The sequence below is a fragment of the Neofelis nebulosa genome, chromosome 2, assembly GCF_028018385.1.
Source record: "Neofelis nebulosa isolate mNeoNeb1 chromosome 2, mNeoNeb1.pri, whole genome shotgun sequence".
Lineage (NCBI taxonomy): Eukaryota > Metazoa > Chordata > Mammalia > Carnivora > Felidae > Neofelis > Neofelis nebulosa.
In genome coordinates this window covers 174,419,188-174,491,276 of record NC_080783.1, presented here as the reverse complement: position 1 = coordinate 174,491,276, position 72,089 = coordinate 174,419,188, and the positions used below count along the sequence as shown (strand labels likewise).

The 72,089-nt window shown below is 45.7% G+C and overlaps 1 protein-coding gene and 1 pseudogene across 1 annotated transcript; one reads left to right on the top strand and one right to left on the bottom strand.

Moving 5' to 3' along the window:
- Window positions 1-42,230: 42,230 nt before the first annotated feature.
- Window positions 42,231-44,979, bottom strand: JUN (Jun proto-oncogene, AP-1 transcription factor subunit). The gene has a single exon (XM_058717233.1). The coding sequence runs from the start codon at window positions 43,999-44,001 to the stop codon at window positions 42,997-42,999; it is 1,005 nt and encodes a 334-aa protein (XP_058573216.1). The 5' UTR covers window positions 44,002-44,979; the 3' UTR covers window positions 42,231-42,996.
- A 17,761-nt stretch (window positions 44,980-62,740) lies between these two features.
- LOC131505855 (U6 spliceosomal RNA) lies at window positions 62,741-62,836 on the top strand (annotated as a pseudogene).
- Window positions 62,837-72,089: the final 9,253 nt, after the last annotated feature.

Sequence of the window (72,089 nt, the reverse complement as noted above, 5' to 3'; positions counted from 1 at the left end):
ATGGTATCACTGAAGCATTAAGAACATGGAGGCTCAAGACAGGAAGCCAAAGACCAAGAAACTTTGGGTCCTTGTTTTTCTCCCCACAAGGTAAGTGGCAGCTCCTGAGGGCCTTCCCAGAGCAGCCTGGGCAATGTTGCTATATCTGTGGTGCCTGGGGTTGTAGGGAACTAAAGCCACTAGACCCTGCCCGAAACTGGCCCCATCTTGAATCTCCTCTAAAACCTCCCCAATAGTCTTCTAGACTTAAAATACACCTAGCAGTAATGAGGTCACACATTTGAGCCAGCCATCCCTGCTCCCTTGCCTGCAGCCAATTAAAGAGTTCGGCCAAAATGTATTCTTCTTCTGGCCATAGTCCTGGTTCACCCAAAATAAGGCTTATTCTTCATATGATACCCTCTATTACTCCATGCAAATCCTCTGTAGATTTGGGTTCATGAGACCAGAAATTATGTCTGTTTGGCTGCTGGCTGTGTCTGCATGCAGCATGTGACACAGAGCAAGCACTCAGTAAACATAGAATGAATGAACAAGTGAATGAGTGAATGAATGAATATGGTCCGGGAATCTTGTCTTCTCCAGGCCAAATATCCCCAGTTCCTTCAACAGGACTCCTGTGAGGTGGTTCCTGGACCCGACTCCACTTTCTTTTGGATACCATCCAACATGGCAATGCTCTATTCAAATGTAGAATCAGCAATCCACACAGTAGTTCTAGGATGGTTTGAGTGGTGCATAAGTCACAGGAACTGTAACTTTCCTCATTTGGAATAACCTATCTTTATGATGCAGCTCAAGATCTTAATATCTGTTGACAAAGCCACTTATTTTTTAAAAAATCTGGGCTAAATCATAGCCCAGATTTAAGCCCATGGTTCAAGGCCATGGTTGTAAATCCCAGCAGCACTGTGTCCCTACTTTGAACATTCAAGATACTCTGCAATGTAGTGTGAAAGACCTGGACTCTAACCATTAGAGTGATTCTAACTAATGTTGGGTACCAGGCTCACTCCAGGCTAAGCATTGTGTTAAGTGCCTCACACACATATTTGCAATTCATGCAGTAGGGGGATTGAGGCTTAGGAAGGCTAAGCAAATTGCTTAACCTTGTCTCTACCATTTAATTGCCAAGAAACCTCGAGCTGGTCCCTCAGAGTCTGTGCTTCATTTGCCTTATCTGTCAAATGAAAATAATAATACCTGCCTTTGAGTGTTATTGGAAGGATTTATTAAAAGGATGCAGTGAAAGTAACTATTAAAACCTACAGATTTGCAACACATTATTATAGGGCTCTGATTTTCCAGCACACAGTCTTGAGACCTAGACTCCAATTTCCTTTCCTTGCCTGAGCATTCCAGATTGCTGTCAGTTGATGTAACAAATGTTTTCTTCCTTTCTCGAATCCTGGCCTTTTTGTAGATTAAGAGTAATTACTCCCAAATGGATACATGAAAGTCAAATTTATGCCTAACATACATCAAGCCATCCATAAATATGCATTTATATTTTATTTATTATTCTTCATTACATCTATTTCAAGTGAAAACAAACAAATCCACTCTTCCCAAGTGTTAAATGATCTCAGACCCAAAGGCATCTTTCTGCATTACTCTTCCAGCAGAGGGCACTGTTTCTCTATAAAGCCAGTGGTCTTCTTTCAAACAAGATCATCGGATTTTGCAGAGGGATACAATTTCCCTGAGACCCCAGAAATAAATGCACAGCAAAGTACTAGGAATGAAAAATAGGAAAGATGCCATTTGAATCTACTTCCCAAAGAGAATTTTTAGTTAGTGCATGAGTGCCAATGTTTGTGTTTCATATTGGGTCAGTTTCCCTCATTTAGAAATCACAGAATGTGATTAATCCTTAGAGACCATTTAGCTCACAGATCACAAAGAAATAGCACGTGGGCTAAATTCAGTCCACATTCATGTTTTTTCCCCTACATTATATTATCATCATTATTAGTATTATTATCAGACTAACATTAGTTTAAGCAGGAGATTGAATATAAAATAAAGACTTCTTAGCATTTCTTTGAAAATGAATCAGAAGCTCTCATAACCCTGAGCCCACAGGCCACCACAGTGACAATTGGCTGGAATGCAACAAATTCCACCCTTTTGGACAGGGCATATTTTTGCTCCTTCCCTATAGTCCCTACCAGCCTGTCCTGTGGGTGTACATCATCTACCTAGACCGAAAAGTACTTGAGTTTGCAACCTTCAGATTCTGGTCCAACTTCTTCATGCTACCAATGGGAAAAACAAAGCCCAGAAACATGAAGGCCCTTGCTCAAGGTCATACCACAAGGAGGTGCCAAGACCAGGCTAGATACCAGGCCTCCCAATAGGGCTTCTCAAAAATGAAGATTGGTCTTGACGCTTGCCCATGCAAGCTTCAACCCTTTCCTCCTCTCTCAGAAGGCTGGTGCTCCCCAGTAGGTAGGTGGGACCACAAGAAGGTTCCAGACAGTGTAAGATGCAAGGTGAGGCTTTGGAGGGCAAAAAGAGAGAGGGGACACTCAGTTTTGCTTCTCAGACTCCTGAAGAAACCAGGAGTGGAGGGGACAGGACTTGGAGAGCACAGAATCAAAAAGACTTAGCTCCTCAAAATGTCTGGTCTTTGTTTCCTCATCTTAAAATGGAAGCACTATTACCTTGTGTAGTTTGCATGAAAATTATTCATGCCTACTAGGCAGAAGTGTTAAGGGCATAGCCTTGCCTGGAATGTGGGGAGTCCTCAGTAAATGGCAACAGTTATTGAGGAGGAACAGGGGAGACAGGATCTCTGTTACTCCGTGCAGACTCTATGCCTTTGACCTCAAGCCCTCCACATTCCATTAGCTTTCTTCCTAAACCAGTGGTTCTCATCTTGGATGCACATTAAAATTTCTCAGGGTGCTTTTGAGGCCCAGGCTGCCTCCCAGACCAAGTGAGTCAGAATCCCTAGAGGTGGGATCCAGTCATCAGTGCTATGTAAAGTGGCTCATGTCACTGCAATGTGCAGCACAGGTGAGGACCACAGTCCTAGATCCTCTCCATGCCTTTCCACAGCTCCAACCCTCTTCCTTACCTAAGAACCACCCTCAGTATGCATTTCCCTACCTCCAGTCCTGCCCCTGCCCTTGGACTCTGGGTAGATTAATTACACCCCTCCGAGCCTTCTTTTCCTCATCAAAAATAACAAGAGTGTAGAGGAGACAGTTGGTAGCTTACCGGTATCCATGACCTCCTTTTCCTCTCCAAGAAGAAGGCTGATTTTGGAAGCCGACCAGCTCCAGGGGTAGGCCTGGTTGGCCTAAGGGTTATTCAATCATCCTCCTTTAACAATGATTGGTTTCAGGATGAGACTGTGGACCCACACCTGTTAGATAAGATGTGACAAGAGGCTTCTAGGAAGTGTTTTTCTTGCTCTTGAAAAAGAACAAGAAAGGCACCTTGTGTTATCTTGATTTGACACTTGAAGCTGCTGCCATCATCTTGTGACCAGCCAGAGTGCTAAGGCAGCACAGGGGCACAACATTTAAAGATGAATTTTAGCTCGAGGGGCACCTGGGTAGCTCAGTTGATTAAGCGTCCAACTTTGGCTCAGGTCATGATCTTATGGTTCATGAGTTCGAGCTTCACATCAGGCTCTGTGCTGACAGCTCAGAGCCTGGAGCCTGCTTCAGATTCGGTGTCTCCCTCTCTCTCTGCCCCTCCCCCACCCCCCTCAAAAATAAATAAACATTAAAAATTTTTAAGAAAAAGATGAATTTTAGCTGGAGTTTTTAGAAGATTAAGTTACAAGGATGGTGAGTTGAAAACTAGTATTTACTGAGTCCCTATCATGTTCCAGATCGTCTATTACATCCAGTATGATATGTGCTTGCTCATGTAATTCTTACAACTGTGGTCTGGCATGATAAAGTACTCAGCCTATGGAGTTAGATCAATTGATTTTAATTTTAGCTCCATCTTTTAGGAAAATGGCTTAAACCCCCTAAACCTCAGTTTTCTTATCAGTGAAATGGGAATTATGGAATCTATACAGCATGGGATCATTGGAAGGATTAAATAAATGAATTAGGTAAACAAAATAATGCATGTAAATAATCTAGCGCACCATTAAGACTACAAAATCCAGGTGTTATGTTAAAAAAAAAAAACTCTGTAAAGAAGGTTATTACTATTATTACTGTTCCCTCCATCCACTCCTTACATATGAATAAAATGAGAACCACAAAGCCCATTGACTTGCCTAAGAATCCACAGTATGTAAGTGGCAAAGCTGAGGTTTAAACCTAAGAATTCTTACTCCTGATCTGTTGCTGGTGCCCTTCCTCTCTTCTCTGCCTGCCAAGCTGGTTGAAGAAATTCCAACATTCTCCATCAGAGAGTGGTGCCTGGGGAATTCTTCCACAAACACAGGTTTGCAAGCAAACCAGGTGAAACAGAGAAGCTGAGCCTGAGGCATGGATATGACTGAATAGCTGTGAAAGGCAAGGAGACCTTCAGCAGGACACTTACTCGGTTTGCAAATAACAAAGGATCATAGGACCATAGACTATCAGAGTTCAAAGAATCCCTTAGAGATCAAATAACCCAACCCCATTCCATGTTAGAATTCCTAGTTGATCCCCCCTTGAAATGGGGGCTTCCTACTTTCCAGAGCAGGGCAGTTTTAATTCTTAAAAAGTTCTACCATTTGTTGAGACAACATTTGCCTCCCTTGAACTTCCATCCATTGTTTTAAAATTCTCATTCTTTTGCTACATGGTAAATAGCCCTTTGGAAACATGGTGATGACAGCTCATTCACCTGAGTCTCCTTCTAACCTCCAAGCTGCCCCCTCCCCCAGCTTTCTCAACTGATCCTCTAACAGTTCCAGTTGTTTCCAGTCCCACCACCATCCGGACCCCTCTTTTGATATAAGGAAACAGAAGTGGAATCAATACTCAGGGAATAATTTTCAAACACTCAGAGCTGTTCAGCAATGGATCAGAGGTTGATTTGCAATATTAATGCTCGTATGTAAATTACACCTAGAAAAACATTGGGTGAGGGGGAAACAATTACCTCATGTGGTGGGCATCTATTTTTGTTTGTTCAACGTCCATACTATCTCCTATGGGACTAGGATTAAAATTCACTTGGGTGAAGGGGCACATAGGTGGCTCAGTTGGTTGAGCATGGGACCCTTGATTTCGGCTCAGAGCATGATCTCACGGGTTACGGGATAGAGCTCTGCATTGGTCTCCCCACCAAGCATGGAGCCCGCTTGGGATTCTCCGTCTCCCTCTCTGCCTCTCCTTCCCCAAAATAAATAAATAAACATTAAAAAAATAAAATTCAGTTGAGTGAATGGTGAAAGTCCTTTGGATACAGTCTGGCTATTGGACAGTTGGCAAGGTGCCCTACTCCTCTCTAGCCATAGCGGAAACATGGCCCTTATTGGGTTGACCAGAACTTCCCTTCCTGATTGAGCATGTGAGTGGTATGAGCCACTGGTTGCCACAGGGGCTCTTGGACAAGCTGCTGTGTAGTTCCTGCAAAACCCCTGGAGCAGCTTACTTCCTCTTCCTGTCTTTCTAACCCTGTTTCCCCACTTTGCTTTTGAAATTTTGAATTCCCTTGTATTTGCCAAAAAAACTCCTCTCTGGTATGTGTTAACCAGATGCAGTTTCTGTTGCTTACAAGTAAAGACTCCTGCTTTACATGGTAATGAAATAAGGGGACAAATAATCTTATGGAATATTAGTTAAAAAGTCTCAAAATATAGATAAAAATAAAAATAGTATTTACTCTATATTATTATATTTTTTGTATATGCTATATTTATTGCGTATAATATATATGTATGATAAATATATATTCTTTTAATTTTTTTAATCTTTTTTATGTTTATTTATTTTGAGAGAGAGAAAGAGAGCACAAGATGGGGGGGGGGTGCAGAGACAGAGGGAGAGAGAGAAAGAATCCCAAGCAGGTTCCACGCTGCCAACACAGAGCCCAATGTGGGGCTTGAACTCATGAACAGTGAGATCATGACCTGAGCCGAAATCAAGAGTTGGATGCTTAACTGACCCAGGCACCTCTTTTAATTTTTTTAAAATCAAGTTTTTATTGTGAGGTAACATGTGCCCATTGTAGAAAATTGGGAAAATACAGAAAATCACATATTACATATTACCTATATAAAATTATTACTTGGCTGCCCAAAGTGTGAGTCTATGCCTGAGGGCAGAATTTATGCCATTCTACATTAGCCTGGTTTCTTGGTTACCTTTTGGTCTGTTTTTATTTCACTGGGAATGTGGGCCAGTGCTTATTTTCACAGCCAAATTAATTAATGAGAAAATCCTCAGACTTTCCATTTATCACTTCCAAACACCCACTTTTGATGAGTCAGTTGCCATTTGAACAATATAGGATAATTTTCAAATTAATTAAAATGAGACAACAATACGGCCCATTTCTTACTCAAGTATCTCCAAGGGATTCTGACTTCATTAATCTTTGGACCACCACTCTCCAAGAGAGAAAGGACATTAATCACGTCTCTCCCATGGGGGGTGGGGGAGGGACGGGACCCAGAGAGTGAGCAGTTTGTCAGTTTTAGAGAAGTGCTAGGGTAATTGGGACTATCTCCAGCTACTAGTCCTTCTCATTTTTTCCCTCCCCCAGACAATCAATCAGTCATATTTATATATTTAGTGGATACCTATTATGCCCTAACTGTCTTACGAGTACATAGGGGAATGGGAAGCACAAACAACTGTGGGCTGTAGTTCCTATCTCCTTTCAGCCCAAGTAGCAAGAAACAGATGTGTAAGGAAACAGCCGCAGAGATAATACCGCGGTGTTCATTAAGTGGAAAGCAGCTGCTGTTTTCTTTTCTGAATGCAGTGTAAAGTCAACTTTCTTAGCATTTGTGCCTTTTCTCTGCTTCTGCAAGTATTTTTAGTATCTGCTATGTACCAGGCACTTTCACATAGATCTCTTCTCTTAACACTCACAACACCCCAGGGAAGGAGGCCCCCACATCTCCGGCCTGCAGATGAGGGCGTGCAGGTCCCCCAGCCAGGAAGCCCTCTCCCTCTGTCCACGCTCTTCCTGTGCGCTAGCATGGCCTAAGCTTGGGCGTGCTCAGGTGTCCTGTGCCCCTCTCTCCGGCCGGCTGTGTCTCCCCCTCCTGAGCTTGAGAGTCATACCCGGGTGGCAGCGGGCATCTCCACCTAGATGTCTTGCATGCACGTCGAACTCAGTATGCCTCAGAGCAGACCCTTCTTGTTTCATCCCCCAAGCCCATTTTGCCTCTTTCCCTTCTAAGTCCCAGCAGATGGTGCGGTCCACTGACACCCTAGTGGGAATGCTGAGAATCAGCCTTGATGCCTCTCTCTCCTGCACACCCTTCCCCCCGTTCCATCAGCCATCATTTCGACTTCTTTCAACTATTTCAAAACTGTCTCTTCTCTCCATCTCCACGACTACTGTCCAGGCTTCCCCCCTTTATCTGCTACTTACTGTGCCGGCTCATCTCTTCTTCCCCAAGCCACACCCCTCTCTGACCCATCTCCTATGCTTCACAATGGGATTTTCATCAGTGCACTTATAGTCATACTACTCGCTTGCCTAAAAATCATTGAGTGGCTCCCCAATGCCCGGGCTACAAAAGCCAAACTTCTATCTATATCATAAAGGTCCCCCAGGATCTGTTTTCAGTCCACCTCCCACCTTCTTTCTAATGCTCTATTTTTTCTGCCTGAAGACTTTCCCCCTCCCTTCACCACCTAACTCCCATTCATCTGTCAAGATCTAGCTAGGATACCATCTCCACTACAGGAAGCCTTCCCTGACCCCCAAGATGGAAAAAGTCTTGGGGCGGAGGGGAGTGAGATGAGGCATTTATTTCTCTGACACTTTCCCTGTATGGTCACCCTGGCTATGAACTTCAGCTGTCCGCCACTACACCATTCAAAGTGATCTTCACCATGTAACTCTTCTGTTCCAGGTTTCTTTAGCCTGGAAAGATACTCTTCCCTATTCTTTTGGACCTGGGGTGGTCACAGAACCACTGCTGCTAGTTCTGGGTCCCTGCATTGCCCCTGTGAGTCCCCTACATCCTGCCCACATGCTTGTACACAAAGGATTCCTTTGTAAGTAAACTCTCCTTGAATTATCCTAATTTGGGCATCCCACCTGTTTCCTACGGGGACCCTGTCTGATCCACCAGTATTTTGCAAATTTCAGAATCACATTTCCCTCTGTTATCATTTCAAACTACATTATCTTCATTTGTGATTGATCTTTTATTGACCTTGGTTTGTAACTCTTTTGGCTTAAAGCTGGGGGCAAAACAGCTTTTCTATCCTATTTGTTGAGAGAGCAAAAAAGCTCTAAAAATTCACAACTTTTATTTCCAGTATACAGATCTTATCACAGAAATTGCACCAAACCACGTCTCTCTCTCTCTCTCTCTCTCTCTCTCTCTCTCTCTCTCTCTCTCCCTGTTAGACTATGAGCTCCTTCCTCAAGGCACAGCTCTGTGTCAGAATAGAGTAGAAACTCACTAAATAGACCATTAATGAATAAACCACTAGTAGGCACTTAATAAATATTCGTAGAGGACATGAATTGGGAAAGAATTTGAGCCCCAAATTTGAAAGCCTCAGGGACTGCAGTTGTTAATAAGTGAGACCCCTTTTCTCTTTTGTCCCCACGCCAGGATACTGGAATGTTATTTTGCCAGACTTGGGAATTTCCTGAAAGGAGTTAAAAATATCTCTCCTACCCAGAGCACCTTAGGAACGCATCCTCTGAGAAAGCACGCTGCTGGAGTAGAACCACTAACCAGGCTCTCACCCCCATCTTCTCTCCCACCCCCGTCCCTGCACCCCTTCGGATTTGACAACTCTGTAGGAAACCAATTTGCTGTTAATCACAAGGGAGTTTTATTTACTCTGTTGAAAGAATTGAAAAGCAGTCATTTTTATTAGTGCCACAGCTGGTTCTTCCATCATGGAAGAAATACAATTATGCGTCTTCCTATGGCTGAATGCAGACGGCTACAACCTCATTATTCATTCTGGTAGGAAGCAGGCCTTTATAATGAGCAGGGGAAAAAAATGCACTGACCCCTCATTTATAAAGGGAACAAATCTTAGTTTCTGGAATGACATCGCCACTGCCACCATAGAAAGAAAGGCTTTTTATTTTTTTGGTTACATAATAGGGAGCGATAGCTTTAGAGGCCCGGCTGAGGCAGTCATTATGGCAGAGTGGAAAGAGTGTAGACTTTGGCCTTGGGCCAGCCTGGGTTCAAACCTCAGATCTGCTTCTTATCAGCTCCGGATAGAGGGCGTGTTAATTCTTCCGAGCCTCCATTTTCTTATCTGTAAATTGGAAATACGGGTATCCCCTGCTTTCCCAAAGTTCGTGTTGTGCCACTTTGCTTTTGTGAAAGACCTTACATGAGTACTCGTTTTTGCTAACCGAAAGAAACCAGAAGGGGAGTTTGTTGCTTCTGGGAATAAAAGCAAAAAAGCAAAAAAAAAAAAAAAAGCAATCAGCGTTTGTTTTGCAGCGTGCACCTGGCACGGCCCGTGGCACCGCCAGGCACCTTCCCAGGCACCTCAGCGGCAAGCCGCCCGAGCTGTGAACGGTGCCTGTGAGCACTGTGAACTGGGGAAACTGCAGTAACTGGGCATCCTCCCAGGGTGGTAGTGAGGATTGGAGGTTAAATTCATGCACACGGAGCACAGCTCCCATCACGACACGATCTGGCCCCTGCCTACCTCTCCAGCTGTGTCTCCCGCCCCCCAAAGCTGCCATCTCTGCTGCAGCCATACCGAACTATTAACAGGTCCCCAGAACCTGCCGTGTTTGTCCATGCTTTCTCTGACTTTGCACATGTGTCCTGCCTGCCTGGGTCACACGCCCTCACTTTGCTTGTTCATCCGGCCAAGTTCTTTCCTTAAAAGTGACGGTTCCTCTGTGAAGCTTGTGCCTCAGTTCCTCCCCTAGATGGACACAGCACCCCACTCTGTTCCCATCACCCTTTGTAGGCACCCCGCTGTCACCCACGGCGACGGACTCGTCTGCTTACGTGTTTGTTGCAAGTACCAGTCTGTGAGCTCCTTAAAGAGCAAGACCCACGGGCTTTCCCTCCGGAATGCCCGTGCTGGCACAGCGCCCACCAGAACTGGTGGTCCCTAAGTGATTTACTGAACGCATGAAGGCGTCAGTACAGCACTTACCGCCTTGCATGGATGTGGCCGGCTCTGTTGAGTGGTTACGTTTATACCATGTTTAACCTTCCCCACTTGCCTGCTTCCACCATAGAAACACCCCAGCCGTTAGGGAATTTAGGAGAGCCCTGTCGCCCAGTTTCAGCCAAAGAGAAAATGGAAGAAGTCTTTGGGGGGATACTTGTTTTTGTTCTTAGATGCCCTACCTAGATCTTGGTATAGCTTATTCAACTCTAAAAGCTGATTTGCCATTCCGTGGCCTCATCCCTTGAGATGATGAGCAAAGAATGGCCTTTGGAATCAGACAAATGAGTTGGATCTCCATTACTCTGTTTCCCACAAGCAACCTGACATGATGGTTCTGAATACTCGCCTGGGAGGGAGGCAGACAGCCTGGGTTCCAGTGCTTTCCAAAAAAAAATTTTTTTTAATGTTTATTTATTTTTGAGACAGAGAGAGACAGAGCATGAACAGGGGAGGGTCAGAGAGAGAGAAAGACACAGAATCTGAAGAGGCTCCAGGCTCTGAGCTGTCAGCACAGAGCCCGACGCGGGGTTTGAACTCACGGACCGTGAGATCATGACCTGAGCCGAAGTCGGACGCTTAACCGACTGAGCCACCCAGGCGCCCCTCCAGTGCTTTTCAAAGGTGTTTGTCCTTGGGCAAATAATCTAATTATCCAGTTTCTTCATCTGTGAGGTCAGGAGAGTAACAGCACCTACCTCATGGGGTTCAATAGGTTAATGAATAGAAAGTACTTAGAATAAAGACTGACACAGACTTAGGACTGTATTGGTGTCAGCACTATTTCTTTTTATTAATAATACTGGTTGTGCAGCCTTAGGCAATTTCACACGCTTTCTGAGATTTGGTGTGCTCATCTATAAAATGGGGGTTTGGGAAGTGTCTGCCTTGCAGGTTGTGGTGAGGATGGCAGTTCAGGTGTGTGGAGCACGGGGGGCAGCACCTGGCACGAGGCCACAGCTGCGCCAGGAGGGAAAAAAGACAGCCCTGAGCTCTGGGAGCCGGCCTGTCTGCGAGTGTCTGGGCACACTGGCATTCTTACCTTTGCTCCTCATCACCCTCCTCCCTTCCTGCCACAAAAGACAGAGAGGTCCCTCCTCCCGAGTGAGGCTAACTGCTGTCCCTGAACTCTGGGCCCCCTCCCCTCTCACTTTCTCAGAGACCTTCTGCTATTCTGCTATTGATCTGGCCCCTGTTCCCTTTTTTTTTTTTTTTTTTTAGTTTATGTATTTATTTTGAAAGAGACAGAGACAGTGTGAGGGGGGCAGGGGTAGAGAGAGAGGGAGAGAGAAGGAATCTCAAGCAGGCTCCACAGCTGGCAGTGCGGCTCGAACTCATGAACCTTGAGATCATGACCTGAGCCAAAAGCAAGAGTTGGTTGCTTAACCAACTGAGCCACCCAGGTGCCACCGGCCCCTCTCCTTTTAGCCTTTTCTTTCCACTGGCTTCTCCCCAGAAGCATTTAAATGGGCTTCAATCACTTCCTTAGAGCAAGCTTGACTACACACACACACACACACACACACACACACACACACACACAGCTTAAATCCCAGCTCTTCCCCCAGTGCTTTTCTTCTCTTTCCATCTTCCCCTAGGCAAACTCCTTGCAGTATTTGTCTGCACAACCTGTCTCTACTTCCTCAACCCCCACTCACTCCTCCCGTTGGTGCAGCCTTTAACAAGCAGGGTGACAAGCTGGAGTCTAGAGGAAGCAAGGTCAAAGACACAAGGGAGTTGTTTCCATCCTGAAAAGGGGACCTAGAGAGAGGGTAGAGAGGGAAGAGGATGTGATAGAAGCTCTGGTCAACCAAGAATGGAATTGCCCTGGCCCCTGCTGGCCCTCACCACCTCGCGTGCAATCCAGGCTCATGCATGTTGGGGGAGCCCACGGCAATCCAGGCTCATGACACGTACGGTTCAGCTGCCTCTCACACGTTATGTGCCCTCTACCTGGTGGGCCTGACTTCTAATCAAGCCTGGCCCACCCAGGACTAGTTTCTCTGTCACCTTCCAGCTGACAGCCTTCCTTGCCCATGGCTCAGTGAAGTCTAAGCAGTGCCGAGAAGAGAAGGAGGCTGAGAAAGTAAAAACGTGTAAGTGGAAGCAAGTTCTAATATTTTTCCTGTGTGTTTTCTTTCTGCTGTTTCGTAATCATCCATAATCATAAGAGGCCAGGGGCAGGCGCCACTGACCTTATTCTAATGTGCCCCCCACCCCGCCCCCCGCCCAGGGAAATCATACAAGAACATGCGGAATCGTCCGGCTGGTGTTTGTGAAGCAGACACAAGGCTCTCCCACATGCCAAAGCTCAGTGGAATTTCTTAGCAAAGATAGGAGTTCAGGGCCCTTGCCAGCCCTATTTACAGACAGGGAGACTGAGGTTCACAGAGGATCAGAGTGAGCGGCAGCAGCTACCATTTGCAGGGCCCGGCCTGGCTGAGCATTTTGAGGGTATTATCTCATTTAGTCGTCAGAGACACAGCCTCTTACACAGGTGTTATGCCGCCGCTCACAGAGGAAAAGCCTAGAATTTGGTAGAGATAAGGCTGGCTTATGCTACTTCTAAGACGGGTGAACTTGGGTGACCCTCTTAAACTCTCTGGGCTTCAGTTTATTATCTATAAAATGTCAGGGCTAGATTGAACGGGCTGGAAGGAGCGTTCCAAATTGAACTTTCTTTGGCCTCATAATTGCCAGGCATCTCCTCAGTAGGCCCAACCTTTAGTCAGCTCTCTATAAGAGAGCAACAGAAAACAAGTTATAATCAGCAGACCCAGATCCAGCGTCGGCAGCAGCATTTATGAGCTGTGTGGCCCTGAGAAGTTCACGGACCTTTCTGAGCCTCAGTTCCCTCATCTGTAAAAGTGGGTGCTCCCCGGATTGTCGGGAAGGTAAAGCAGGGTAGAGCGTATGAAGTTACTTGACACATAGCAGGTGTTCAATAAATGGCAGTGATTATTATTTGCTGATTTTTTTTTTCCCAATCCGTTGCACAATAAAGTGACAAACGGAAGACCCTAGCAATGTTTACGGGCTTCAGATTTGGGATTTGTGAGAACTGCAAAGTATTTACCTTAGCTCACTGCGCTCTTGTGCTCCTGTTAAAATACGCCGCTTGGTCCAGTTTTCTAGTGTCCTGAACAATTGCACACATAAGCTTGGCGAAGGTAGGCGGAATCAGGGTGTGTTTTCAGCAACAAGTGAGGCGAGGCGCTGAGCGGGCGGTTTTGAGCAGGAGGCCCGGGGAGTGACAGCAGAGGGGGAGCAGTGCCGAAACGATAATATTAGAGTACACAGAATAATTCACAGCTGCCAGGTCACGCAACTTGAGAAGTGCTTCAGAACAGTCAACCCTTCCATGTTGTTGCTAAGAGACGGGGAGGTGGGGAGGTAATCAGGCCTCCTAATGAGAGAGAGGGGAAAAAATGAACAGAGACGAACTTCAGATTTTGGAAATGATTGTATGGACTCCTAGTCACTGACTGCTGGTGACTTTGAAGATATTTAGCTTGTAAAAGAAGCACGTGTTGAGTTCCTACTGTGTACCATATGTAGCTGCAGGCCCCAGAGAGACCACAGGAGACAACGTCTCAGATCTCGTGGAATTTCTAGTGGGGTCAGCCGTCTTTACAGCTGAGGGGACGCTGGAGGTCCTGAGAGGGCAGTGATCTGTCTGAGGCCCCAAGGCAACCAATTGGCAAAGCTGATCTTAGAATCTGGGCCTCCTAAGTCCCATACCAGGACGTTTTCCAACCACCATGTTTCACAAAAGAGATTCATCTGTAGCAGATTTTAAGCTGAGACTTGGTACTTCGGCGAGATAAATAAAGGTCCTTAACCAGAGAAATTTATGGAAAGCAGTGCAAAAAAAAAAAAAAAATGATTTCTCTAATTTCAAACGTTTCACTGAGAAATTTTATATTTACTGAGTCCCTGTCCTGTAGTATTATACCTAGCTGAATGAGACTACAGAGTGACTGCAGGTGGCAGGATAAAACGAGGGGGATGATTTGGGTATCTCATCACTACCGAAAATTAGCAAGACACAGAAGTCCAGAGGTCTGGGTCCAGAACCAGTTTCTGTCCCTTCTGACCCAGGCCTTTCACTTCTCTGGGCCTCAGTTTTCCCACCTGTAAAATGATCTTGAAATTCCACTTCAGCTCTAACTTTTATAATCAATCACCCAATAGTGCCGTGTAGGCCTGGGGGACCCTAAATGTAACTTCAGAAAGAAGCCATGGTTTAAGGATGGAGCCTTGAGCGTTAAACATCCCTGGGCTGCCATAGTCCTGCAGGAGGGTACCATCATGGTGTGTGTTCCCCTATGCCCAACAGATGGTCATCAGTGTCCATACCTCCCAAAATGTTTGTGCTTCTGGGGAGCAAGGATTGTGTCCCTCTCACCTCTGCATCTCCCGCCAGTACCTAGCAACTACCTGGCAGTGGTAGGCATTTCATATATCTACAGAAGGGCCTTTAACTGAGAAAAGGCAGGTTCAGAAAGGTATGTCAAAGAAAGCTGCCAAAAAGGAGCGGTTCAAAAAGTTGTCATGATAGAGACTTGGACTTACAGCATAGCTAGTATGTGGCAGAGCTCCAGTTAAAGCCCAGGACTGCCTGGATCCCAAGCCTGTGTTGTTAGCCCCCTCATCAGCCTTCCACCCATTTGCCCATTTATTCAAGATGGCGGCATCAGCATTTCTTGAGGTTAAGGTAAAGACTGTGCCTAGACAAGAGAGGGCATGAAGCACACTCATTTTAGTCAACCCTTCTTCAGAGTCTGGCTCAGCTGTCACCTTCCCTATAATTTTCCCCAGCCGTCTGGGCAGAATTAGTTGTTCTTGTTTCTGTGTTCCTACCGCTGTACCTTTTTCTCCCTGTGACGCCCATCAATCTCACTACAGTGTGACTACCTTTGGAGGCCTTTCTTCTCCACCAGATCATGACTACTTTGATGGCAGGGACTGGGTCTTACTTATCCCTCTGCCCCCATGCTTGTTACTGAGTAGTCAATACATGTTTACAGAGTGAAGGTATAAATAAATAACAAATGAATGAATGAGGAAACTATATTTCTTAGGGTCAATAAGGGAAATGGGCACCAAAGAGCCTCCCCTGAACAACTTCTTAGAACAATCACAGAGTTGAACATTATGGGGATGGAGGTTATCGGGGACTTGCTCAAGGTCACATAGTTAGAAAGCATCACATCTAGGACTCCTACCCTCCTTCTCTTTTGTTCCTCCATTCAACACCTCATAAGGGTCTCTGGCTCTAAGCCATGTGGTTTTCAATAAAAATCTGTCAGAAAGAAATGAATTTAAAAAATAAAAAAAATTAATGTTTATTATTTTGAGAGAGAGCAAGAGAGAGCATGCGTGTGTGGGAGGGGCAGAGAGAGAGGGAGGCACAGAACCCGAAGCAGGCTCCAGGCTCTGAGCTGTCAGCACAGAGCTCGAAGCAGGGCTCGAACTCACGAACTGTGAGATCATGACCTGAGCCGAAGTCGGACGCTTAACCAGCTAAGCCACCCAGGTGCCCCAAGGAAGTGAATCGTTAAGTAGCTAAGAGTGTGGAAGTCTGACAGATGTGGGTTAAAATGCCGCTGAACCACTGACTACTGCCGTGATCTGTGGCAACTTAACCCCTCTGAAGTTCAGTCTGTGTAAAGTAAAGGGCAACACCTCCCACGTCCCCCTTGCTGGCTATTTCTATGGGGTTCCCTGGAAGGCATCATGATTAACCCCAACTGGAGGTGGGATGGGAGTTTCTGACACACCGAGTCTCTCATTGTCCTGCCTGATCTGTTTTCGGAGCAATGGGTTCCTTTCCTTGCTTCCTTTCCCCTTTTGAAGCGCCACTTTGGCCTAGCTAACACGTAGCATGGCTTGGGTTCTCAGTCTCCGCCATAGCCATGGCATGTGCTTTCCAGCCCACCAAATAGACAAGCCCGTTGACCAGAGCGGGCAGTTTATGCTGGCTAGTGATTCTGCTCTTCGCGCTGCCGCAGCCCGAGGGAAGGCTGGGTCCTTACTGCTTTCCAGGTGCACGATTGCTGCCTTCCAGCGCCACAGACCTTTCTCGGGGCTGGCAAGGATCTCAGCCAACAGAGCCGGCACGGGGAAGTGGCTTCCGGTGTGAGCCTGCTGTGAGTCACAGACATCACGGATACGCTGGAGAGAGAGAGCCAGCGGATGCCGTCAGCAGATGCCCCTCCGAGCCTCCGGCTGTTTGGCGGCCTGGAGAAAAGCCAGGGGCGATGGGGCCTGAGAGGCAGCACCTCTGTTTTCCGAAGAGGAAGCTGTGTAGTGCTGTGCGCTCCGCCACGTGCACGCTGGCTGAGTCCAGGCCTGAATGCCCCCCTCATTACTCACCGGAAGCGAGTTCGAACACTTCACACAGGAAGATGATTCGCTCCTCCGACGAGAGGCGGAAAGCCTTTCTGAGGAAATGGTTTGAAGTGTTTAAACAGTCTATTTCTTAGTCTGCTTTTCCTCGACTGAAACCCTCGGTTTGAATGGGAGCCTTTATGTGCAAACTGCCCCAGTTGTGGCGGCCTTTGAACACCTTGGAGGGAATTTCAATTTGTGCTTCCCGCCCGTTCCTATACTTCACCTGCAATTCCGGCCCCCCGCAATGCTTCTGCGGCATTGGTGTGGGGAGGGCAGGCTTGTCAGAGCAGTGGGGGATACCACAATGAGCGTGTTGCTCTTACACTTGGAAATGAACAAACATCGTAAAAAAAAAAATAATAATAACAGTGCACAGTTGTCATGGGTCAGGTTTGAGCACAAGGCATGGTGGGTCCCTCACATACCTGCCTGAGCGGTAGGACAAGAGTGGGAGAAGGCGGGATGGAGGACTGACCTCTTGACCCCTTCCAAGTCAGCTTCAGAGCAGGTCGACTCCAGAGACCCAGGGCAGCAACCGAGAGGCTGGGTTAGTTTCCTTCTCATTCTCAAAGGTAGACGTGCCTGGAGTGGGAACTCCTGTTTGTATTCTCTGGAACCAAGCTGGGATTTGTCCTCTTTGGGGGAGATCTGTCCCACTGGCAGGAACAGACTCCAGAACCAGCCACCAGGGGAGGGAGCTCAGAAAAGTCAGGCATGCTTCCAGGCTATCAACCAATAGGCTGGGACAACAGGAGGCTCTAGACTCGGGGAAGGGACACTTAGAAACTAGGTTTATGTGCCTGGGGAACACAGCATGGCATCATGGGGAGTGCCTGACTTCGGACTTGGAGAGCTGTAGATCTGAATCCCAGTTTTGGTACCTACTAGCTGTGTGATCTTGGGTAGGTCACTTCACTTCTTGGGGGCATCTGCGAAATAATTCTTAGAGAAGGGGCATAATGACCAACATCATAGTTAGGCAGACTTGGGTGCAAGGCTCTGGCCTATAACCTTAAGTTACTTAACTTCTGTACTTGAATCGTCCCTAAACCTCTATTTCCCCATCTGTACGTAAGATGTGAGAGTACTTACCTCATAGATCTGCGAGGATTCGTTGAGATAATGCAGGTCAAAGAAATACTTAGCATTAGTCTCAAACACAGACAGCCCTCTGTAAATGTCAGCTATTATGGATGTCGGGTCCCGATCTGGCTGGCAGTGAAGGTGTAGGTTATGTGGCATGTGTCTGGGCAATGATGGCAGTTTAAGGGGGCACTCTACGGTTTCCCATAGTTTTCCAGTCAACTGGATCTTGGTGTCCTGCACTAGGCTGGGAGCTGTTTGGTCCTGGCTAAGTTAGCAGATTCCTCATCCGGCAACATCTTCTAAGCCCTGCTGGATGGGTAAATGAGGTGACTTGGAGGTAAACTTTGCCGGCTAAGCTTGTTTAAAGTACTGAGATCTGTGAACTAGGAAGGGCAGGGCTGAGGCTCACAGCTTTACAGCTCAGAGAGTGTTACCCCAAACAACTTCTCCTTTAGTTTGATCCCTACTGCATGCATCCTGCAGGAGGAATCAGAGGTCCTGAGAGGTTCCCCGCATGGGAGTCAGTGCTGGTGCAGATAATGTCACGCTGTATCCATGCAGCCACAATGCCGTGCTGCCCTCCCCTACCCACTAATCACAGGCTTCTGCTCTATAGGCTCAGTGCTGGGCTGAAGAGGGGGGAGGCACAGCACCCGGCCCTGTTCCTGCCCTTGCATGGGTGGTAATAATAATTCTGGGAGGTAATAATAGCTACTATTTATTGAGCACCCGCTAAGGGTGCGAAGTGCTTTACATAGGCAATCTTCTTTTTCCCACAGAGAAAGGCTGTGAATAGGATTTCTTGAGTCTATTTTACAGATGAGGAAAGGAAGGTTTAGTGAGGTGTCCAAGGACACGCACAGCCAGAGGAAGAGCTGGGATTGAAGCCCCTTTAGCTACATCTTTTCATTCTTTATGCCATGTCACTTCCCTTTCTTCTTTGCTTTATTCTGCAGTTAGCTTAAGCCTAATTATGTGCAAAAAAAAAAAATTACATGCACAACAACAACTGTGAATTGTGCACAATAGGATACTGGTATTAATTTCTGATCCCTCTCTCACTAAGCTACTGATGAACCTCTCAGTGGTCAGGTGTGACTCATGAAATTGTTCCTGTTCTAGTTTGATTGGAATGTCTACCTCTATAGTTACATAAAGACTCTAATGACCAGTGTGGACCATGGTAAAAAAAAAAAAACAAAAAAACAGTTCCCCCTTTCTAAAAGCTACTGTAGCCAGGATCCATTCTCTTGCTCATCACACCCTCGCCTTTTTTGAATAGCTGTTTATGTTCTTTGCCAGTTTTTCTACTGAGTTATAAGAACCCTTTATATTTTAAGAAAACTAGTCCTGTTTATTTGTATACATATTGGAAATATTTTCCCTCCACTTAGTCAATGGTCCATTGGCTGCATATATAGTGTTTGGGGAGCCAGGCAATAGTTTTGTATTATTTTTCGAAAAGCTTTCTCACGTAAAGAGAAAAAGTAAATTATTTATGTATCCAAATCTTATGAGCAGTTTACTTTATTCTCTTCCACTGATTTGTCAGTCTATTATTTCTCAATTTTAAATTGTTATAATATTTACAGATTTATAATGTGTTTTAATATCTGGTAATTCATGTCTACCTTCATTGCCCCTTTTCAAAAAGCTTTTCCCAGCTTCTCTTGCATATTTATTTTTTCTTTGAAAAGTTGTACAAATGACTCACCCCTGTTATAGAAAAATGAGAAGTGCAGATAAATATAAAGAGAAAAGAAAAGAAAAGAAAAGAAAAAATGAATAATAATACCATCCAAAGGTTACTTATATTAATTTCTTGGAATACCTCATTCCAATCTCTTCGTATGTGTGAACACACACACACAGGTCTTTTCTAACACAATTCAGGTCATGCTATTCTAGGAGATTTATTACTAAAATAAGTATACCCATCGCTTAATTAGTATGCCTGTTGCCTAATATGCCATGTTTTATTTAACCTTTCCTCATGTGGAGCATGCAAATTATTTCTAATTTTTCACTCAAGCGATTTATGCTTATTTCTGTCTTGGTGTGAATGAATCCTTTGCACGTTCCTCTGGCAAGTTGACCAACATCTGGTCTAAGATCTTCACTAGCATCTTGATGTTAAGTTCGGGATGTGCTTATCAGCTAATCAATATCTGCCCAGAGACTTTTCCCCCTTGAAAACGCCATTCCGAATCACTGAGCGCAAAGGAGACACTCATTGTGGAGGAAGTTGGCATTGTGGTTAAGAGCATGAGTTTTGGAATCAGACAGAACCATGTGAATTTGGAGAAGTTGCCTAAATTCTGCGTCTGTTTCCTCATCCGTAGAATGTGAACACTGAGAGCTACGAGGAGCGTTATAGTGGGGATTAAATATGATTGTCCAATACAGTGCTTAGTGTTATGCCAGCACATAATAAGACGTTCGATGAATGCTATCTACACAGCCTTCTACCTCCTCCAACTACTCACCCACGGCTACCCTCCGTCATCCTTGTGAATTGTGCTGCGTGACAGCTGGATGGAGCTGCTGAAGACTGAGTTATCTTCAGCACCCTTGCTACGCAGAGTGTGGTCCAAAACTAGGAGTATTTGCATCACCTGAGAATCTGCAGAATTTCAGGCCCTCCCAAGACCTATTCAATCAGAATCTGCACTTTTAAAAGATTTCCAGGTGATCTGTATGCACAGTAAATACCTTTGCAGAGGTATTGGTCTCTTATTCAGGATGCTAGTGGGGGTTGTATGGGAGGCCTGGGGGCACAGGAACACGTGACATCTCTGCTCTGGAATTCTCTAGTCTGGAATTTGCACTCTCTTGGCCTCAGACCCATCGCTCGGTAGCAGTGTGCTCTTCACAAATCTCCAGTGACCTTTACCACTCTGGTGTGGTGGGAGAATCTCCATCTTCAGATTCAGACAGACAGGGGTTTCGACCCCGGCTTTGTTATCTGGAAGATCTAGCAGACAGTAGACACTGAAACAAATTATTTCAGCTTTCTGAGCTCAGTTTCCTCACCTATGAAATGTGGGCAATGCATCTTTCCTGAGGTGTTATTGAGATAACCAGTGATAAAGTATTTAAAAAGCCTTTCACATCTCAGGAGATCCAATAAGTATTTCAACTCTGAAGACTTCCAAAGCTTAGTGTGCATTTCAACTCCATGACCCACCTGGCTGCTCCCTTCCTCTCCTAGGACTTAAGTTTTGCCATTTGTAAAATGGGCATTTAGGTCAAATAACCTCTAAGGTCTCTCTCCGCCCTAAAACTCAGCAACTCTTAGGGATAGTTCAGTACACATATTTGAATCCTAAGGGTAGCTCATGGTTAGAGAAGAGTTGAGACTCCCACCGTCCTGACACATTACCTAAATTGTCTTTCAATCAGAGACCTAATGAGAGGGGTAGATTTTATATGTATTAACGCATGTTTTCAATTGATACAAACAAGAAACTCAAGGAAAGTGTTGGTAGTTATTAAATAGCATATACCTAGATGGCATAGATTATGGAATAGTTATTAAATAGCATATACCTAGAGGGCATATACCTAGATGATTTTAAGGTGGTTGCTGAGATCCCCCAAGCTGGATTTTGAACCTCTGGCATGCGTGGGGCACGTATCTGGTACTGGAAGTTCTCTGATTTGAACTAGAAAGCTGTTGATATCATCCAGACTGAAAATGCTTAACTGGGCAGAGGGATACAAAAACCTGGCTTCCCACAATGGAGCCTTAATAAATGATAAACAATTAATTAATTTAAAGTACTTGAAAGAATCTAAGTAATCATCTCCCTCAGCTTTTTTTGAAGAGAATATAGTATCAGGAAAGTCAGAAATACACTCAAACTAACAGTCTGTATCCCTAAGAGAGAGAGAAAGAGAGAGAGAGAGAGAGAGAGAGAGCTAAGCAGGCATGATTTATCATCCATTTCTGCATTTGCTCCTTTGCCAAACCTTATTTGAACACGATAGACACTGTGCTAGGTGTTGAGGAATGGAAGATCAGAGTAGGATTCAATTGGGCAATTACAAAGTGCTCTATGAGATGAGACATATACCCAGATAACTCTTTTTTTTGGAGGGGGCACCCAGATCCCCAAATAACTCAACACAAGATCAAAACTATCACCAAAGAAGGAATGACGAAATGCTTTGAATCTGTACAGGACAGAGAGATTACTTCTGAGTCTTTCTAGCAGGTGTAGCATCTAATCTGCGCCTTGAATGATGGGATTTTATTCACTGGTTCAACAAACATTTGCCAGGAACCCGTTAAGCACAATGGCTCATAGAAGATGCCGTCAGAGTTGGCCAGTTACGGAGGAGTGGTTTGCCAATTGTTATTTTCTATGATTTGCTCTTCTTTCTTTTATGCCCCCAGTTTGGGGATGTTAAACTAGTAGGTCACTTGGGGGACTTTCAAAAGTGATCATTGCTAAATGGTGGCTTCCCCAAGTCAGACAAACCTGCATTCATTGGACACATACTTATCCGGTAGATACTCTGTGCCTAACACCATGCTGAGGGGCCAGGAATATGGCAATGAGCTCAGGGACCATGTGATGCCTGGTGCTTCTCCAACGTGGGTGGGCATAGCCCTGAATCAGGATATATGGCTTGACAAGCAGAGCACAGATTGACTTTTAGCTGCTGCCTTCCCCACTTAGCCGGATGGAGGGAGAGAAACAGTGTCACACGATCTCACAGATACGTACAGAACGGTAACTCTGATGAGTGCCACACAGGAAAGAAGGCCCTTCCTTGTCTTGAGGGACTTATATGGGCAGCTGGCCACTCAGGGGGATCGGGGAAGGCCTTGCTGAGGTGCAGTGCTTGACCTTGGACGCACTTGAAGTGTGACTAGGAGTTAATAGGCAAAGAGGGAGGGACCAGTGCTCCAGGTAGAGAGAAGAGTGTGTGCCTGTGCTACTTTTCCTGAGGAGCTGGGGAGGGGGAAAGAGCTGAAAGGAAGACAGTGTGAGATGAATCTGGAAGCACAGGGAGGGGACTAAATCAGTAGTATGGTGAGTAGAACATGGGAGGGGAAGGTGAGAAAATGGTGAAGATACTGCCTAGGTTCCTCTCTGCCATGTGTAATTGGATGAATGGAGTACTATATTTGGCCTCATCCCAGGGCTGCCACATACAGTTGTGTGAGTTGTGCACTGCACAGGGCATCTGGCTGAGTGGGGAAGGCAGGAGCTAAAAGGCAATCTGTGCTCTGCTTGTCAAGTCATACATCCTGATTCAGGGCTATGCCCACCCGAGTTGGAGAAGCACCTTCTGATAATTTGCAAAAAGGAACCATCCAGTTGGCTAGATAAAAAAGGAATTAGGCCTTTTAACTCAGGACCACAGGAATCCAGGCAAGCCCACATGGGGTGCCAGAAGTGGGGGCGGGCTGGAGGTGGTAAGGCCAGGAGCAGAGTACCCGGATGGTGGAGGCAGGGGCTGGAAAGGTTGATGAAAAAATGGGAGAGTGCAAAGAACACCAAGTTCAGTTTATTTATCCTGCAGTGTCTGTCTCTGGCCTTTCCTGGACTCCTGACCCACAGGGAGGGATCCTGCCTGTGGCTCACCCTTCCTGTTATTTTTATGCTTTTGTTAGATGCCTTTGATGGGAGTAGATATGGAATTGTCAGGGAGGAGAAGCAGCCGAAGACCATCCAGTTCTACTTTCTTGTCCTAGAAGTAAGAACACGGCGGCCCAGAGGGAAAGGAATGCTCTTTCCCATGTCCCCAGGCTGGGACTAGATCCTCGGTTTCCTGACTTAACCACACCTTGCTGATCTTCCCTCTAATAAGAAATAGATTGAGCTTTTGCAGGCAGCAAAGCACACCTGAAAGAGCAGAGGTATTGAGTCGGGTCAACCTGGATTTGGATCCCCACTTGCTATGTCTTTGCTGTGTGATCTTGGGCAAGTTATTTAAGCTCTCTGAACTTTGTGTTTTCTACCTGTAAGGTGGAGATGAAAACGCTTTCCTTGAAGGGGGGGCTGTGAGAATTAATGTGAAGACTCTAGGGCAGTGTCTCTTCGCAAGCCATGATCCAGATTCCATTCTCCACTTCTGTGACCTTCTCCAGCCCCTGTTTCTTCACCTACAGTGTCTCTGTTCCTGAGAGTTTGGCAGGGATCTACAGAAAACGTATTTCTTTGGAAGGTCTTTGTGCACCACTACCTAAATTCTGCATATCACACTATTGAGAAATGACTCTATGTTTCCCCCTAACCTAAGCCCAGCTGAGCCCTAAGATGCAAATGGCAATTGACCTCTGGCCCCTAAAGCAGCCCTCTCCTTTCCCCCCATGATGACTCTGCATGGATTTCAGGAAGCGTCATGTGAAAATAACACCTTCAAACCAGAAGCAAAAGGAACTGGAAGGCTTTTGCAGGAAGCATAATATAAAGAAGGTGGAGGCTGGGAGCTCAAAAAAAAAAAAAAAAAAAGAAGCAATCACAGGGAGGTTTTGTTTTTTCTTTCAAAATGATTTTTGATGGCACATAGTTACTTTTATTTGTTCCCTGACTTTGAGAGGCTGAGAAGTAGCAGTCTTATTTTGAATATCTATTGTTACTCCTGAGATTTTATGCAGAATAGAAAGGATTGTTTTGAACAGTTTCTCATGGACAAGTGGAAGCTGTACCCTCGCTGCAGATGATTCATCCAGGAGAAATGATATATAAACAAGACTGCCTGCCTGGAAAGCGGATGGGAGGGCAGGAGGGTGAGGTATTTCAGAAGGGGCTTTTTACTCCCATGCCAGCAAATGATAAAAGCTAGCTCTTGAAATAGCAGGGGTGCTGTGGAATGGAGGTGTCAGAAAGTTTTACAACCTTGCATCTCATAGTTAATATCAGAAAAAGCACTTCTTAAATCTCAGACTAAGACCAGGTGCTTTCTCACAGTCATGGTGTATTGCTAGGTCGATTCAATCTTCAGCCCTGTCCTGTGAGTGTGATGTGAAAAAGCATGGGCTCTGAAAGCTGATGAAGCAGAGCAGGGTGAGGCTGAGAAGCACCCAGGCTGCAAAATGTTAGGAGGCACCTATTCTCAGCATCATACAAGTGTACGGTTAGCATTTGCATGACTCTCAGAGTGAGAGCCTCCTTCAATTTGCACCTAGGGTGCTTTACTGGCCTCATCGAGTCCAGGCTCTGGAACTGAGTTAGAATCAGGGCTCCATCACTTATTGGAGGTATAACCTCAGAGAAGCAATTGTAATTAGGCTTGGCTATAACAGAAAAACCCAAAACAGGGGGTGGCTTTAATGGGTAAAAGCTTATTTCTCTATTACATAAAAATATAGAGCAATACAGGGGCACCTGGGTGGCTCAGTCAGTTGAGCGTCTGACTCTTGATTTCGGCTGAGGTCATATCCCAGGGTCCTGGTATTGGGCCCTGCATGTATGGAGACTGCTTGGGATTCTCTCTCTCTCTCTCTCTCTCTCTCTCTCTGCCCCTTTCCCCTGCTCATACTCTCTCTTTCTCTCTCTCAAATAAAAAAAAAAAAAAGTAGAGAGAGAACAATACAGAGGAGGGCTAACATATGTCTCTGTTACATAAGGTCACCAGAACCTACCTTCCTTCTAGCACATTGTCCTGCCATTCCTGTGTTTTAGTCCTCATGATCCGAAAGGGCAGGCCTGAAGGTTCAAGATGGAGACATCCGTGTTCCAGGAGGCAGGATGGAGGAAGGTGCATGAACCATGTGGACACATTACTCACTTGAAAAAAAATCAATAATATGACAATGACAAAAACATAGATCAGACTTTTAAAAACCCAAATAATACAAAAAATAAAATCTTTTATTTTTTGGATTATTGAATCATCTGTAATTGTTACTTCTATCGATGTCACTCCAAATTCTCAACATTAGCATCCAGTTTATTATAACCGGGCCACAGTCTCGCTCCCTGCAACTGAAAATGTTTCCAGGTGGACCCCTTCTTATGCGTCTTCATGAAATGTCCCTAAAGCCATAGATTTGGGAATAGGAGAATTACCCAGAGTGTGAAGGTAGACATCCTTGTATTTGCCTACCCAGCATTCATTCCCCATTCTGGTAGTCACACCCCAGTTTTGCTTTGGGATACTGCTGGTTCCTATTCCTTGGAGATTTGGTAGAAACTATTAATTGGGCTTCAGGTGGGAAGGGGTAGAAATGTAACGCAAGCCAGAACAATAGCTTCCCTCTTTCTCAGGAATTTGTCTCTTGAGTAGAGACAGAAAAAGCACAGTAATATGATCAGGGACCATTTTTTCTAGCAGAGGCATGGATATCAAAGTCCTTGAGCTGCCCTGGACGCTGTCTCTTCTGAAGTCTGACTGTTCAGTTAGTCCTTCAAATCTTGTTCATGATGCCCCATATCCTTCTAGTAAATCTTTATTTCCGTTAATTAGATTATGTTTTTGTTGCTTGCAATTCAAGAACCTTAAATGACACAAGTAGTTATTCATTTGTTCTACCTAAAGATTTGGAATTGTATAGGCTGGTCTGACTATTGTCACTCTGGCTTTTTCTTTTCCAGAATCTCCTGATGAGGCCACAAATGCCTCCGGCCACACACTTAGCCCTGCCCTGCTTCTGAGCCAAATGAAGTGGGAAATGAAGGTAGGATGTAGATTTAAACTGTCCCTCTTATATCTGGGTTTTAGTGATTAATAGGGCTGTTAAGACTAAGACCAATAAGGTGGTAAGCAGGATACCAGAGAGGAAGTCTCAGGGGCCAGGCTGAGGAATTACCTAGAAGGCACCAGTCCAAGGAAGGAAAAGGCCAACATGCTATGTAGACTTCACAAAACAAGGAGTGTTGCCTGTCTTATCCCCCACTCTATCCCTCGTACTAAAAGCCAAGTTTGGCCATGATAAGCACTCAGGGAATAGGTGCTGAGAGAAAGCAGTAGCATTAAGAAGGGCTGAGATTTGTGGTGGCAGAAACCAAGTGAAAGGGTGAGATCATCTCACAGACGTGGAGAGAGGTCAGCAAGCAAGGGAGTACATACGTAGAGTTGAGGGTACGGAGGCGTTGGATTCTAAAGGTGCCAACCAAGGCAGTCACTGTGATATTTGCTGTTGTTCCACCATAGTTCCTGTGTTCCTCTCTCTGCTATTTACCTCTCGTAACCAGAGTCAGCCCCAGAAAAAACCTATTGCTACCACCTTCGGCTTCTTCCCTCCTGTACCTGCAGCTCCCCCATGGTTTGGCCCAGCCCATCAGAATGACATTCCACCTTGGTCCCTTCTCTTGAGTGCTAATGCTTTCCCCTGTCCTAATCCTTAACGCGGGGTCTGGGGCTCTCATGCCCTGCCTTGCTCTTCCAAGTCCTCCTAAGACCAAAGACTCGCTCCATTTTTTTTTTTTTTTTGACAGGTCCTTAAGGTGTGGCCACCGAGATCATGCTTCCTAAATGATGACGTGATTACTAAAATCAGTAATGACAATATCTGACATTTATTGGACACATATAATGGTCAGCTCCCATTCAAAGCTTTTTCACTTTTATGAAGTGCTCACCATAACCCCATGAACTGAGTGTTATTGTTATGGCACAGGCTGTTCGTTGCCTTCCCAGCCTTTATGCTCCCAGTCACAAGTGTTAAAGACTACACATCACACACTGCCTTGTGACTAGGAGTGGCCAACGAAGTCTACATGGAAGTTGTTGGGTGAGCTTCAGAGAAAACTTTTTAAAGCAGGTAGGGTGTCTTTTTAAAGCTCTGATCTTTTTCTCCTTCCTCTAGGCTGGAATGTAGCCATGGCACCTGGAGGGCACCTCGTAACCATGAAGTGACTTTAGGACAGAAGCCACACACAGTGGTGGAGCAGAAAGGTAGAAGGGGCCTATGCTCCTGATGACTGGAGAGCTGCCCCACCTCTTTAGGCTTCTTTTATAGCAAAGGAAATAAATCTCTAACTTTTTATTTGGTTGTTCTATTGTATGTGACACAGTCTACTCCTGATTGATGAACTTCTTTCTTTTTTTTTTTCAATATATGAAATTTATTGTCAAATTGGTTTCCATACAACACCCAGTGCTCATCCCAAAAGGTGCCCTCCTCAATACCCATTACCCACCCTCCCCTCCCTCCCACCCCCCATCAACCCTCAGTGTGTTCTCAGTTTTTAAGAGTCTCTTATGCTTTGGATCTCTCCCACTCTAACCTCTTTTTTTTTTTTTTTCCTTCCCCTCCTCCATGGGTTTCTGTTAAGTTTCTCAGGATCCACATAAGAGTGAAAACATATGGTATCTGTCTTTCTCTGTATGGCTTATTTCACTTAGCATCACACTCTCCAGTTCCATCCACGTTGCTACAAAGGGCCATATTTCATTCTTTCTCATTGCCATGTAGTACTCCATTGTGTATATAAACCACAATTTCTTCATCCATTTGATGAACTTATTTCAATTAAATATTTAATATATATAGTGGGGCAGACATATATAGTGCTCCCCAAATATCTCCATGCCCCTCCATATTTCTCAGTTTCCCCTGCAGTTAGGTTGGGACGATGTCTAATTTTGAACAATGGGCTCAGAGCAGAAATGACATGTCACTTCTGTACTAATGCAATTTGGAGCCAGTGTGCCTTCTCCAATTCTCTCTTCCATGCTGTAGTAACCCTGGATGCCACATGATAAGATGGAGGTATCACAGGATACAAAGAAATGGGATCCTTGAGTCACTGGATGTAGAAGAGCTCCCATGAACCCGCCTTTGGGTGAGACTGTGGGTGAGTGAGAAATTAACTTCTGTTTTGCTAAGTCACTGAGAGTTCAGAGTTTATTTGTTACTGCAGCATAGGTTAACCGATCCTGACTAAATATGCCTCATTTTATAAACCAAGAGATTGAGTCTTTCAGCAGTTAAGTAACTTGCCCCAATCAAAGGGGCTACTTAGGAACCAAGTCTATCTGACCACAAGAGCCAACCTCTGTGGTTTCCCATTCCCTCCTTGGCCAGTATTGGCCATGCTGGCATTCCTCATTCTGTTGGCTTCCTGTCATTTGCTTCCATTCAGGTCGGTTTTTTTCCTTTAGCATCTGTCCCTCTGACCTGCATAGACTAGAATGCCACATGCCCAAAGCTTAACCTGTGACACTCAGTTTATAGAATTACATCTCGTATTGTAATTCTTCTTGGAATTTATTTTGAATCTTGGCTGGTTGAGTTGGCCAATACTAAAAATGGTTGCTTAGCATCTGGCTTCTATTTGGTCCTTGGCTAAAACAAAACATTCACAGTTGATTTTCATCACCAGGTTTGTAGTATTTTCTGTTTTCTTTCCCGAACACAGTGAAGAAAAAGAAAGTGAGATGTGGCCATTATTCTGTATCTGAATTATCTAGCTTGGTGGATTGGAACAAGTTGCTCACAAGAAATCTCATGTATTCAACAGATGTTATGTTCCAGGGGCGTGATAGATTCTGGGAATGCTGGGAGAATTTTACCACACAGTCCTTACTTTAAAGGAGCACCCAGTCTAAGGACCTGTGTAAATAAATAGAATGCAAAATAGTGTGATAAGCCCAAAGACAATCAGCGTGTATCAGATGCAGTGGTGACACTAATGGGAAGGTTGTCCTTTCTGACTGTTCCAATTCCCATAGGAAGAGGTTTTATACCACAGCTGGAAGAGTTTTTCAGAGACTGCTGAGTACCGAGTGTTGTGCTAAGCATTTTCCATAAATCAAATTTCGTCTCCCATTTACAAGTATTGCATCTTTTCCAAGGATGAGTCAACTGTTGCTCAGAAGGAAAGAGAACTGGTCAAGGTCACACATGCAGCATCTTAACCCAGTTCTGGCCAATTCTAGCATTTCATATTTCCCCCAGAGTACCAAGCTCGTCCCTCTGTGGAGGCAGGTGGGTTTATTCTGACAACATAAGCCTCCATCGTCTTATCCAGCGAGTTTCCTGAGACGGGCTCTCCACAGTTCTGTCGCAGCGTGGGCTTCTTGGAAATTCGGTTCTCCTTCTCAAGGCCTCCCTACCTGCTGAGCCTCATTCTTCATTCTGAAATAGGAGCTGCCCTGTAAACAGTATCTGGTGCTCACTTCCAGGCCTCCGGCTGGTGGAGCAAGAACATTTCCAGTGCATATGCTTCCTTATTCTGTTAAAAAAAAAAAAAATGTGTTTATACTTGGTCCCCTCTGAAGCCGGACGACGCCCATGATTTGTCCCAGGTCCTAGCCAAATTTGTTGGCTGGGCTTTTTCCAGTCCTTTACACCCCAGAAAGGGAGAGCGCTGTGTCTGCCCTCTGGCGCCATCTACCGGCACTGCTCGAGTCTCCGAATGAGCCCCAATTAATTGGATGAATCTTGTCACTTCATTAGCCCATTGGTTTTTTTCTTCACAGACTAGAGGGCGACCAATTAGTAAAGAGAGTAGATAGCAAATACAGCTCACCTTAAAGAGGCCAGAGTCTCCTTTCTTTCGCGTTTCCTACCTCACCCGTTGTGACATTCCTTCATCTTCAATTCTTTCTTCCTTTTGAAAATATTTATTTTGTTCTTATATAGAGATCAGGGCATGGGGCACACAGCTGCACACCTGAGCAAACACAGGGGCTGACTGATTTGCTGGTGTAATGAAAAACATTAGTTTTGAGCTCATTACTCTGATTCCACAATGGGCACCAAATCCCACTTAAGACCCACGGAGGAAGTCTTCAAAGGGACACTGCTCCAGGTCTGTGCCTGGGGAGCCAGCCACCCCTCTGAGCATTTGCAAAGGAATAACCCACGTTTGGAGACCCAGGCCTGTCAGATCAAAACCAGGCCTGGCCTCCAGACCTTGAAACAAGTCGCAACAGTGAACCTTACTCATCCATTTTCAAAATAAGGCCTGTTCTCTACAAAATGGAGCAAAGCCTCTCAGATTGGCGCTGGCTGCTCTATTTGATATATTAAGGAGAATCTTGACTCTTTCCAGGTTTCTGCCAGTCTGTTTTAAATCCAAATGGCTTGGCGGAGAATGGTTTTTAGTTATTTTTTTGTTTGAAATGGAATTCAAAACAGCAGGGGCATAAAGCCTAGCTATGGATGGAAGAGAAAATTAAAAGGTCCCTGGAGTCCCCCACTCACCTTTCACATTGAAGGAAAAGGAATTAGGGTTTCTGGTAAACCGACTGTCTGTTGAAGCACCACTCAGGGAGGGAGGGTGATATTGCTGAGCCGTTGAAGTTGTCAAGATATCTAAAGATTTTGATTTCTTCAGAGGCAGAATGATCAAGAGCTCAATTCTAGAGCAAAACCCTGCTCCTGATTCTTATAGTCATGAGGACGTAGCCATTTTTTGGGACCTGAGTCCGACTTCCTGGGAGCAAGCCTGTGATAGCTAGCTAGTAGGACTGTTGTTAAGGTTGAATGAACGTAGCACAGGAGGCATCTACCACTCCTCCTGGCACATCTTTCTTTTTTTTTTCTTTGAAAAACATGTGACTCTTTTTTTTTTAAGTGTATTTATTTTTGAGAGCGGGGGGAGGGGCAGAGAGAGAGGGAGACAAAGAATCTGAAACAGGCTCCAGGCTCCATGCTGACAGCACAGAGCCCAACACGGGGCTTGAACCCTCGAACCGTGAGATTATGACCTGAGACAAAGTCACACACTTAACCGACTCAGCCACCCAGGTGTCCCTGGGCGCATTTTAAGAGCTTCATAAACAGCTTAAGGTCAAGATCAGTCTCTTATAGCCAGGAATTAGATCTTCTGCCTGAAGCATGAAATATGTGACTTTTAGAAAACGCCTGGGTTCTCTGCTCACTGTCATCCAACCTCTCTGGTTGTTTGAGACCTGAGGGTTAAGATACTGTATTTGGACATGTGGTATTAAACTGCACACCATCTGGATCCACCTGCCCCATGGGCTCCTTCTTTTCCCATCCCCTCCTCTGATTCCCCTGGAGGGAACCTTACGTTCTAACCACACTGGTCTTCTGGCTACTTCTAACACATGCTTTTGCCCAAGAGAGGAATGCTCTCCCCACCCACTCCCATATGCCTGACTAATTTCCTTCAGGTCTCAGTCTAAAGGTCACTTCCTTGGGGATGCCTTCCCTAATGACCAGACTGAGTCAGGCATCTCCCCACCCTTCCACTGAATGCTCTGGAAGTGCCTTCATAGTATCTACAGTAATATTGCTTGCACATCTTTCAGCACTTTGCAAAGTGCTGGGCTTCATAAGCAATTGTGATCATCTTTTTAATGATCTGTTATATGTCTTTTCCTTACCTGACAATAAGTAGGCAGGAACTCTGTCCATTTTGTCCATGAACAGTTGATGCGTGGCTAATGGGCCCTGGAGTCCTGCTTGCCTTAGTCCTTGATGTCCCCTCTCTCTGAAACACTATCCCCCCATTTTTCTGTCAACCCCCCACTCATCTCTTTTAAGATACAATTCCAAGTCGGCTTCTCAGTGAAGCCATTGCTCAACTCCCTTAGGTGGGGTACTTGTTCCCAAGGTACATTGTTTTTATGTGTGTCACAGCAATTAATATATTGAATGCCATTAGCTTTTGATAGTAGGATTGATGCCTTACATAGCTTCTCACTTCCAGTGTTTAGTGGGTGCCTGGCACCGGGGAGGCATTCGATAAACATTGAGTGAGGATGAATACAGTAACATTACCTTCTGAGAGAGTGATGATCATTCAGTGCCATGTTAGTATCTTAAGGCAGAAAGATTTTGGCCATATACACCAAGAATTGGTCAGGTATTACCTCCTAGAAATGTCTTAAGCCACACAGTAGACTCATCAACCTTTCTTGGTATCTCACACTTGCAACACTGGATATATCATTCACTTCTTATGCTTATAACCAGTTCTAGAAATTTTCAGAGATCTTTCACGTAAAGATCTTTGATTTGTTGTGAGGAGAGAAAAAATATTTCATGGTGCGTTGGATTCTTCTCAGAATTCAGTCATGGAGACAGTCTATTGATTTTTTTTCTTACTTTTACTACTTCAACAATTGAATTGTGGAAATACTATTGTAGATACCGATACTGATACAGTTCAATGAGTAGGAGAGTAGAGAAAAACACAGACCTGAATAGATGGGCTTCCCGACATTTCATAGTCTTGCCCCAAGTATCTTTGACTCTATTCTAATTGGCCTAGATGAGTTAATATTACAACAGCAACCGATATTAATAAGTAGCTATTTTTTACAGAGTATTTTTACATATTATATTGTTTAATATAGTCCTCCTGAACATTTTCCATCCAGAGAAGTATGCTTTGATAACTTGTACCTGGAGCTCCCAACTTGTTGTAAGAGATTCAAGAATGGATCATGAATCTTGACCCAGCTTTTGAAGGGGACTAGATGCCCCTCTACCCTGGCCTGTAAAATGTGTTGAGAGTAACAAGAGTAATCACAAAATAGATGGACCAGAGTCCATCAGGACTCTGTTTGACCTCTAGCATCTACTGTTTTGTAAGTCCTGACATTGCTTTGATGATCTCTTCCTCCCTGTCTTTCTTCTCCGACTCTGTGGTTTGATGGGACTCCAAAACCCTAGTATTGAAGGTTGACCTACACCTAAGCCACTCAGTGTGTCCCTTCCCATCCCTCAGCCATGGTGATTGGTTCAGGGAGGGATATGAGACCCAATCAGACCAATGAGACACCATCCGGGGAGGAGGCAAGTAAGTGCCATCTCCATCTTACTTTTCCTTGTGGACAGAGAGTGGGGTCTGCTGGACAATATCACACGGAGCCTGAACAGGAAGCTAACACTTCCCATAGCAAGCTGAGTGAGGGGGGGAAATCAGAGCCTGCTGATACCATGTGAGCCCTGTATATAGCCAGGTTTAGAGCTACTTCTGCTGATGGCTTTTCATTGATTTATTCCAGTAAAATTGCTTTTTACTTAAACTGAATTTTTTTGTTACTTGCAACCATAAAATTCTAACTGATGCACGTCTGATTTGCCAGCACTAGGCTAAGCCCTTTTACATATATCAGCTGCTTTAATCATTGCAACAACCCAATGTGGGTAGATATTACCATCTCTACTTCATAGATAATGAAATTGAGGCTTAGGGAAATTAACTATCTCCCCATTCACAGCTAGAAATGTTCAAGTTGGGATTAGGGTTCAGGTCTTAGTCGCTGCACTGTTTCCTGGGCACAGCTGGAGAATGGTAGCATGCTCCTTCTCAAGGTCCCACATGCTGTCAGGCATCATCCATTTCTCTCCCTCCCCTCCCCAGCACTTCTAACCTAGTCCCTCCTTTTGCTACTCCCCCATCTCCTTTTTTCCCCTCCTGAAACTTGAGTTCAAGTCTCCAGGGAGATAAACATGAGCCCCTCCAACCAGCAAGCGCTGGGAGCCTGGGCTTAGTCATTCCCCTGCCCAAGACATGGGGATTGCTGAGATGACCCCTGTGTAGGCTTTCTGGCTTCTTTGCTATGGAGGTCACAGCCCTCCCCTGGGTGCCAGAGATTGCTCCTTCCTTTTCTGGCCCAGAGCCATTCTCAGAGGCTTCTTTGACAGCACCCAGGGCAACCTGGGCTGATAGGCACCCTGCCTAGATAAGGCATTTCACTGCCTGGGCATTTGTGTGCAGCTGGCTCTGTTTGAAATCCTGCCTCTCTCTGACTTCACTTCCTGAATGTGCTGACAGGCCTCTGAGCCAAGCCAAACAGGTTCCCAATACCGTGCCTGCAGAGCATTCCCCTGTGAGTGCAGCTGGGGAAACAAAACTTTTCTCTAGCCCGTAGACAGGACCTGCCAGCCCTTATATGACCAAGAAGCAAGCCCTCTGAGACCTTGTTGAATCTTAGTGGGAAATGTTTGCATTTCAGTTAGGGTGGCGTGTGTGTGTGTGTGTGTGCATGCACACTGGCTGGGGGTATGGGGTGGGGGGTTCCTGATTATTTCTTCTTAAATGAACAAGTCTACAGTGAAAAATGACTAATTCTTGCTTTCCTACTCCATACAAGGGCTCTACATTAAATGATCCTCCTGGTAACCTTCTGAGGTAGCCACAGCCGGCCTCATTTTCATAAACGAAGGGATTGAAGCTTGGCACTGTTAAGGCACTTGCTCCATGCTCCTCCAGGTATAACTGCAGAGCCCGGATTTAACCCCTAGACACTTGACTCCAAAATTCATGGTCCCCTCTAACTCGTAAAGTACTTTGATTCTTCACATATTTGGAAGGATAGTGAGGAAGAGCGGAAAGGGAGAGACTCTAGTGTCTTCCCAGCCCTGTGAAGTGTAGAATAACAGTGTCTGTGGCAGGAAGGTTGTGAGGCTCAATTGGGATATAAATTCATGTGGCATTACTACTCAGGAGTAGGGACATGTGTGTACGGTATAAGCTCTTTAGGGTCAGGAAGACCTGAACTCAGCTTGGGCGTCCACCAGTCACTTATTCCATGAACACGAACAAGGCCTGAAGCTTCATTTTCCCATCTACAAAATCCAGCCCTTTCATTTGCCTTGTGAGACCCAGCACAGTGCCTACTACATAGTAGAAATGTGGTAAATGGTATCTACTATGAATATTATACAGGTGTTTTTATTATATTTGTGGAAGATACTGTTGGTTCCTATTGGAGTTGGGAAGAGCTAAACGATGCTACAGAAACAAGCAACTCTCAAATCCCTGTGTCCTAAAACAACAAAGGCTTCGTTCTTGCTCATGTTAAATGTCTATTGTAGACGTGCTGGGCAGGGGGAGGGACGCTGATCTACATTGTCATTATTTAAAGACCCAGGTTAATGGACACTCCGTCTCTGTGCTTCCATAGTTGGCAAGGCTGGGAAAAGGAAGCATGTTGAATCTCTCACTTGCCCTTAAGGCTTCTGCCTGGATATGACAGATGGCACCCCTGCTCACATTTCATTGGCTGACACAAGTTGCATGGCCTCTCACCCACCTTCAAGGAGGTAGGAGATGGGGAAGTACTACCCTACATTGTACCCAAGAGGAGAGCTGGAAATATTTTGTGTAGGGTGTTAATGACCATCCACCAACCCAAAAGCCATCCTCCTTCTCACTTCTTTCTTGCTATCAGAGCCTTGATTTTTTATTTATTTTAAAAATAACTTTCTGTGTTCACTCTCCCATGTGCTTAGAAAAAGGTGATCCCAAGGGGTGAATCATGACTGTAGGCCAATTATGGTAGTCACATTCCCTTGCAGGATATATGCATGTGACCTGCTCCTGACCAACGGGATGTGAGGGGAAGTCTACTGGGGTGGAGGTGGGCAGCTTCTAGGAAAGGCTTCTCTTGCTAATAAAAAGAAAGATTAAAAAGAAATTTTTAAAAATATTTACTCATTTTTGAGACACAGAGAAAGAAAGATTTTGAGCTGCGGAGGGGCAGAGAGAGAGGGAGACACAGAATCTGAAGCAGATTCCAGGTTCTGAGCTGTCAGCACGGAACCTGATGTGGGGCTTGAACCCACAAACCGTGAGATCATGACCTGAGCCGAAGTTGGACGCTTAACCAACTGAGCCACCCAGGTGCCCCAAGGGAAAGATTAAAGTAAACATCCTTGCATTGCTAGTGATTATTGTGTTTACCTATGATGCCAGGAACTGCCAGAGCTATTCTGAGGCCACACAAGGAACTTCTTTGACACACCACGAATGGTGACATGAAAAGATAGCCCCCAGGCCCATGATGATGTCAGTGAACGAGGTCATTGAGTCCTGGATTGGTTCATGTCTGGACCTCTTGTTTAAATTGTGTCTTCTATTACTGGCCCCTGTAAACATCCTAACTGTTAGTGTGGTCAATTATATAACAGCCCAGGTTCCTGCCCACCTTTTTCCAGGACTTACAATAAGGTCAGGGAAAATCCCTCCCTCTGAGCATGAACCTGGATGAATCAACTCTCTGGAAGAGATTAGGCATCAGCTTCTGCTGATGGACTGACAGTCCTGAGATCTAGGAAATACACACATTCTGTCCAGGTAGCCAGTGAGTAGCAATAACCTAAGATGGCTGTAAATTAATGATCTGGTAATCCAATAACGAGGCAACCATCAGGCACTGTTCTTCAGTGGATGTACATGGAAGAAGTTTGCATGGCAAGAAACTGTCAGGGCTTCTCAGGACTGTAAGTGTTCTGGCCCCTCCAGAGAGGAGGGGTTCACGGCAGGGCAAGGAGAGTTCACTACCCGTTGTTGTGGCATGGATGAAATATCCCAGGGGACTATCTGATTACCTTTGCTCAGATGGTGTGCACATCAAAGAACCTTCTGATGACTAATTCAGTTCCTCGGGGTCCTTGATGTGGAAGCAGGGACGTGCTCTGGGTAAGGAACCCAGGATCACCAGGGCATCTGGTTCCTGGAACAATATAGGAGAAGAGTAGGGTTCTTGAAGCCTAATTGAAACCAGCCAGTGGTTGAGGGACCTTGACAAAAGCTCTTAAGACTCACTGAGAGCCTCAGTCACTGTGTCCGCGAGACACGGCTCCTAACAACGACATAGCCAGAGCAGTGGTGAAAATGAAATGAGATGGAAGGGACAAAAGTACTTTGGAAATGATAGGTGTGTGAACTGGTACAAATCGCATTGCACATCAAGCTTCCTTTGCTCACTCTGCTCCAGGAAAGTCGACCATCTCTTGACCCCTAGGGTGCCCAGAAATCATTCCCAAGCTTTCCCTCATGCTGCACCTCCACCTGCTGCCCCTTCTCTTCTGCTCTTCACCTGATGAACTCATCATCTAGGAAGTCTCAATTCCCGTATTTCTGTAGAAAGGCCTTCCCCCCCCCCAACCCTCCCGCCCCCCCCCCCCCGGTCCAGTTTGGATAGTTTTTCTCTTTCACGGTGCTCAGTAATTCTTCACTGTGCTTGTCAAAGTGTAGAATCATGCATTTAGTGGTGATTTCGATTTCCTGTGTCTCTTACAGAATAAAAACTCCAAAAGGGGAGGCATCCTGTGGATCTCACTCTCCATCGTATTCCTGGTGCCTGGCACAAAATAGAAATTTAGTGCTGCTTGATGAATAAAATGAGTGTCGCATGAATGTAAGGTGTTAATCATGCAATTCCCCAATGTAAGTAAAAACACTGGTCTCTTCATTTGCGTCGAAATGTTTGTATAGTTTGGGTCAGTTAGTCCCACGGAGCTTAGTCAATTATGGGGGACAAGATAAAATCAGGCTTGGGTCCTGCCTGCAGTGGTGAGGTCACAAGTCTTTGTCTTTTACATCTGTTTATTTGAGCATCCTGACACTAAGCAGGTGGCCTCTGGACCATTTTATAAGAGGATTTTCTTTTAGATGTCAAGTCGACCCAGTGAAGAGAAAAGCTTAAGTTCAGGACAAGTAGCAAAGGTGTCTCGTGAACTTCCTGATATCCCTCCGCAGGCCTAGCTTGCCAGGAGGTTGTGTAGGAAGAAATGTGGCATAACGGGGCTGGGCCCCCGTTATCTCCTCCCCATCTCTCCCTCAACCCCAGGGCGGCGTTAAAGACCAGGGACCTTCTAGATTAAACTGAATCCTGTCCTTGGTATTATCCTCCTTACCCAGCCTCTCCTCTCCCCAAGTCCATCATCCAAACTGTTACCAGCAAGAATATTTCTCAAGCTGACAGTCCATTACCCTGCTCTGCTTTCTTCTACATTTCTCTGTCATCTAGAGGGTGACAGCCAAACTCAGCATGGAATGGATATTACTTCACAACCTGACACCTCAACTTTCCTGCTTCAAATCTCCCTTCATTTTGCTTCTCATACATTCATTTCCAGCTTACAGCTTCCTGAACACGCCATGTTTTCCAATGCCCCTGTGCCCTTGCACACAAGTTCCTCCTCCAACCTTCCTTTCCTGGTGAGTTCCACTGGCTCAGCTCAGATGTCACTTCTCCTCTGAAGTCTATCCTGATAACGGTTCCTCCTTTCCAGATCTGGCACCTCTTTGTGCTTCATCTCTACGCTTCTCCCCACCAGACTGGGAGTTCCTGGAGAACAGGGATTGTGTCTTGCTCATCGTTGAACCCCCATGCTCAGCATAGGGCCTCAATGAGACCCAGGCCTGGGGGAATGCCCTTCTTTGGGATGTCAGAAGTCCACAAGCAAACAACTGGGACCAGAGTCCAGAGTTAGGAGGAAATAATTTCACATTCTGTGGCTAGCCCGTATTCTAACATGTTCCCATCTTCCACAACACTCCACTTGACCCATATAGAAGACCCATGGAAGCAAGGGTAGGACAGAGTAAAGGACATTGTCTTTTTCTCTTAGTTCCACCAATGCATATCTTCTCTGACAATAAAAAGACATGGGGAATAGACACTTTAGCATGATCCTTATCTCTATCCAGCAAATACCAGGTGCTAACTCCGAGACCCCTGAGATACATTAACGTTACAAACAGAAAGTCCTCTCTGCCATTGCCAATGAAGTGGTCGCTTTGATAAAGCCATATCTGGAACTATTTTTTTGTGCCTGCTTAATGGTTACATAGTATCCTTGCCCATTCCCACCTCCACGCCTAATGTTTCAGGCTGACTCATTTTATGTAAGATGCCCACTTGCATTAGCAGAGGGGAGAATGGACATTGTGTGGCTGTAAGAACATGCTAACAGTGTAATGATTTTAAGAACACTCATTGAAAACTGGACTTTAGAACGTTCACTGAAAATTGGCTGGGCTTGAATTTTCTGGGGGTCTTCAATCCATCTGGAGTTGCATACCTGGAAATGGATGAGGTATATTTCACTAGAAGAAATTGAGATCTGGAATTATTTTGGAGGAGGTTTTAAGTTCAATTGCTTGTTCACTCATCACACATTTGTTGTTTTATAAACATCTCCTAGTACCAGGCACTGTACTAGTAGTCTGGGGTCCACAGATGAGTGGGATATGGCTCTAGCCAAGAGACACAGAGTTTCACAATAATACTTTGATAAGTCTATCATAGAAGTTTTGATAAAATGTTATGAATGCTCAGTGGGAATATTCGTTCCACCTGAAGATAAGAGTTAGCAAGGAGTGCTTCATAGAGAAGGTGCTGTGTGCCAAGCCATGAGGAATGAGTAGGATTCATCAGCTGAACCAGAAGGAAAGGTATTGTGGGTAGATGGATGAGCACAAGCAGAAGCATGGAAGGGTGAAAAGGCATATGGGATTCAGATTCACACAAAGGTAAGTTTCTCATAGTGAGTGTGTAGGCCTTAAGTTTAGGAATTACTAAGCATTTTTGAGTCATGGGACTCCATGAAAACCAAATAAAAGCTAATGATTTCTTCCCCCAAGGGAGCATGTGTATGCACGTACACATATATACGATTTTGTAGGCATTTTCATTGAGTTCATGAACCCTCTGCCCCAATGGACACAAAGTGTTAAGAATCTCTGATGGAAATACACATATATGAAACAGATCAGAAGTGAATTAATGGTTTTAGGTGCCACTAGCTTCATCTTCTCCATTAATAATAACTCACTGAGTGCCAAAATAAAATTAACTTTTGTGTGTCTACAAGTAATTAGCTGATTTTTCTGTCTCCAAAGGTCATTGGTTAATTTCCTCAACCACAATGTTTTTTGTTGTTGTTGTTGTTACCCCTTTTGTTAGAATGGTTAGAATTTCAGGGATATATATATATATATATGTATATATATGTATATATGTATACATGTATATATGTATATATGTATATATATATGTATATATGTATATATATATATACATGTATATATATATATACACACACACACACACACACACATATATACATACACACACACACACACATATATATATATGTACACACATTTAGAATGTTAGTTGAAACAAACAAGTGTGGGGAGAGGCCTGAATTTCAGGCTGCCTTTTTTTTTTTTTTTTTTAAACACTTGGAATCTAAATAAAGCTGGGGAGTGGTGTGGCTTTTCTGTGCTGCTCTGTTGTCTGGGCTTAGTCTACCTTTGCAGGTAATTAATTCCCCAGCCTGCTTATTTTTTCTAGTTGGCTCTTGTTTAGCTTCCATAGAGCCCCACCCCAAAGTGCTTTATTGTCCCTCTGCTGACTATTCCTACATATGGTCAAAATCAACTCACCTTCCGGGTTGCTGACATAGGCAAATTCACTCTTTGGCAAACTCGGCTCTGCTCCCAGTAACCCTTTGTTAAAGAAGTGTTATTACAACGGAGTGGATCTGATAGCTTACAAGTCTGTCCAATCTCTTCCACTCCTAGATACACTCCTAAGGGGAAACTCTTTGTCTTTGGATTTACAGCCACAGGCAGGATATTAGCACTCTCAGACCTGTTGGGCACTGGAGCACTGCTAATGAGCAGACAGCCCTGCCTCAATTAGTGGTTTGTGAAATATTCCTGGATATCAAATTGCTTTTGCTGCTTGATAGTCATACTAGCTCTTGGGATGAAGAGCAACCAAGCAAAAATTGTTCCCTTGTTGCATACTGCCTTGTTGATCTCCTAAGTTATACCTGTAGACAGAATTTAAGCTTGCCATTTCCCCAGAGCTAAGGTTTGATTTACACATGTCATCGTTGTGTTCGTGTTCATGTTTTCTTGTATGAATCTTTTCCATGTTGTATAGATTACCATCTTTTAAGGCTGATTCTGTAGTAATAACTTAAACAAGGCTGGTTATTTTAGAAACAAATTAAGAAATAAACTGCAGAAGAATCCCAAATGGCAAATGGCTATAGTGGTAATTTGTCTAAGTATAGGTGTTTACTTCAGAGAGAGAGAGTAGGGGAGTGGGGAGGAGGAGAGAGGGAGAGGGAGGGGGGGAATATTAATGAAACTGGGAGAATGTTTCATCCAGATTGCAAATTCTGTGTTGACTCTTCCTAAATTCTTTGCTTCTTAATTACCCAGTAACTTTAGCTGGCAGTAATGTTAACCCCAGCAACTGAAAAGAAAAGCTTCAGTGTAGAGCTTGGGAAGAAAAAAGTAGTAAAGGGAAAGGAATTCAAGATCTGTTATTGGTATTTGAATACGTTTATTGTGACAAGAATGCTGTTATAAATATTCATAAGCAAAGACCATCTTTTTTATCTAGGGATTGTTAAAGATTCCAAATTGGAAGGATACATCTTTTGTAAAAATCTGCCACTGTTCCTCATTTGAGAATTCGCAGCTACTCTGAAATTTCTGCTAACATCATAAATGGTCACAGCACATGCCACTCGGTATGAACCAGACTTTTAAGTTCTTTGACTTCCCAGTGGGCTGTCTGTTCCCCTCCACCACAACCTCCCTTTCCTCAGCCTTCTGAAGGGCCACACTATCCTTTGTAAGCAACTCTATATGGATTGTTGGGGGAGGGAAGAGTATAAGTTGATGAGAGCTTCAGCTACAGTTATTCTCAAATCCAGCAGAGAACAGTTTTCACTGCCTGATAGTACGAAGCACTGAGAGTGATTTTAGTTGACTCTTTGAACTCTTTCGACTCCATCTAGATAGGTAATCCGTAGGTAATGCAGAAAAGAGGTTGTGGGAGGGGTACTTTTTCAATATTTTATTGTATTTTCTTAAATATCCTTTCTGGAATTTTCAGGAACAAAACATAAAAAAATTATATACTTTATTACAAATGGTAAACTCAGAGTGCTCCAAATCTCTTATTTACAAACAACACTGGGCAGGACACCCAAACAAACAAACATGAAATAACTTACAAAGGCATGAAGCTGTTTATTGACAGTAATCAGCTTTCATCAAATTAAAAAATATATATATGTACATACACAGTTAAGGAAGGCAGGCCAGAAAGAGTTCATCTGCAGGCTCAGCCTCGCGCTCACAAACTCCCTCCCGCCTCCCCTCCCCCAACCCCTCCCCCCCTACTTTGTGTTCTTAAGGAGTACTACAGAAGCAATCTACAGTCTCTATTGCAGTTTGTAACCCCTCCCCCTCCCCCCTTTAATACTGAATGAGATCGAATGTTAGGTCCATGCAGTTCTTGGTCAATGTTAAAGAAAAGTCTAACGTTCTGTTCGCGCGGGGACAGCCCATCCGCAAAGCGGGGCAGCCCGCAGGCAGCCGCTCCCTGGCCCCACGCCAAGGGAGGGCGCGCCAAGTCCTTCCCACTCGTGCACACTGGGGGCGCCGTCAGGACGCCGCCCAGTCCAACTTGGATACCCTTGGCTTTAGTCCTTGGACACTTTTCTCTCTCTCTTTCTCTCTCAACTTGTCAAGTTCTCAAGTCTGTCTCTCTGGGTGAATTTTTTTTTTTTCTCTGTTGCCCCTCAGCCCCCAACAGCCTCTCCTCAAAACGTTTGCAACTGCTGCGTTAGCATGAGTTGGCACCCACTGTTAACGTGGTTCATGACTTTCTGTTTAAGCTGTGCCACCTGTTCCCTGAGCATATTGGCCGTGGACGCCAGCTCCGAGTTCTGCGCTTTCAAGGTTTTCACTTTTTCCTCCAGCCGGGCGATCCTCTCCAGCTTCCTTTTCCGGCACTTGGAGGCAGCGATGCGGTTCCTCATGCGCTTCCTCTCCGCCTTGATCCTCTCCTGCGACTCCATGTCGATGGGGGACAGGGGCGGCGTTTCCCCGGGCATCTCGGGCACTGTCTGCGGCTCCTCCTTCAGGGCCTGCAGCCGCGGATGCTGCACGGGGATCTGCTGGGGCAGGTGGTGCGGCGGCTGCGGGGGCTGCTGCTGCTGCTGGGGCTGCGCGGGAAAGGCCAGGCCGGCCGCGCCGTAGGAGGGCGCCCCACCGCCGCTGCTCAGAGCGCCCGGGTTGAAGTTGCTGAGGTTGGCGTAGACCGGCGGCTCGCTGTGCAGGCTGGCGCTGAAGCCACCGCTGCCGCTGCCGCCCGCCGCGGAAGCCACCGCCGGAGCCACCATGCCCGCCCCGCTGACCGGCTGCGCCGCCGACGTGACGCTGGGCAGCGTGTTCTGGCTGTGCAGTTCGGCCAGGGCGCGCACGAAACCCTCGGCGAAGCCCTCCTGCTCGTCTGTCACGTTCTTGGGGCACAGGAACTGCGTGGGGGTCGGCGTGGTGGTGATGTGCCCGTTGCTGGACTGGATTATCAGGCGCTCCAGCTCGGGCGAGGCCAGCTTGAGCAGCCCCACGTCGGGCGAGGTGAGGAGGTCCGAGTTCTTGGCCCGGAGGTGCGGCTTCAGGCTGCCCACCGGGTCGGCCAGGTTCAGGGTCATGCTCTGCTTCAGGATCTTGGGGTTACTGTAGCCGTAGGCACCGCTCTCGGACTGGAGGAACGAGGCGTTGAGGGCATCGTCGTAGAAGGTCGTTTCCATCTTTGCAGTCATAGAACAGTCCGTCACTTCACGTGGGGTTAGTTTGGGCTGCGCGCAGAAGTTTCGGGGCCGCAACAGCGCGCTGGCGAGCGGAGGACACCCCTCCCGGGGCCCTGGGCAGGGAAAGTTTCTCGAGGGGCGCGCGCACCCGCCGGCTGTCCTCCCCCCTGCGCCCTGCTCACCGGCTCGCTCCCAGGCGCTCAGGGTTCAGATGCCGCCAGCACTCTTAACTTGTCAGCTCGCGCGCGCTGCTCGGCTTTGAAAAGTCGCGGTCGCTCACGGAGCGCTCTTGGCGCAGCCGTCCCTGGGAGCCCGCAGACGAACACGCTTCCCGGCGACAGCGGCCCTGCCGGCGGCGGCAGTCAGCGTCGATCCCGCGGTGGCCGGCCGGCAGCGGGTGTCCGCCGCCCGGACTCCGACGACTGTCCCCTCCTCCGCTGCGAGGGGGAGGGGGCGCCGGGCAGCCGCTGCTCGCGCTCGCCCAAGTTCAGCAACCGGTGCGAGTGAAACTGAGCGCACGTCCCTCCTTGGTCTCCTCTCTCCGCCGCCTTCCTGTCTTCGCCGCCGCGGCAGCTTCGGGCGCAGGAAAGCTTTGCAAAAGTTCGCTCCGGGACTCGGGCCACTTGTCCCCTGTCCCCCTGGTCAGGAAAGTTCTTTGCCGCTGCAGCGGCTCTCTGGACTTCCCCGGACAGACTGTCGCCGCTCTCTGCGCTGTCACCAGCTCCGGGGAAGCGGGGCTCTCCTCCTGGGGGCGGCTGGAGAAGGGGCTCTCCGGACGCTCCCCAAAACACCAGCCCGGGAGCCACAGGCGCTAGCTCTGGGCAGTTGGTGAGAAAATGGAAAAGAAAATAAGATTTGCAGCTCGGACTCTGCTGCCGTCTTGCCTGCCTGCCTGTATCTGTCCGTCTCCCTGAGTCCGCGCACCTCCACTCCCGCCTCGCTGCTTCAGCCACACTCAGTGCAACTCTGAGCCCTTATCCAGCCCGAGCTCAACACTTATCTGCTACCAGTCAACCCCTAAAAATAGCCCATGATGTCACCCCAAGGCCTTCCCATTGGCTCGCGTCGCTCTCAAGGGGGCGGGCCCGCCCGTCGCCATGGAGACCCCACCCTAGAAGATTCTTCTCTGGACCCGCGGAGGCTCACGGGATGAGGTAATGCACCGCTGCCCTCCTACAGTTGGGCCCTTCTTTCTCCTCCTCTCCCCCTCCCCCTCCAGCGCGACTCGCGCCCGGCTCTTCCCTCTCCCCTCCCCGGCGCGTCTTTCCCGGCCCGCCCGGTGCATTGTGGGCTGACGTCTTGGGGTTTGACTGTCTAGTGACGGTGGCTGCCGCGAGCCGGGCGGACGCGGGCTCTCGCCGCCTCTGACCGAAGCGGGCTCAAGTTCAGGGCTCGGGCGGGAAGGCAGGAGATGCAGGCACCCGGAAGGCTCGGGAACCCGGCCAGGTGTCTGCGGCCAAGGGCGCGGGGTGGAGGGAGGTGTTTCCCCACTTGGGGGGCTCGTTGTCCCCCACGGGCACTTCGCCTCGGTGCAGGGCTGGAGGCTGAGCGCCAGGCTCTGTGCCTCCCCCCGCACTTCCGGGGGGCGGGAGCACCGCCCTTAAGGTGGCTCTGTTAAGTCCCCTGTGGGGGCGAGCGAAAGTGGGCTTAAGTTGAGGGGCGGTCTCGAGACAGTGGGCCCCCCACGTTGAGGACGCTCCAAAGTTTGTCTCCCGGTCAAGTTCACGAGCGACGGACAGCGCTGCTGTCTGGCTGCGCCTAGAAACCAAGTGATTTGTATTGCTCCAAACTGGGCGCTCAGCTAAGTCCGCGTTGCACCCCCTAATGCCCTCTCCAAACCATGGGAAAAGGGGTACGAGGGTTCACAGTTTTGCTTCGATGGCGAAGTTTTTTTTTTATAGGGGGTGGAATTGGGGGGCAATTCAGCTTCCAGTTGTGAACGAGCGTATAGGGAATCTGAAACTTGGGGAACCCCGGTGATCGTCTACTACCCGCCCCCGCACAACATGCCAGCACACTTTAGACACACTTTACACACACGCACACACGCACGCACACACACACACAGACATACGCACACACCCTCCGGTCCTGATTTGCTTACAGGAAAACGAGAACGTGAGACACTCAGCAAAAGTCACGCAACGAGTGAGCGAGTCAGGGATAGGACCAGGATTTAAAATCTCGCCGCTCCCGGCCGGGTGGTGGGCCCATATCCTGGGTAGCCTCTAGGAAGCGCTAGACACATATAAGTGGTTCCTTTTCCGAGATTGTTATTCTATTCTCCCCCTACCCCGCACCCCTTCGGGACAAAAGTGTATGGCGGAAAGAATACTGAACTCGGGAATCGTGGGTTCTCTCGTGGCCAGAGCTGCCAGGGTGTGACGTGAACAAATCGCCGAACTTCTCTGGGATCCTTCAGATCTGCAAGTGGGGCCGGTGAGACCCACCTCACAGGGCTGAGATAGTGCAGCATCATCGCCTCCAGGCCGGGAGGCGGTCGCCTAACAGCCCCCTTCCCTGCCCCGCCTCAGGGTTTCCCAGAGCCTCGATGGAATGCCAGGATAGGAGTGTGAGTTGGCAGGAGCAGGTGTGCTCCTGTGAGGAGCAGTGAGGGGAGGAAGCCGGCGGAAAGGAGCAGAAGTCAGCACTTTCCCGTGCCTCCTGTTGAGGACTGGGGCAAGAAGTTGGAACTGCAGCAATTTACATACGTAGCTTCTAATTCTGGCTTTTCAGCTTCTGCACTTAGGGGAATTCAGCCTTGGGTTTATAGCCCAGAGCTTTAGGGTATTTGTGGCTCTGAGAGTTCAGATTCAATGGCCCAACAGCAGCTAATGTCAGGGAAGTCTTTTCTTCACTCCTCTCATTTTCTCAGGCAGCAGAGGAAAACCCAGCGGCTCCTGTGAGCACTGGGCATGGAGGTGGGTGGGGGGGGGTGTGTGTGTGTGTGTTAGGGATACAGTGATGACAATTCCAGTTACTTTTCTCAAGGAGGAGACGTTCTCTATTCTGTGGCCCTGAGTCATTTTCTTTTGTAATCAGGGAGCTGGTGTTCTCAATGATTTTGTATGTCAACAGGAGCAAAAATAAATTTCACGTATTAAACACCTACCACCAGCCAGGCATTCACCTGAGGAATTGAAATATGCTGTTTCTTCTTACAACTGTGTCCAGCTGCATGTATTATTATTTGGATTTAACATGTGAGGAACTAGGCCCAGAGAGGTTGAGTATCTGACTCAGGTCACACAGACGACAGGAAATCGACCTCAGGTCTGTGTTACATTCCCTCGTATCTACTCCGCTCTGGGAGACTTTCTTGTACTAGCTGTGGGGGAAATGGCACTTGGATGGTGTGGAAGAAGAAGTGACCACGCCTGACTCTGTCTGTCTCTGTCTCTATATATCTTTTGCCTAAGGGTTCTGTGTGTTTCTCTCTGCCTTATGTGGTTTAGCAGGCTTCTTTTCTCCTTATGTTGAGAAGTAGCCTATTTCATCCAAAAAGTAACAGATTTGCTCATGTTAACGCCCCTGCTTGAAAGCTTTCATGGCTCCCCTTTATGACCAGGAAAGAGTTCAGAGAGGCGTTTGCCTGAGAGAAGGGGTCTTTCACAGTCCCATCCTGCTCTCCTGCCTCATCTGTCACTGCCAGTATCAGTCAGGAAAGGCTGGGCTCTGCTCCCCTAACAAACAAGCCTGACATCTCAGTGACTTACCCCAGGGAAGTTTATTTCTTGCTCATGCTACATGCCCCACTCTGGGTCTGCAGGGGAGTTCTGCTCATGGTGGACACTTGAGGACTTGGGCTGAGGAAGGCTTCTTCTTGACCCGTGCTTCTCATTGCTATCTTGGCTGGGAGAGAGAAGGCAGCAAACCAACCATTCACTGGCTCTCGAATCGTCCACCTGGAAGTGACCTACTGCGCTTCTGCTCGGCTGTCGTTGGCCGGAGCAAGTCACGTGGCAAGGTCCGACTTGACTCCAGCCGAGTGTCTGGAAGGGAGAGAGCCGGGAATATTTGCGGAACAAACACCAATGACTCTAGCAGGCTCCTTTCTGTTCACCAAACGTTTGGCTTACTGTCTCCCCCTACCCTGCCCACCCCAGGCAGAATTTCCTCATTTTCCCCCGTAAGGGGGGACAATCCTAAAGACTCATCTAGTCGCAGTATGTCAAGCTCACTTTCCAGGTTCTGGGTGATTCGTAGTCGACTCTGTATCAGCTCCAGATGTGACTCTTTTTTTCTAAACGCAAGGCGTCTACCCTGCGCACCCTCAGTACGTAACAGTAGGACAGAGCTAGGAGAGCTGCAACCGGCACACGGTTTGGAAAGTGAAGGGATGGGAAACCACGGTAGACACCAGGCAGTCCTCTGAGCAGACATGTTCAGCACCCCGATTAGACCAGCACCCCGATTAGACCCTGATTCTGCCTGCTGCGTGTAGCTGCCCTACCCATGGCTCTCCATGACCCCGGGCTTTGCTCTCTGAGAAAGTCTTCCTTTTCTACAACTAAAGTAGCCCTAAAAGCTTTAAAATTCGCTTTTAAACATTAGGGGAGGTACAGAGTGATATTAAGTCTCGAATCCGGTCTCCTTTAATGCAGGCGGATGCACTTTTGGCAGTACAACTCTCACAAAAATGCAGCCTTATCTGTGCGATTCCAGGCGTTCCATGAGCTAACAGCCACAGCCAGTTCTTTCCTAGACACGCTTCCACGTTTTGCCGTATTTCTTTGCTTTCTTGCTCTCATGCCTGCGCTCTCTCTCTCTCTCTCTCATTCACTTCCCCCCACTTCTCCTCCACTCTCTCCTGACTTGGTTTTTGTGTGCTTTGGGTTTACTGGGCTTTGGTGGGAGAGTGATACTTTCCCTCCCTTTTCCAGAGCCAGTTCATCCAATTGAAAGCATGTGCTGGGTAACATCTTAATTTATCCAGAGGTTATAACAATAGGTTTGAGGCCATACCCTTGACTTGATCCATACTTCAAGGCTGATTTTAACTGGTCTTTATTTATTTATTTTGGCCGAAAACATGTCTTAATTTTATATTTTACTGCTTGAGACTGAAAAACAATAGCCTCTTCTAACCCTATAAATACCTCTGAATTTACAGATTGTCCCGGCTTTCTTTCATTTCTGCTTACAAGCTGGGCAAATCTTCGGTGAGCTCGCTCATTTCTTTTTTGTAGTAAGTTTACAAATGTATCCAACAGCCACCAACACAGGCTGCTAACATTTTGTTTTACAATTTTACAATCTCTTGCTTAATTTATTAGGTTCATGATATGCCTTCTCCATTATTACAGGTGATATGTCCACCAAATGGATCACCATCCTGGAAGCTTCTGATAACAATGTTCTTAGTTATTGCCTTCTAAATGAATGTTTACTTTTGTTGTTGTTACATTACCACATGTCTCAGTGCTAATTTTTTTTAAGTTTATTTTTTTAATTTGAGAGAGAGAAAGGGGGGGGAGGGGCAGAGAGAGATGGGGAGACAGAATCCCAAGCAGGCTCCCTGCTGTCAGTGCACAGCCCAATGCAGGGCTGGAACCTGTGAACTGGGAGATCACGACCTGAGCCGAGATCAAGAGTCAGACACTTAACATACGGAGCCACCCAGTCGCCCCTATATGCTAATTTTTATATCATTAAGGATAGGCCATGTTTGTGACCATAACAAACAATTCTAAAGTCTCAGTGGCTTAACAAAAACACTTTATTTCTTGCTCATACTACATGTTCAAGGTCAGAGGGGCTCTGCTCAATGTACTCATTCAGAGACTGAGTCTGAAGAAGGTTTCATCTTGATAAATGCTTTACATAATCATCCCAATCACCTCAACAGGGAAAGGAAACATGGTGAATTCACATTGGCAGTGAAGTTTCCTCCCAGAAATGACACGCATTACTTGTATGTACATATTATTGGTCAAGAACAAGTCACACGATCATGTATTGCTTAAAGGGTGCAAGAAAATGCAATCCCACTATGTGTTGGAAGTCAAGAGCTGAAAATGCACACCTCTGCACAGGCTGGGTTATGCTGTGGTAGCAATACAAAAATCTTACTGGATGACAACCAAAACATATTTTTCATTCATACTGCATGCCGATTATGGGTTGGCTGTGTCTCTGCCTCACACAATATCATCATTCCTCTAGGACCCTTTCTGAAACATTGCTGATTGTCATGGCAAAGAGAAAAGAGCGTGGTACTTAAAGCTTCTGCTGAGGGCGGTTCTCATTGTCAAGCCTGATGTCAGTGGGACCAGGCAGCAAGTGTTTGCAAATAGTAGTACAGTCCACCGTGCCCTGAACTACACAGGGTCTCAGCTGCCCTAAACATTGTCAATTCCTCTGGTGTTTTTTTTCTTTCCATTTAATTTTATCCTTAATCAAAATGCCACCTGGCAAACTCCTACTTACCCTTCAAGACCCCGCTCAAATTATTGCTCTCTCTGAAGCTGTCTGCTACCCTATCTCCCACCCTATCCTCAAATAGTTATTATTTTCTTTTCTTTTTAATTTTTTAATGTTTGTTTTAGAGGCATAGAGACAGAGTGTGAGCAGAGGAGGGGCAGAGAGAGAGGGAGACAGAATCTGAAGCAGGCTCTAGGCTCCGAGCTGTCAGCACAGAGCCCGACGTGGGGCTCGAACCCACGGACCGTGAGATCATGACCTGAGCCGAAGTCGGATGCTTAACCGACTAAACCACCCAGGCACCCCAGTTATTATTTTCTTTAGCTCTCACCATACTTGGCACACACCTGAAGCGGAGGATGTTTATGACGTGTTCTCGTAGATGTCTGCTTGTATCCCTGACTCCAAATCCAGGAACTGTGTCAAATTTATTTTTTTTTAATGTTTATTATTATTATTTTTTCTAATTCATTTTTTTTTTTTATCTCCAATGCTTAGTGCCGTGCCTGGCACATGGAAGGTTAGAAGGTGCTCAATAAATGCTTGTTGATGGATTTTTTTTTTTAAATAGCCTTTTCTATAGTGGAATTAAGGGGGCATTTTAATAGTCAATACAGCAGTACTTTGTTTTATTTTTTATTTTTTTTTAAATTTTTTTTTCAACGTTTTTTATTTATTTTTGGGACAGAGAGAGACAGAGCATGAACGGGGGAGGGGCAGAGAGAGCGGGAGACACAGAATCGGAAACAGGCTCCAGGCTCCGAGCCATCAGCCCAGAGCCCGACGCGGGGCTCGAACTCACGGACCGCGAGATCGTGACCTGGCTGAAGTCGGACGCTTAACCGACTGTGCCACCCAGGCGCCCCAGCAGTACTTTGTTTTAACGCATAAAAATTGGAACTCCCTTGCTGAAGCCTCCTTGAGTGTATCTTATTGCATTTGGGAGAAAACCCAGCATTATTTACCTTGCCTATAACATCTCACCTGATCTGGCCTATGTTACCTCACCAACTATATTATAGCCATGCTGGATTTGACCATACCTGTCAGGGTAGCCTAGGTTAAACTACAATTATAAAATTCCAAATCTTGGTGACTTAAGCCAAAAAAAATTATTTCTTATTCCTGCTCCATATCTGTCAAGGGTTGGCAGGGACTCTCTGATCACATTGCCTTCTCTGGGACCCAGCCTAATGTAGCACCTACTTTCAGGAACATTACAGATCTCGTGGTAGAGGGAAAGCAAATTTTGAAGGGTCTTGGCCAGGCAGTTAAGCACCTTTGCCAGAGAATGTAACAAGTCACTTCTCACAATTCATTGGTTAGAACTAGTCTCATGGCCCCACCCAGCCACCAGGAGACCAGGAAGTGCAATCCTGTTTGCCTGGAAGGCAGAGAGCTGTAAGCATTTGGTGACCAGCCCTGATGGCTCCCACACTGGACTTCTCTAGTTCCTCAAGCAAGATAAACTGTTTCTTGCCTCAGAACCTTTATATCAGCCTTCCCCCTTCTTCGCTATTCCTTGGTCAATTTCTATTTCCTCTAGATGTTCGCTTAAATAACACTTGAAAAGGCTTCCTTTCCTACTGCACCCTTCCCCCATCTAAATTCGATTCCCCTCTTATACCTCATAAGACTGTTTTTTTATTTTTGGTTTTCTGCATTGTTTTGTTTTTTGTTTTTTTGTTTTTTGTTTTTTAAATAGCGGTTGGGAACTCAGGAGTGTAATAAATAACACCCCTTTCTTTCCCTCTTGAGTTCAGAACCAGCTGGACGTTAGAGATAGGAATCAGATGAATGGACATCACAGTGTCATTGTGATATAGGATAGACTGTAGGGCATGTAGCCACAAGGCCACAATGGGTTTCCTCATGCTTTACCTGGAATTAAACTTACCTGTTGGTCTCTGGCAAAGGTGGGAACTTGCAAGCCACTTCCAAACACACAGTGAGTGTGTACATCCTATGGACAAATGGGTCCTGAAAAGAGAGTGCAATGGTTGGGGTGGGCATGCTGGATCTTTCTACAGACTTCAGCCATCAGATAACCCACACCTTCCCCATGGGGAGGAAATAAGGGATGGAGAAAGTGGATGAGAAATTACTCTAGCAAATGTCCCCTCCTGGAAAGCTGAAGCCAAGGAAATGGAAATTTCTTTGTCTCAGTCGAATTTACCTTATCCTATTATTCCATATTTCCCTTATTAATTGTTATTTTGAGATCTGTTTTGCCCACCAGAGGCAGGATCAGTACATCCTTTGGTCTTCACTGTATCCACAGGATTTAGTACAGTTCCTGGCACATAGAGGGTGCTCATTAAATCTTGGTTACACATCAGAGCCCCTGTGGAAGTCCTTCTTTTGGATCAACTCTCTGTAAAATTTATTCCTGTTTGCTTGAGACTGCTTTCCAATCTTGGAATTTTCCATTATCTTCCTCATCCTCCACCTGCTTTTTTTCTTTTTCTTCCCCAGGTTGTCAGCTTGGATATGTGCATTCATATCACAACTGGAGTAAAGAGGCAGAAACGAAAATAAAAACTGAAATACAAGTAAGTGAACTACTGAGTCATTGGAGAGTATGCATGGACTAGGTTTTGGTCAAGGAATGGCTCCTGGGTGGCTCAGTTGGTTAAGCCTCTGACTTTGGCTCTTGGTCCATGGGTTCAAGCTCTTTGTTGGGCTCTGTGCTGACAGCTCAGAGCCTGGAGCCTGCTTCAGATTCTGTGTCTCCTCTCTCTGCCTCTTCCCTGTATATGCACATCCTCTCTCAGAAATAAATAAACATTAAGAAAATAGGTTTTTGGAGCACCTGGGTGGCTTAGTCGGTTTAGCATCTGACCTCAGCTCAGGTTATGACCTCATGGTTCGTGAGTTTGAGCCCCACACTGGGTGCTCTGCTGTCAGTGCAGAACCCGCTTTGGAACCTTTGTCCCCCTCACTCTTTGCCCCTCTCCCACTTGTGTTCTCTCTCTCTCTCTCAAAAATAAACAAAATGAAAAAAATAAGTTTTGGTCAAAGAGGCATGGGTAATTGGGGTGCACACCATCACCCTTATGGTGATGTCTCTTCGGCACTCAAAACTTCCACACAACTTCTGAGATCATAAAGTGGAAGTCCTCTTCAAGGCCTGCCCCCTTTCCCAGTATGGGAATCCCTTTGGCATCATCGTCACTACTTATGTACTTCCAGTGATATTCAGAGCTGGGGAGAGGTAATCCTGCTGAACGCTGCTGGCTGGACCTCATTGGGAACATTGTCGACATGAAATCGTGGAATGCAGTTTTGGCCAGCCAGATCTCAGAGGAGGTCAGTCAAATGGCAAGAAGCTGGCAACCACATCCCACGGAGAAGGAACTTGGGGGGAAAGGAAGCGATGGTGAGAGCATAGACAGAAGGCTTCCAATAGCTGTGCAGGTGTTCCACAGGAGAGTTGGCCTGTTCGGTAGGTTTTGAGGTCACAGCGAGGGTAATGTTTAGAGGTTAGAAAGGAAAGCACGGCAGTATTTAAGGAAGAAATTTCTGAAGTCGTGGTTATTTACCAATGGGAAAGTTGCCTTAAATGTAGAATTGAAGGCCATTCATTCAATTCATATTTGTTGTCTTCTATGTGGCAGACAGTATGCTGCCTTAGTTTATGATCATTCCTAGTGAGCTTGTAGTAACTCGTGGTAATTGTCACTTTATTTTGAAGGTTCCTAAAAACCATCTTTATTCTCTTTTAGAATTTTTCTGGGGATGGTGACCAACGTTCATGGTTTATCAATTCTGGAATTGACCCTTTTTTATTCCCAAAATTTGAAAATCTGAGGTCATGTTTTCTCATGTGCAATGTTAATTCGATGGACGTTCTTATATAAGACAACAAGCGTTTTCAGTATTCGTAAACCAAAGTTCCCTGTACCTGGGACCACTTGAGACTGGATACTCTCTGAGCTCTAATGTATAACAAATATTTGTGGCAGAAAAACTGCAAAGTGTCCACCAAACCCCTTTTCCTTCTATGTGTACCACTGAACTACATTTCCTGGCCTCCTTTGTAATTAGGTGTGGCCATGTGGCCGAGTTTTAGCCAATACAGAGGGGATAAATGTAATGTGTGATAGCTACAGGCCTGTCTCCTAAAACCATCTCTCCCTATCTCCTGGTGAAGTGTAAGGGACATAAGGAAGGACAGAGCCACAGATGAAAGGAGCCTGGGTCTCTGAATGATCACACGGAAGATTGTCCACTGACCAGAAAATTTGCATCCGACTTTGCCTGAATCGGAAATCAACTTTTTGTGTTGAACTGCCAAGGCTTGGGAGCATATATGTTAACATGGCTAGTGTCTTCTTATTCCAACTGGTGCTGCAGAATACTGTCAGGGAATACATGTGGAGCTGAGGTTAGGGATTTTGTTCTACCCTTTCTTGTTTGAAGTGAATTAATGGGAGAGACCGAAGTAAAGGACCTAACACTTAATTCCATACTGATGCTTCCTATTGGTAATGCTTTTTTTCCCCCATATAATTTGTAAACTTCATGAAGCATGTGGCCATGTGTTATATCCTCTTCTATACTTAATCTTTCACTGGATGTTTGTTGAGAAGTGCCAGGTGTCTTTCCAAAGAAATACAGGTAGCACATTTTGTTAACTGTGTTACTCATTTATTCAACTATTTTGGATCATTTACTATGGGTTGGCCACTGGTAAACAGTGGGGAACAAAAGCTACAGTAGCTGCGTACAAGTTGGGGTATAGCAAGGAAAATAAACAATAAGGAGGCAAGACTAGTTGGGTATGATGACGCTATGAGAAAGAAGGCTGGGATGTTCTGGATGCACAGAGAAGGGACATCTGACAAGGGTAGTGGCCAGAGAATTGTGCTCTAAGGAGGTGATGAATAAATTGAAACTTGAAGGATGAGTAGGAGTAGCCAGAAGAAGAGCTGGTGGAGAAGAGTTGTTCTAGGACAAGGGAATGAATGAACAAATGTCTGTCTATAGGGCAAGATTATGGTGCATACTTGGAGGGACCACAAGGCAAACTGGAAAGGAAGAATGGAGAGGATGAGCACGATAGGAGGAACCTGTAGTAATTGTGGGCACACACTTAATGAACGCATACAGAAGGCCTTGTAGTAAATGTGTACACATTTATGTAGGAGGAAATACGGCTGATTAACCATCAAGGTATTATCAACAGTTGTGATATTTGGGTAATTTCCATTTTCTTCCTCATGTTTTTATTTTTGTTTTAAACTTTTCTGCAATCAACATGTATTACACGTAATAAATAAGAAATAAATGTTTTTTTCTTATTAGTTGTGACTGCACCTGCTGTCCCTCATTGGATCCTCACGGTAGTTCCTCTGAGAAAATGGAGGCCTGGAGGTGATATCCGGTGAAGCTGGGATTAGCTTTCCTGAGGTCCCATTCAGCCTGCTTTCTCTCCCTTACACCCGCCTTCCCTGCAGTTTTCTAAGTAGTGATGATGGCTTTTCTTTGAACTGCTGACATTAGTGTCCTGTTGCGTGTTTCTGTGTATGTAGTTGGCAACGTGGAGAAAATGGGTCAACGTTCTCATGATCCTGACCTACCTAAGAGGCTCCCCACATAAAAAGGATGTCCTCAACCTATGGGACTACATCATTAGACTTGCTTTTTGCGATACATCATTAGATGTCCTTTGCCTAGTGATTTGTCATTAAGGGGAGAGGGCTACTGATAATTTTTTAAAAGGATGTTAGGGAAGAGATTGTTTCCCATTATTCTTTCAACCCACATCTTGATTGACCGGCATGCTGCTTGGCCAAACCAGTGGGTGATGAATATCTACAATGAACACCCAAACACTTGAAAGTCTTAAAACACTGTCTTAACGTTCTCTAAATTGGTAACAAATCACCTCCCAGATCTCAGAGTCTTAAAACGTATGAGTTTATTCCATGCACATGTTACACTTCCTTCCTGATTTAGGCCTGGGCTCTTTCTTTGAAACAGGCGGATGTAGCAGCTCCCTGTCTGAAATATTGCTGCTGTGCGCCACAGGGAAGAGAGCGAGGTAACACCAGGAGATAGCTCTTAAAAGTTTTGCTCACCTGTCACTTCCACTCACCTCTGATTGGCCAGAGGGTGTCCCAGGGCTTGACAGGGAGGAGCAGCAAAGATTTTGACAAACGCCTCAGCTCTGTGTCAGTTTCTTTATCTACAGGGTGGAAATAGGTAAAATATAGTATGGTACATTTAAACCATGGAATATCATGTAGCTAATTTAAAAAATGAGTTAATTGCCCTTAAAAAGATGAGTTGACCTGAAGAAAAAAATCCATGAAACCACATTACACGAAGAAAGCAAGTTGTAGAGTAAGGTATGTAGCATGGTCTTGTTTTTGCATAAATTACAAAAACTCTATATCTGAGTATATTTATTTGCGTGAAAATATTAGTAAGAACAGCTAATGCTTAATGAGTGCCTACGTCATATGCGCATCCCTGTGCCCAGTGCTCTTTACATGCATTTGCTCATTTAATCCTTCGAAAATCCAGAAAAAGGAGTCGAAAGTCACCTATCAAATGGTTATTGTCAGCTACCTTCCTTGAGGGTGGGGTTAAAGAGATTGCACTTCATTTTTAAAATATATTATTTCTGTAAATTTTTACTTGTCACAATAGGTGGATCAATCAGCTTTTGTCATGAAACAAACCACCACAAAATCAGAGTGCTGTACAAGGTTAAGTATAGTTTTCCTGCATATGGGTCTGCAGGTCAGCTGAGGTGGCATACACTTCCTAAAGTCCCTTTCAGTGGCCTCTTCTCTCCGTTGCACGTGCCTCCCCTGGAGTTTTCTGAGTAGCGGTGGTGGCTTTTTCTGGAACTGCTGATTTTAGTGCCCAGCTGCGTGTGTTCGTGTGCACCCTGAAGAAATAGGGTTGGGGTCAAATGCAGTTCCACTTTATGTGTCTCATTCTGGAACCCATCCTGGAGAGGCAGGATCTATCAGGGAACTGTTCTCCTTGTGGCAGAGGTTGGGGCAAAAAGAACCACAGGAAGCTTTTTAAGGTCTAGGCTTAGAACCACTATATTATCGTTTTTGCCCACTTTCTATTAGCTGAAGCGAGTCACGTGGCCAAGTCCAGTATCAGTGGAGCTGGGAGGTCATGGAGGTTGTGGAAGGAGATAATGAATGTTTGCGGTATAGTCGTCTACTACAATCAGCATTCATTGCTTTGTTATTAAAAATAACAATAAAGTGAGGGAAAGAATACTTAGCTGGGAAAGTTTAAATTGTGCTCAATGTATTACAAAATTGCATTAAACATTTCTTAAAAATACAAACTCCATATTTACAATTATAATGGGCATAGTCCATATGAACATGGACATTTAATTAACCAGGGTACTCATTGCCTGGAAGGGCAGGGAGGCATTTACACCAGCTTGGCGTGTGCAGCCCGTGGTGTGACAGTCTAAGCATAGTTCAGAGACTTTAATGGCCCTCTGTGTGCATTCCGGCTATTGTATGGTCATCTGCAGTCTGAGGAACTTAAATCATGAAATCACAGATTCTTAGAGCAGGAAGAGTTCTGGTGCCCATGGCAGGCAGGTGCCTTCTAACTTACATGGATAGCTGCTCTTGCCAGTGATAGTTATTCCCGACCGGGTGTGTCTTACATTACTGGAAAGTAGTTTTGGAAATCAAAATTCCTTCATTTGGCTAGTGGGGACAGTGAGCCCCCCAGCTGTCACTTACCTGAGTGACACATTAAATTAGTGGCTAAGATGAGATTTAAACACAGGTGTCTAGATTAGGCCCAGGGCTTTTTGCTTTTCTCTCTGGGTAACGTAAACATCAAGCGTATGTTTGATCATTTGGGAGTATTCACTAGGCCCTGAAAGTTCCATTACTCCCTTTAAAAAACATACTGTCTTCTTTTTCTACTGCTCCCTCTGTCTTAAGAGAACTTGAGCACTTTTTCGACCAACTACCTCTGAGGCCTGCGAAGAAAACACCAGTTGGTACAGACACTGAAATAAAGAGCACCATGTTAAATTCCTGAAAACACTGCCCAGGAATCACGCCTATTTTCATTTCCTTTCTATTCGAGGTAATTTAGAAAATGTCTGCTGATCTAGCTCAGGGGAATCAACTGCACAAGGAAAATGTTTTATTAAGGGCCTTGTTAGGCTTAAGAGCTGTGTTCCTCAAATTTCAGCAATTTACCCATCACTTTTTCCATTTTGCTATATTCATTTACAGATCTTAATACTTTTCTCTTTTTTTTTTTTTTTTTTTTTAATTTTTTTTTTTCAACGTTTTTTTATTTTTATTTTTGGGACAGAGAGAGACAGAGCATGAACGGGGGAGGGTCAGAGAGAGAGGGAGACACAGAATCGGAAACAGGCTCCAGGCTCCGAGCCATCAGCCCAGAGCCTGACGCGGGGCTCGAACTCACGGACCGCGAGATCGTGACCTGGCTGAAGTCGGACGCTTAACCGACTGCGCCACCCAGGCGCCCCTATACTTTTCTCTTAAAGAGATTTACTTTCTTAAAACTTAAAGATGTTTTTATAGGAGATGATGCATTTCAGTTGTAAACTGATAACAAATATCACTTGCCATAAGCATTTAGATCTTTGTAAAATCATGTAAAAATAAATATATAGTCTTTAAAATAAACAGATTTGTCCTTATACCACTGAAGGTATTCTCTTATTCTACAGGAGGTAGGCATTCTCCACTAATCTATTGGAAAGTATGGGCTTTGGAATCAAGGAGACTTGGGTTCAAATCTCAGTACATTCCTTTCCAAGTAGTATAATCTCAGGCAATTTCCTTAAATTTTTGAACATCAATTTTTCACGTATAAAGTGGAACAAAAACAGTTGTCTCATAGCATGTATGTCTCTGTGTGTATATTTGATGTGTGTATGTGTGTTCAAAAAGCATTGAATATCATTCCTGGCTTACAGTAGGAGTTCAAAAAATGTAGCTACCTTCTTCTTTCCCTCTTTTTTTTTTTCAAAGTGGCTTTCATGGACTATATTGTTGGATAGATGAATGATCTGTTGGTAGTATTAATTTTTCCTTGAATAACTTACTGATCAATTGCTTACCATATTGCTAGGAAATGTGCTAAGTGTGGGTACAGTGAAAACTGGGTAAATGGACTTGAAGACTTTTGGATTCAAGTATTGTTTCATCGCCTTTGGATGAGTCACTTAACATCTCTGAGCCTCAGTTTCCTCATCTGCCACTTAAGCTTACTTCAAAGAACTTACATAAGGAATGCCATAATAACAAATGGGAAAGCCTTTGATGCATTGATACAGGCATTTCTGCTATAATGTGACATGTATATTCCTGAAAAGCTTTGTGTTCTGCAGAGTTGTACGTTAAAAATAGCAGAACTTTTTGCAAAAATAAGGTTGAGGCGACCAGTGACAATCTGTATTATATTGTAGCCACAATGCTAAGATAAAACTGTAAATATCCTAATAGAAATAATAATGCTTTTAAAAAGACCTGTTAAATTTTGACTAAAGAAATCTATACATGCACACACACTATAGCAAATATGACTTGACCTTAAAACTGGTGAAAGCTAGGGGCGCCTGGGTGGCTCAGTCTGTTTAGCGTCCGACTCCAGCTCAGGTCATAATCTCGCGGTCTGTGAGTTTGAGCCCCGCATAGGGCTCTATGCTGACAGCTCAGAGCCTGGAGCCTGCTTCAGATTCTGTGTCTCCTTCTTTCTCTGCCCCTTCCCCTCTTGCGCTCTGTTTCTCTCTCTCTCTCTCCTCTTTCTCTCTCTCCCTCTCAAAAATAAATAAGCATAAAAAAACCTGGTGAAGGTTGTTTGATGGAAGGCATAAGGGAGAGAGAGGAGGCTGCTGAATTACGGAGGTGTGGGCAGATGCTTAAAGACAGGGGCACACCGTGCAATTAGCTCTTTTATTTTTTTTTTAACATTTATTTATTTTTGAGACAGAGAGAGACAGAGCATGAACGGGGGAGGGTCAGAGAGAGAGGGAGACACAGAATCTGAAACAGGCTCCAGGCTCTGAGCAGTCAGCACAGAGCCCGATGCGGGGCTTGAACTCACATACCGCGAGATCGTGACCTGAGCCGAAGTCAGACACTTAACCGACTGAGCCACCCAGGCGCCCCGCAATTAGCTCTTTTAAGAAAGAGGATGTAGGCGAACAGCCCAGCGGGAGGATGGAGGGTGAAAGGGCATTACACCCAGTACCCCGGGTTCTGTATGCCTCTGAGGCAATTGTATGTCCCCGTGTGGTACGGTTTCTGCTCCGCTGCCGTTCCTCAGTGGAGCAAAATGCTAACATCCTGGGAAAGACCAGCGTGAAATAAGGTGGCTTGCATGTATGTTATACTGCTCTCGTTGCTCTGGTGGTCAGTCTTAGCTTCTCTTCAAGTCACATGTGTCACAGTATCATGTAATAGAGCACGGCTGCCCACATACACTGCTGTGGAGGGCGAGGAGTGCAGTTCTTTACAAAGAGCCTGCCCCAGTCCCAGGCTTCGTGAGCTGAACAAGCAGAGACTTCCAGAGGTAGAATACATCCATCCAGGCACTCTCCCCCTGTGCCTCCTTCCCTCCCTTCACGGTTTGACCGGTCCGCCTCCCCTCCTCTCCTTGGTTCCAGGCTTGCTCTTCCTCACTAGCCTGTGACTCCTCGAGAGAGGGCTCTGTCATCGTCACTGCTGTGACCTGAGGGCCCGCACAGGGGCCCTGAAGCCGAATGATTGCATTACAGCTGAACCCCTTTTCATAGGGCTGGGAAGGGCCCTGGACCCACTGAAGGGGTTCCTGAGCTCCCCGGAGTGCATCGGAACCAATGGACCACTTTGATATGAGGATGTAGGCACTTTGCCAGGACAGGGACAGTGTCTCATTCAGCTCTACGTCCAGCACCTCTATGGCTTCCAAGGGAGGTGGGGACTCCTCAGTGCATCCTGGCCCTACTTTACCCATGGAAGAGCGTGAAGGGGCGAGTGGCTTATCTTCCTCCTCAGCACCCCTCCTTCCCTTGCTCCCTCACCCCTCCCTTCTTTTCATTCTTTCCACAAATATTGATTGAGGCCCTATCCCACACCACACAGTATACAAAGTCCTAGGAATGAACCGGTGGGCAAAAAAGACATGGAGTTCGCCCTCATAGTACGTCTATACCTCTGGAGCCAGATGGTCTGGTAGCTGATAGCTGGCTCTGTCCTTTATGCACTGTATGAACTCGGTCAGATTCCTCTCTGAATCCCAGTTTCCTCATCTGTAAAACAAGCTCGTAACAGAACCTCTTTCAGAGGATTGTTATGAATATTAAAGGAATTGATGAGTACCTGCCCTAGTAAGTGCCCAATAAACATGAACTGTAATACCAGTATTAGAGTTGCTCTGTATAGATGCTGAATAAATATGAAATCACAATAAGCAGGAAGTGTTATGAGTGGAAAAAAAAAAAAACAAGGTGGGAATTGCATATCACCTGGAGCTATGTTTTCCCTGGGGTGTAGCTAGTAGACTATGTGAACGTTACCTAACAGGGAAGTTGGGGGACAATTGAGCTACTGTCCTAGAAGTTCTCTATGTATTTCTGGGTTTAAAGAAGAAAAACGATGGGGCGCCTGGGTGGTTCAGTCGGTTGAGCGACTGACTTCAGCTCAGGTCATGAGCTGTTTGTGAGTTCGAGCCCCGCATCAGACTCTGTGCTGACAGCTCAGAGCCTGGAGCCTGCTTTGGATTCTGTGTCTCCCTCTCTCTCTGCCCCTCCCCCACTCATGCTCTGTCTCTCTCTGTCTCAGGAATAAATAGACATTAAAAAATAATTAAAAAAAAAAGAAAAACGGGGCTTAAAGTGGATGATCAGAAAGGGCCTCTCTAAAGAGGGGCTACAATATAAAGGGTGTAAAAACTGACACTGGGAGAGGAGGGGGTTTGGGAAGGGCATTCTGGGCAGAGGAAAGGCAGGGCAGAGGAAAGGCAGGGAAGAGCCATCACTGATGATTAGGTATCGAGGACTTTCTTCTACGGGCTCTGCACTAGGTCAATTTTGTTAAAAGATCTTCTGTTCTCCATCGGTCAGTTAAAGTGTCTACTGTATGGGGAGGCTCTCAGTTGTGGCTTTTAATTACTGGAGCCGGGACACTGGTCTCATCCATATCCCAAAGATTCTAGAACTCTATGTCTTTTCAGGCTCTGACTGTGGCTCCCTCTACACCGCCTTGTCTGTTGGCCAGTTGTTTTAGTTCTCAGGTTACACTTGAGCAAAAATACAGAAAGGAAACATAATGAACATGTGTTTCTAGGTGCCACATTCCAAATTCCAGTGCTCACTTTGGCACAAAAATTGGGGTGATACGGAGAAGATTAACATGGCCCCCTGCACAAGATGACACAAATTTGGGAAGTGTTCCATATTATAAATAGATAGATAAATAGATAGATAGATAAATTCACTCCCAATTCCTAAGTTTTAATCAGTACGTGTTACTAGCCACATACAGCTTAGGCAACCTTGGCCATGTCATCTCATTTGCCTATTCATTCATGAATCCTCATTCAGCAAATACCTATTAAGCAAGAAGTATGTGTTAGTATGACAGGCTAGATGGGTCACCCGAGGCCTCAGCTTCTCCACCAATAGCATGAAGGCCTGGGCCAGACCACTGGTTTTCAACTACAGTGTTGACTCTCAACCTCCACTTTATTAAACAAATTAGAGTGGATTCAAGGTTATTCCTTTCATAGCTTCAGCGTCCTCCCCGGTGTACCGAAAAGCTTTCTCTAGGGGGAGAGAAAACAGTGGTGTGACAGCTAGCAGCTGGAAATGTTTATTATTATTACCCAGAAATTGTTTTCTCTGCCTAGACTGTTAGGATAGTGAGACTCACCTGTCCTCAGGACTCCATGGAAAGGGTTGAATGAAATAGAGAACTGGGTGTTCTCTGAGGCTCTTTTTACTTTTGACATTCTCTGAGTCCTGTGATTCTTCCTCTTTTTTTCTTTGGCTCTTTCATTTAACACCATTTCATATGCATGTTTCCAGGAAGCCATGTGGTTCTCTCCCATGTTAGTGTCAGGGACTGTACTTCAGTTTTGCTTGGTAGTTTCCCCATAAATCCCTCCCTCTTGATTCACTCTACAGACCTTTTCAGAACCGTCATTTCAGTGAACCCTAATTGTGTGTGTGTGTGTGTGTGTGTGTGTGTGTGTGTGTGTGTGTGTCCCTACACTCAAGGTCTTTATCCCTGGTAGCAATAGGCAGTTAGTAACTGTTGGACAAATTAGTGAATTCTCAATGATTATCAGGACCCTCACCGCACACTTATATACTTGTAATAACCTTTGGATTATTTGACATCTTGTGAGGGTATTAATTCTTAACATGGAATATCATTAATATAGATACAAAGATATAAGCAGGCTTTGTGCTTTATTACCAACTGCCAGATTGCCTGGGTGCTTTTGTTTTCTGCAAATTGCTGATAATACTTGTGGTGATTATTGATAACGTTATCTTAAATGATCAAGTCAAGGAGTACTTTCTCTCCATTTTTTTTCTAGGTGTCCATATGCTTCTCATTCTAAACCCCGGCAGTTTCCCTAAAGCCAGTCAGATCAGTGCTGCACACGCTTTGACTTTAGCCAGAGAAAAAGAATGGGGCTGTGCCAGCTGTAGGTACCAGCAATGTTTGTGTCGACCCTTTTGCCAGTTCAACGCCAGCCTGCTTTGGGGTTTTCCGTGACGATGGCGATGATGATAGAGATAACTATAGCAACGCTGTGAAAATATTATTAACTCCATATTAGAGATGAGGAAACTAAGGCTCAGAGAGGTGACACGGCTTACCTTTGGTCACACAGCTGGGAATTAGCAAAGACAGGATGGACTTCTGGTTCCATCTGACTCAAAGCCTATCTCTTTCCACTAAACCGTACTCCACCACACTCCCCAAGTGGAAGTTCGAGGTCAGGAGCCTCATGGGACCAGCAGGTCTGTCAAGTTCTGCAGGACTGAGCTGTTTATCGTTGCAGAGGACACTCATCACTGCACTAATTACATTAATTGCTGCCCACTCTGGGGCTAGGTGGGTGGCTTAACAATACCTAGCAACGTGGTAATGATGCCTGGGCCTGCCTTTCTGCGTGAAAACATCTGACTGCTTTTTTCCCCCCCCTCTTTTAAACTCCTTCCCATGGTGGCCAAAGATAGTAATTATAGGTTCTATTGGTTGGGAGTTAGTGACTCTCTACCTTGTAGGGGAAAGGTCAAGACTCTGAACTTTGGCCTCCATCAACATCAGCTGTGTGCTTGACATTTTATTTAAGGAATCCTTTATAATCCTCCTGACAGCTCAGAAGTAGGTATTATATTATCCTTGTTTTGTTTATAGGGGAACCCAGTCACCCCTTTGAGATCACATAGCCGGGAAGGGCTGAAAACAGGCTTAGAACTCAGGACTGTTGGAGGACAGATTTAGCTTCCACACATTTCCCTACATCAGAGCACCTCTCAACAGGAGATTTTTTCCCTCCCTTTGCTTGGAATTGAATTACCAGTATATTTGAGTCTGCATGTCCAGAGAAGCAGGGCACCGGGGATTGGTGTTTTGAGGAGTCCTCTGTGGCTCCGTGATGAATATTTGACATTTCAACCTTCCAACTATCACCCTTTCCCTGAGCGTCTTGAGGAAATGTTAACAGAGTGTTTCAGTTGACTTTTTAAGAAGTAATTTGAAGACTACATCTGTGTACTTCTTGGGAATGGACAGGATGGCTTTGGCAGTTTATTATAATTGGGCAAATGACTTAACTTCCTCAGAGATCCAGATAACAGAGGTTAATTTGGGAAGTAATCAACTTTGGAATGTTGTGTATGCATGCACTTTATGGGTGTGTCCATATCTATATGTATATGTATACATGTCGATAAATGTACGTGTGTGTGTGTGTGTGTGTGTGTGTGTGTGTGTGTGTGTGTTCATCAAGAAGTATGATGAACTCCCATACTGGCTGTGTGACCTTGGAGAAATTACTTATGTTTTCCGGGCCTCAGATTCCTCCTCTGAGTACAGGCTCATTATTCCTACCTCGAATGATTGTTAGAAGATGAGGTGGGGTATATGAACACCTAGTACAGAGATTAGCACATAGGAAGTATCCATTTCCCTTTGCTTATCCCAGAGTCTGACATTCAATAATTGGTGACTGAGTTCTTGTTTGATATGTAAAGTATTCGAGTACTGGTGGGCTTAGATGACTTGGTTCTTTTCTTACCTACCATCTATCTGTAAATGAAATTTAAAAATATGTTTTACTGAAGTTCAAAACCATTGTGTTGTGTAATGACACAGAGTCATGGTTAAGATATGAGGGGCTAGACCAGGGTTTGTGTCTTGGCTTTACCACCTCCCAGCTGTTGTGAATTGGGCAAGTCACTTAACCTCTCTGGGCATTAGTTTTCTCATTTCTAAAAAGAGGGATCATAAGAGTTCTGACCTTGTGGGGCTGCTGTAAGTCAGGGAAGTTTTTGAGGGCAGGAACTATGTCTACAATCTTCTCTGCACCCAGCCAGAATGAGGTTTGGAAAGAGCTGGCTTTGGACTTAGACATCCTGTCGACTCTGATTCCAGCATTCCCATACTGGCTGTGTGACCTTGGAGAAATTACTTATGTTTTCCGGGCCTCAGATTCCTCCTCTGAGTACAAGCTCAATATTCCTACCTCGAATGATTGTTAGAAGATGAGGTGGGATATATGAACACCTAGTACAGAGATTAGCACATAGGAGGTATCCATTTCCCTTTTGCTTATCCCAGAGTCTGACATTCAATAATTGGTGACTGAGTTCTTGTTTGATAAGTAAAACATCCTTTTCTCTCACACTCCATTTTCTAAAAATTTTTTTAATATTTATTTATTTTTGAAGGAGAGAGACACAGAGCATGAACAGGGGAGGGGCAGAGAGAGGAGGGAGACGCAGAATTCAAAGCAGGCTCCAGGCTCTGAGCTGTCAGCACAGAGACCGACTCGGGACTTGAACTCACGAGCCGTGAGATCATGACCTGAGCTGAAGACGGGCGCTTAACCGACTGAGCCACCCAGGGGCCCCCGTCACACTCCATTTTTATTTTTGCCTTTCCAGCCTTTTTATTTCTTCCCCTCACCTTCCCTTCACTTCCTTTTCTTTGTCTTTTTTAATCTGCTCCAATCTACTGTGACTTAAGGCCTCCATCCAGGATTATCTGTCCCCTGGACTATTACAGCAGCCTTCTCCCTGGCCTCCTTGCCTCCATCCGGCCCACTGCCGTTTATCCTTCCACAACCTGCACGGACGTTGCTATCCTTCTGTGCCACCCCCTCCAGTGACTTCTCATCACACCCAGAGCAGACTGAGGCTCTCACCAGGGCCTGTCCCGGAAAATTCTTCGGACCTGTCTTCCTCATGCCCTGTCTCAATTCCCCCTGCTCCAGCCTCGAAGGTGTCCTAGCCTTACTGGAACTTTTCAAGCACATTCTACCTTTGGCTCTTTTATACCTGCAGTTCCCTCCTCCGCCAAGTATCTGTAGATTTCACTCTTACTTCATCTGGCTTCTGCCCACATGTCCCCTTATCAGAAAGGCCCTCTTTGATGATCTGCGTGAAATGGCACCCCCAGCCTCTCCCACTTCCCCACTGCATTTTCCTTCTCACTTCCCAGTGAGATATTATATATTTATTTACTTTTTATGGTCTCTCTCCCCCCAGTAGAATGAGAGCTTTGTACGAATAGATTTTGTTTTGTTTATTTTCCCCCTTTTTCTATTTTTAAAATTGTATTATAGTCGACATATGATGTCATATCAGTTTCAGGTGCATAACATAGTGAATCTACAATTATATACATTATGAAATGTCCGGGGTGCCTGGGTGGCTCAGTCAGTTAAGCATCTGACTCTTGGTTTCCACTCAGGTCATGATCTCACGGTTCGTGAGTTTGAGCGCCACACCGGGCTCCTTGCTGACAGTGCAGAGCCTGCTTGGCTCTCTCTCTCTCTCCCTCTCTCTCTGCCCCAACCTCCCTCTCAAAATAAATAAATGAACTTAAAAAAAAAAAAAAGGAAATGTTCACTACAATAAGCGTAGTTACCACCTGTCACCCACCCTACAATGTTATTACAATAGGATGGTTTTCTGCTGTGTCCCCGGAGCCCGAAATACAGTAAGTGCTCAGTAAAGACTTGCTGGGTACACGAATGCGTGTGACCTCTCCCTGAAATGTCAGGGAAGAGCCTGCATCAATGCTACAGGTGATGCCAGGCCTGGATGGCTCATTGACTAGCGTTTATCTTCCCTAGACTGAAGTGATCAGCATAGAGGAGGAGGAATTAGGGGCCCACTCCCTTCACCCATGTGCCCCCAGGACCAATGCCCTTTCATGTGTGGCAGTGGCGTGCCTGTGTTCACACTTGCACTTCATGCCATACTTGCTGGGCTGTCTGGAATTCCCATGGCAGCTTCACAATATGATTAATCTTGCTCATACAGATGCATACCGATCCCAGATAAGGATCACTCAAGGTTTAAATCTGTCACTGCCACAACAGATGGGAAGTTAGAGGTAGGAGACCGGCTTGTTCCCAGACTATGAAAGCAAACACACAAAATCTGCTAACCGAACCACTCTCCTCCACTGGTCTCTCCCTTCCTTTCCTTCCCCTGTCCTGATTCTGTTCCTGTCACACAGTGTGGCAGCTTAGTGAAGTGACAACCTGCACTGAGAGCTCAGGGCTCCAGACCCAACACCCACAGTGAGATCACTGGGAGATCTCAAGCAGGTTATGCCACCTCCCTGAGCCTCAGTTCCCTCTTCTCTAAGATGGGCCTTGAGAACGTACTCAAGAATACTTGCGTAGTGGGAGATGACTAAATGTGACCCCAGAGAGAGTGGCTAGCTCGTGGTGAGCACACACAGATGCTAGTGCCTTCCACGCTGGCTCACTTACATGACCATGGGCTTTGGGTCACGTTGCCTTCGCTTTGGGCAACCTTTAGAATAGGCAACCCAGCTGAAAATACAGGCAAGGCCTTTCAGATGTAGTACCTTGTAAGGTTTACTCTTTGCATGGGGAGGTTTCTGAAGACTCTGGGTGGGTGGGTGGGACATCACAGCTGTGAGAGGCACCGTTGCTGCTCATATTAGTTTCCTAGGGCTGCTGTAACAAATGCCACAGCATTGGGTGGCTTCAAACAAAAGACATTTATTCTCACACAAAAAAGGTGTCTCCGTGTCTCAGATCTCCCTCTCCTCTCTGTTATAAGGACAGTAGTCATAGGATTTAGGGCCCATCCTATATCCAGAATGACCTCATCTTGAGATCCTTTTTTTTTTATTAAAAAAAAAAAACACCCACAATTAATTTATTTTTTTATTTTTTTATTTTAGAGGGAGAGAGAGCACAAGCAGGGGAGAGGGGCAGAGGGAGAGAGAGAGAATCCTAAGCAGGCTCCATGCTCAGTGCAGGGCATGATCTCACGACCCTGGGATCATGGCCTGAGCCAAAATCAAAAGTAGGATGCTTAACCGACTGAGCCACCCAGGCGCCCCTTGAGATCTTTAATTATATCTGCGAAGACCCTATTTCCAAGTACCGAGGGTTGGATATATCTTTTTGGAGGATACAATTCAACCGACTACAGTGCCCCCCCGCCAAGAATATTAGATTAGGCAAAGGGGCAGAGCACCAGAGTTTCAAGTAAAGAGTAAAACAAACCCTATTGGAAGGCAGGTAGGGATTGATTCATTCATTCTTTGACCCAGAAACACCTGCTGAGTCTCTGCTGAGCTGAGTGCTGGGAAGTAGGAATTATGAAGCACAGTCCCTGCCTTCAAGGAGTTTACAGACTGGTAGCGGCCGACAGAGGAACAGGCACTTCCAGCTCAGAATGGTCGGGCTATGCGGAAGGTTGGGCCCTGATGCTGTGAGGCTTAGCAGGTCTGGCTCGGGAGACTTCTGGAGGAAGGGTTGCCACACCTGAGGCCTGAGGGAGGAGGGAGGAGGGAAGAGTTCTGGGAAGAAGGAACAGAGGAGAGAAAGCCTGGCTTCTGTGGGTTCTGCATAAAGTAGGAGCTGGTGGGCTGGAGAGGCAGGCAAGGAATCAGATTGTATAGGGTGCTTTGAAAAATAAAAATTAGAGGGGCGCAGGGGTGGCTCAGTCGGTTAAGCGTCTGACTCTTGGTTTTGGCTCAGGTTATGATCTCACGGTTTCCTGAGTTCAAGCCCTGAGTTGGGCTCTGCACTGCCAGCACAGAGCCTGCTTGAGATCCTGCCCCTCCACCACTCACGCTGTCTCTGTCTCTCTCAAAATAAATAAATAAACTTAAGAAAAATTTTTTAAGGGACGCCTGGGTGGCTCAGCCTGTTAAGCATATGACTTCGGCTCAGGTCACGATGTCACAGTTTGTGGGTTCAAGCCCCTCATTGGGCTGTGCGCTGACAGCTCAGAGCCTGGAGCCTGCTTCCGATTCTGTGTCTCCCTGTCGCTCTACTCCTCCCCATTCATGCTATCTCTCTCTCTCTCTCTCTCTCTCTCTCTCAAATATAAATCAGCATTCAGAGAAATTTTAAAAAATTAAAAACATTTTTCAGTAAAAATTAGAAAAAGGCTTTAGTGAAAAGTGATGTGCCACTAGATTTGAAAATTGTATTTATTATGTTGTATCTTTTTAAAAGAACTATAGCATAAACGCAGATCACAAGTACAGCTTGAATAAGTGAGCAGCTCCATGTCGCTTACGTGTATGGATTGTCAGGGTTGGGCCAGGATAGAGGAGAGTCCGTGATGGGCCCAGGGCTCAGAATTCCATTTTTGTCCTATGGGTAAACGGCCCCCATAATAGGAAGAACCTGGGATCTGGAGAAGGCAGGCTCAGTTTTGAGCCCCATATCTGGTATTTCCTTGATTGCAGGCAAATGGCTATGCTTCTGTTATCCTCAGTTTTACCATCTGTAGAATGGGCTTAACAGCATCTGCCTCACCAAGATGGTGTAAAGATTGAAATGAGACAAAGCTGGGGAAAGTGTCATGCAAGATAGTTGCTAATGGGATCCTCAGATTCTAACCTGTCTCAGGTCTGGACTGCTTCACTTGACCTTCCTTTTCCAGTTTGTCAGATAAAAGAGAAGGAGAGGAGGGGGCGAATTTCTATGTGTGTAGTGCCTTTTTGTTGGTTTCCCATTCCAAAATAACATACCGTAATCTGGACTGTCACTCTTGTGCCATTCTTTGTCCCTGTCCTTCCTGCTCACTGCTGGCCATCCCATATAACCAGGCTCAAACGAGGCAGGGAAGGAGGGCAGGGGTTGGGGAAGAGGTTTGAGGGTAGAGATGAGTTCGATTCTCTTCTCCCAGCCTTCAGTGAGGACCTGCTATCCCCAGCTGTGTGCTGGGCACTGGGAATTGTGAGTGGCTTGTGGCGGGAGATGTAGGAGGGAAGCATGGCATTCACACTCGGATGGTGGGCTGGCTCATTTGCGGAGGCAAAACGCAAAGAGGTCCTATGACAGAGCAAAGCCAGCTAAGGTCAAAGCCTTCCTGTTAAGAGGCAAAAAGCCCCCAAAGGAATTGAGAAACAGATGAGGCCAGTTTATTGGGTAAAACACCATAAAGAAAGTGAGCTCAGTGCTAGACTCCCCTCTCTCCTCCCATATCAGATTCTTGGCATTTTTGCAACAACTATCTTTAAGCGTTCTGGACCATTCTTTTACAGACATTGTCTTATATGATCCTTGCAAGAAGCCCCAAGGCTAAGTATTGTAATTACCATCTTTTGCGACTGGCGCTTCCAAGGACTTGCTCCCAATCTGACCACTGTTAAAGGAAGGAACCGACTTTGGACCCACATTCATCAGGCTCCAGAGCTCCCGCTGTCTCCCCTCAGCTCCCCTGTTTTGCTGAATGTATGTGGAGGGGAGCCCCTGTTTCATCAGGGTGCATCACATCACATGCATTTTTAGTATTTGTGTGCACATGTCAAATAACCGGCATGCTGATGTGCCTTCCCAGTGAGTCGTCCTCACTGCCTTTTGAGAGGCTAAATGCATTTTTGCTGGCAAGGCCCGGCTCAAGGAGAACAGGAAAGGAAGCATACAAGCCCTCTGTGTGGGAAGCCGGTCACACGGGCGAGGGTTGGTCCTTGAACAAACGATTGGGAAATGGCTCTGTTTAGCCCTGGTGGAACTTTACTTCACTGGGGGCTCCTGGGTTTTTCCATGACTATTTTATTTCCAAAGCACAATTCATTCTCTATTCTTAAAAAAAAAAAAAAAAAGAAGGAAGTAATATTTGTTTAGCACCCACTTGGTGCCAGGCATGGTGCTGGGTGCTTTACATCTGTAACATCACTTTAAATCCCTGCAAACCCTGCCAAGGGGGCACCGTGGGCACCATTGTTCAGTCCAGGAGACAGATTCAGGAAGGTGCAGCTGTTTGCTCAAGATCACCCTGCTGGTGTGGAGCAAGCTGGGGCTCCTGCCCAGCGCTGTCCAAACAGCAGGCCATGCTGGCATTTTATTTTATTTTATTTTATTTTATTTTATTTTATTTTATTTTATTTTATTTCATTTTATTTCATTTCATTTTCATTTTCATTTTATTTTTGTTTATTGTTTTACTTTACTTTTATTTTATTTTT

What these genes read in the sequence shown, in the direction of transcription:
- JUN (XM_058717233.1), bottom strand. Translation starts at nt 44,001, where the DNA reads ATGACTGCAAAGATGGAAACGACCTTCTACGACGATGCCCTCAACGCC.